We start from the raw sequence: 72,089 nt of genomic DNA on the forward strand, positions 1-72,089 counted from the left end.
ATCCTATGAGGAACTCCGTTTCAAAATAACTTTCAAGAGCTTCATAGCATCATGCGTCTATTAATACCAGCTAATGATGAAGCCATGGATTTCTTCAATACTTTGACAAACAACGTGACATATAGAAGCTAGCTAGCTAGGGTACGTAGATGAGGTCAAAAAAATCGGATCAACTTGTACACATGCATAATGGGGGCATTCTTGATAAATCCATTCCTAAAGGACTAATAGAATCTATTGTCTACATATATATACTAATTAATTGCAAATACATAACAAACTTTTGCAAATGTCAAAATTCGTCAACATTTTTCTATACATTGTATTCATACATACCCTCTCTGTTCCTAAATATTGTATACATTTCTTAACAATAGACAAGACAAAACAAAACTTAACTGTATTATTTTTTCAAATAGTCGAACTTGTCAAAACTTAACTGGAAATCATTATATATTTTGCTATAATGTTGGTCAAACATAGACATGATTTAACTTTTTTAGTCGGGTACAAAAATTTCTCAAATGTCAAAATTCCTTAAGTTTTCTCTATACATATAATCATCTAGTGAAAAAAAATGTCAAAATTCTTCTAAAAAATGTCAACTAATTTTGTGTTCTTTCATTTATATTGAAATTTTCTACTCTATTTATTATCTCAAAATAATATTATAGGTGTATTAAATTTGTGTGATAAAATAAAATATTTTTAAAATATTCCTAATGTATGATCATTCCGGCCTTTCTTTTTTCCATCAATTTTCAGATTTTATCATTCTATACAAAAAATACATATAATTCATCTAACTTAAAAAATGTGTGTGTTCATGCATGTGTGTGTGTGGCCTCGGGGAGGGGCGGCACCATGGCGCCACAGGGGCGAGGGAGAAGAGGGAGAGGGGGGAGCTCACAGTGAGGGGACGGTGAGGCGAGGCGAGTCGGGGGTGGCGACGGCGTCGGCGGCACGGCGAGGAGCTCGATCGGGGCCGTAGGAGCGGGCGCGGGCCGCGGCGTCCCAGGCAGCGTGTCGGGATGGTCTTGGGGAGGAGCGGACGCGGGAGGCGTCGGGGATCGGCGTGAGGAGGCGCGGTCGGCCAGGGTCGGGGGCGACGATGAGCTAAGGCGTCGGGGAGAGGCGAGACGGCATCGACGAGATGAGAGGTTGAAGGAAGCAGAAACGGGATCATTTGGGTGAGTATATGTAGGAATAGACCTTTAGTCTCGGTTGGAGACACCAACCGGGACTAAAGGTCTATTTTCGCAAGACGAAACGATGGGAAGCGCATGCCTTTAGTCCCGATTGGTGACACCAACCGAGACTAAAGGTCTACTTTTCTCGGTCCAAATTCCGCGCGGGAAGGGACCTTTAGTCCCGGTTGGTGCCACCAACCGGGACTAAAGACCTCTTATTCTTATAGAGAAAATTCAACCTTTAATATTTATATGGTATCATTATATTAAATTTAGTATTTTTAGGTAATATTAAAAGTTCTTAACAAAACATATTTTAATATTAGTGTGTTTTATTATTATATTAAATTTGATAATTTTTAGGTTATTAAAAAAATGAAATGTCATGTGGAACCGTGATACTTCGAAAGAGATAGTCCAGTTTATACACAAAGTGCATCATGTTTTTGCCGTAACCCTTCCAACTTTTAAGCACATGCCATGTGGGCGAAATGATGATACCATGCCAGGTTTCAGCCTTTTCCGAGTTGATTTGTAGCGCTTTTCAATTTCAGGGTCATTTAGCTCAAACAAATCATTTAATGCATGGAAAATAGCAAATGAGGTGAGAAAGGGTTGAAAATTTATGAGGTATCTTTGAATGATGCATATTGAGGACACGAAAAGTCTGGAGTTCAAATAAGATTAAAAAAATGATATGACTTTGTAAGAGATGAGTATTCATCCGGAACCGTGATAATTCGAAAGAGATAGTCCAGTTTGTACACGTAGTGCATCCTGTTTTTCCCGTAACCCTTTCAAATTTTTGACACATGCCATGTGGGTGAAACGATGATACCATGCCAGGTTTCAGCATTTTCCGAGTTGATTTGTAATGTTTTTCAATTTCACGGTCATTTAGCTAAAAAAACCATTTAATGCATGGAAAATAGCAAATGAGGTGAGAAAGACTTGAAAATTTATGAGTGTATTTGAATGATGCATATTGAGGGCACAAAAAGTCTGGACTTCAAATAAGATAAAAAATGAAATGGTTTTGTAAGACATGAGTATTCGTCGAGAACCGTGGTACTTCGAAATAGATAGTCTAGTTTATACACGAAGTGCATCCTGTTTTTGTCGTAACCCTTTCAACTTTTTAGCACATGCCATGTGGGTGAAATGATGATACCATGCCAAGTTTCAGCTTTTTCCGAGTTGATTTGTAGCGCTTTTCAATTTCAGGGTCATTTAGCTCAAAAAAATCATTTAATACATGGAAAATAGCAAATGAGGTGAGAAAGGGTTGAAACTTTGTGAGGTGTCGTTGAATGATGTATATTGAGGGCACAAAAAGTCTGGAGTTGAAATAAGATTAAAAAATTGAAATAGCTTTGTAAGACATGAGTATTCGTCTCGAACTGTGATACTTAGAAAGAGATAGTCCAGTTTGTACACGAAGTGCATCCTGTTTTTACTGTAACCCTTCCAACTCTTTAGCACATGCCATGTGGGTGAAATGATGATACCATGCCAAGTTTCAGCCTTTGCCGAGTTGATTTGTGACGTTATTCAATTTCAGGATCATTTAGCTCAAAAAAATTATTTAATGCATGGAAAATAGCAAATGAGGTGAGGATACAAAATACTAAATGAGGTGAGAATAAAAAAACCCTAATATTTATGCAGGGACATAAAGAAAAAATAATCACATCAGATTTACACAGGGACATAAATACAAAATACTCGTCGAAGCAGTACATAATAATAGCTAGAAATAGAATTGTTCGTAATATACGCTGCGAACACTACTTGTATGAATCAGAATATCCCCAAATTGGTGGTGGTGGTGGTGATTCATGTACGAAGTGACGCTGGCCATAGTTCATGATTCGAATCATGCGTTACAACTCGTATGCATCTTTTGTTGCATTCTCAATATTGATACCATCAAGTGGGGTCGTCTCCCACTTTTTGTGTTGATCCTAAATTAACTATGACATATATATATGTTCTCCCACGGTTTTATCAATATGTAACAAGGAAAATTGTTTCACTACAACTAAAGAGAAATTTATCTTTAGGATTCAAATGGAACATATTGCTATCCTATGAATTGATCAAGAAGCCCTAAATTAACTATGACATATATATACATATGTTCTCCCACGGTTTTGCCAATATGCAATAAGGAAAATTGTTTCACTACAGCTAAAGTGAAATTGATCTTTAGGATTCCAATGGAACATATTGCTATCCTATATGCAATTTTCGTAATCTTTGATCAAAGAAAAGCCTCAAAACTTACCTCGCCCATTGGAAGACCATGACAAGTTGGATGACGGCAACAACTTCTTGATTGGCCGTGTACTCGAGATCAAGCCCCATGAACTTGTCTTTCTCCTTCGCCTCTTCAAGCCGTTCCTCGAGATAGGAAAGAAAACGCAGCACCATGGCGTTGTCGTCTGTGTAGACGACATTGAGTTTAGTCGTGCCATGTGTGAGTACCTCTCCGTAGCGAGTGATTGGATCATTCATGGTGGAATAAGATAGGGGAAGAAGAGAGAGCGAGAGAGGAGACGAACAGAGAGCGAGAGAAGAGACGAACAGAGAAGAGAGAATATTCTGCCTCGTGGTACGATTCTGTTTTTCATCGCGTGAAACGACGCGGGATGCGAACGATTTGGACCTTTAATCCCTGGTTATGCCACCAACCGGGACTAACCAGCAGGCGAACGGTCGCCACGACCCCTTAAGTCCCGGTTTGAGACACTAACCAGGACTAAAGGGTCTCACATCAGGTGAACAGTTGCCACCAAATATTTAGTCCCGGTTCGTGGCTCAATCCGGGACTAAAGGCCTTTAACAAACCGGGACAAAAGCCTAGCTTCTCGAACCGGGACTAATGATGACATTAGTCCCGGACCAAAACCAAACCGGAACTAAAGGGCCGAACATAAGACCAGTTTTCTACTAGTGTTTTAGGACTATCTTTACAGCTAACGACATCCTCCGGAAAACATGATCACTAACAACACTTGAGTTAGTCATAGGGGCAAGACTAGGAATCTTAATTTTATCGTTTATTATTCCACATGTGCGTATGAGTTTTTCACTAAACCGCACATTACAGAATCATATCAGTTATACCATTGAATATAACTCATAATTATGAATATGAAAATATAATATTACAATATTATTACCTCTATGGCATATTTTCAACACCTCCATCGTAAAAAAACATCCACCTTCCTTGAGACGCACCACCGCGATGGAGACTCATTCCTTATTTTACTATGGCGGGGACATCAATCCTAAGAACTCCCTAGACCGTGTGGCACGTTTTTTTGAAAAGAAGGCTTAGCCCCGGCCTCTGCATCAATAGATGCATGCAGCCATATATTAAACCAAAACAAGTGTCGACAGAGTACAACTAAAAGTAACAAAGAGTAAAAAATAAAAATACAAGCGAGCTTCGCGCCAAAGCCGGAGATGACTAAAAGATCTAGATGTTCAAACACCTATCCTATTAAAATGTCGCCATCCAAACCGGCTGAAGATATCCTGTGCTACCATCTTCCAACGGGCACACCCAGCAACCATATGCTCCCTGGCTGCCACAGGAGTGAGTAACGACCATGTGCGGATCAGTGCGGTAATTTTGAAGATAACCTGCAGAAAGTTAATATCACGTATTCTGTTAAAAACCAAATCATTTCTGCAATTCCATAGAGCCCACAAAAGAGCACATGCTCCAACACGAATATGTTTGGCCAAATAAACATCCACTCCCTGTAACCATGTTCCAAATAACGAATTCAAATTAACAGGGAGAGGGATATTAAAAGTAATATGAATCGAGCGCCAAACAAGCTTAGCCATAGGACAATCAAGAAAGAGGTGCTTAATAGTCTCTACCCTCGGGCAAAAGCTACATCTGGGGCTACCCTTCCATTTTCGCTTGGCCAGATTATCTTTCGTTAGAATAACTCCCTTATGGACAAACCACAAGAAAACTTTAATTCTAAGAGGAACTTTAATCTTCCAAATATGTTGCGATTTTGGAATGGGTACAGAGTCAATGAGATCAAGATACATGGATTTAACCGTAAACAGCCCATTTGAGGTTAAACTCCAAGAAATTCGATCCGCCCTGTCAGAAAGGTTAACCTCCATTAACCTTCTGACCAGATGTAACCAGGTATTCCATCTGTCGCCGACTAAGGACCTACGGAACTGAATATTAAGGAGTATCTCACGAAATACTGCCGCCGCCGACACTTGTCGACGCCGGGCAATATGGTATAGCCGCGGGTATTGAAGCGCAAGAGGCGAATCTCCTAGCCAGGAATCTTCCCAGAATCTAGTTGCTTCACCATTACCAATGATCACCCTCGTTCTATTGAAGAAGGAGTTTTTCACCCGCATCAGTCCTTTCCAGAAAGGTGAATCCATTGGTCTAGCCGTAACCTGAGATAGGGATTTCGAATGGAGGTACTTGTTCTTCAAAATTTATACCCACATCCCATCAGACTCCATAGAAAGTCTAAACAACCATTTGCTGAGAAGACATCTATTTTTTGTCTCTAAGTTGTCGATACCTAACCCCCCTGGTTCTTTAGGCCGACAGATAATGTCCCATTTAGCCAACCTATATTTAGTCGAAACCTCATCACTTTGCCAGAAAAATCTAGAACGGTAGAAATCCAATCTTTTCCGCACCCCCACGGGTATCTCAAAAAAAGATAGGAGAAACATAGGCATGCTCACTAAAACTAAATTAACAAGCACCAACCTACCGCCGTAGGAAAGGGTCTTACCTTTCCAACTGCTAAGTTTCTTTTCAAATCGCTCCTCAATGCATTTCCACTCTTTATTGGAGAGTTTACGATGATGAATGGGAATACCTAAATACGTAAAAGGTAAATCCCCAGCTTCACACCCAAATAACTGATTGTAAATGTGTTGTTGATTTTTGGCTTCACCAAAACAGAACAACACACTTTTATTGAAATTAATCTTCAGCCCTGATAGCTGCTCAAAAAGGCACAGGATGAGTTCTAAATTTCGAGCCTTCACTAAATCATGCTCCATAAACAGAATAGTATCATCGGCATATTGTAAAATGGACACACCCCCATCTACCAGATGTGGTACTAGTCCACCGACAAGATCCTTTTCGTTTGCGCGCTTAATCAAGAGGGCCAGCATATCAGCAACAATGTTGAAAAGGATAGGGGACATCGGATCCCCTTGCCTTAGCCCCTTTAGTGTCTGGAAAAAGTGACCAATGTCGTCGTTTACCTTAATTCCGATACTCCCTCTCCTGATAAAGGAGTCCACGTGCTTTCGCCAAAGCTCATCGAACCCCTTCATACGCAAGGTTTGTTGTAAAAAGGACCATTTCACTTTATCATAAGCTTTTTCGAAATCCACTTTGAAAATCACCCCATTTAGTTTTTTCGAGTGAATTTCATGTAAGGTCTCATGAAGCACTACCACCCCTTCTAGAATATTACGTCCGAGCATGAAAGCGGTTTGCGAAGATTGCACTACTGAATGTGCCATCTTAGTTAGTCTATCTGTTCCCACCTTTGTGAAGATTTTGAAACTAACATTAAGCAAACAGATGGGACGAAACTGCTCTATGCGTGTCGCCCCCTCCTTCTTTGGTATCAACGGAATTGTACCGAAATTTAGATGGAAGAGCTGTAAGTTACTGGCAAAAAGATCATCAAACATTGCCATAAGATCCGATTTGATGATATGCCAACATTTTTTGTAGAACTTCGCCGGAAACCCATCAGGGCCAGGGGCTTTACCGCACTTCATTCCACCAATAGCATCAAGCACCTCTTTCTCCGTAAAAGGAGCAGACAGAGACTCATTATCGGCCTCACCGACTTGAGGTATGTCTGCCACCTGGTGTTCATCCATAGTTACAAAACTATCATGAGGAGCACCGAAAAGTTGTTTATAATAGTTTCAAATATACAATTTTAAGTTCTCATGACCTACAATTGTACCCTCGTCCTGCTCAAGCTGCAAGATTCTCTTTTTCCTATGTTTGCCATTTGCAATCAAGTGAAAAAATTTAGTGTTATTATCACCCAGAACGATTGCCCTAACTTTCGCTCTAGATGCCCACTTCATTTCCTCCTCTCTAAGGAGTACACGGAGTCTTTGTTCGGCCTCAAATCTTAGACTTCGCTCATTCGAATTGAGCATAGTAAACTCAGCTTCTCTATCAAGCTCCTCAATCGATATAGTAAGCCTGTCCCGCTCATCTTTATAAGACCCTGAGGCATTTTGAGCCCAACCACGGAGGTATTGTCTAAGATGTCTGATCTTATTTTGCCATCGTTCCACATTAGTATTTCCACCCACGTTCCTATTCCATTCCGTGGCAATCATCTCCATGAAGCCCTCCCTTAAGAACCAGCTGGACTCAAAGGAGAACCCATTTCTATTCCCCGTATGCGAGGCATCCCCCGTATCTAACAGGAGAGGAGTGTGATCTAAGATCGCCCGTGGAAGCACACGCACTGAAACAAGAGGGAATTTCTGTTCCCAATCAATGGTAGACAGAACTCTATCCAACTTCTCAAAAGTTTGGTTTGGTAAGGAATTCGCCCATGTGAAATTCGAACCCGAGAGTTCAATTTCCCTAAGATCAAGGCTCTCAATAATAGTGTTGAACATAAATGGCCATCTACCATCGAAATTGTCATTGTTCTTTTCATGAGCCCACCTAATAATATTGAAATCACCCCCAATCAGAAGTGGTAATTTCTCATCACAGATTCGAACTAAATCTGCAAGAAAATCAGCTTTAAGTTCCGGTTGAGCCGCCCCATATACCACTACAAGAGCCCAGCGAAAACCGTCACTTTTGGAAGCTATCCTAAACTTAACTGCAAAATCACCAAACACGACTTCCCTAACCTGAAGTGTGTCGCATCTTACTCCAAATAAGATCCCTCCGGATCTTCCTCTTGGAGGGAGACAGTGCCAATCAAAATCGACCCCTGCCGATAAAGAATTTAGAAACTGAGGTGTAAAATTATCGCGCCCTGTCTCCATAATGGCGATAAAGTCAAGCTTATGTTCAATCGTTGCGTCAGCAAGGAATCTGGTTTTAGCCAAGTCACGTAGACCTCTGCTATTCCAAAATATGCCTCTCATCGTTCATCGTAGAATTTTTTAGCAGTTTTAAATCGAGCACTTCTGCGAACTGCAGAGACCGGATAAATTTTCCTTTTCCAAGTCTGCTTCGGTTTCTCCCCGAATTCCTGGTCCATACAACCAGGATTATCGGACTCGGTTAGACGAGTCAACTCGGGGTCCAAACTAAAATCCAGATAAGAATCCCCTCCCATGTTAGGCTCATCACTCGGCAAAAGATTCTCACATAGAGAATTTAGCCCGCCAAGGTCATTGATCTCAGCATCTGTCATAGGTTTAACAGCAGCCAAATTTCGAACAATATCAAGAGCCCTATCTACCTCTAAATCAAGTAAATCATTAATAGATTTCGCAACTTCTGCATTAGAATTACCAAGAGATACCCCAATAGCAGTTGCCTTATCAATAATTTCAGTAGGGGAAAAATGAAGAATGGAATTTTCCAAATTAACCGACATACCTGTTGAAGATTCCACATCCCTCATTTTAGCAACTCGCATCGCACGTCCCAACTGCAAGTCATCCGCATCTGGCTGCTCCTGGATCCGCTGACTAGACCTCATATCCAGTGTCACAGGATCTGGTAGACCGCCAAAAGCGATGACATCCTCATTAGTGAACGGTAGCCTCTCTGAGTTATCTCCCTCTGCCACAAGCGTCTCAGACTCCGATGCGTGAGGAGGTACCACAACGCCTCCCTCCCCCTCAGCCCGTAGGCTCGCCATCAGTATCGGAGCTGAAGCCTCCTCAAGCCTAGCCCGACTGAGGTAGTGATCAAAAGAAATCGCTGGAAGTCCCTCAGCTGGAGATGACGGCTGCAACGAAGCACATACGGGGAGTTTCCCAGCGAAAGAAAATTTCACTTGCCTCCGGTCAATATCCTGAATTGGCAGCCCGAACCTATCAGCATACGACGACGTCGAAGCCGGCTGAACCGAACCAAAGCGCAGCTGCTCTAGCGGGGAGGATGCCACACCATCACATGCTAAGGAAGATGCCACCCCACCAGGGGCCGGTCCCCCCGAACCTGCCAGCAGTGCTGGTGCAGCCGACCCAGGTGCAGGCGCCTGTGGCAATGAGTCGCCTTTGGCTGAATCTGTAGGCCCCGACGTTCCATCTCTATCCGCACCATCTCTGTCAGTCATATCCACATCAGGGTCCAGCACCCCGTCAACTGATAGAGAAGTGCTCTCGACCTCAAGATTGAGGGTATACCTTCTACCCCCAAAAGTCCAAAGAACTTCATCCGGAATCAGCCCCTTATCTATGACACTAACGAGAACTCGAACAACTCCATTGTTACGCTTGAACGCCATATCAACCTTCTCAGTTTTTCCAATCGGTGACCCAAAACTCCATGCAACCAAGAAGTCATTAACCGCCTTAGACGGAGCTCCAGAAAAACGAACCCAAATCTGATCCAGAGGCACCCCCTGAGGCTCATCATCCTTCCATACATCGAACTCAAGGATACACGACGTGCTAGGCACTCTACACATGCCGAACTTTAGCAGCCGTGCTAACTCCTCCTTGGAAGGAAACACCACCTTGAACACAGTCTCAGAAATCGCAATAGGCTCCCAACGGAAAGTTGCCGACACAAGATCCCGAAGTTGTTGCACATTCTGATCCACAGTCATCCTCCCACTAGCGACAGTAACCATACCAATAAGAGCCGCATCTGGCACATGCACTGTCGACGTCAAAGCAGGAGACTCAAAAAACATAAGCTCCTCGGAGCATACTCCATAGATAGCCATAGGGGGCATCTGGCCAGTCAAAAGGGGGCACACAGAAGAACCATGAACAGGTTTGAGACAGAACTCACAAAGATCACAAAATGACCATTCTCTCCACAACGATAACAAGTCATTTTTTCCTTCTTTCGCGCCCACTTAGTTGGACGATCACCCCCACCTTTGTCCGACGAAGCCAGAGCACCATCAGCTATGCCCTTTATCGGAGGGGTAGTAGACGGCGCAACCAAATTCTGCTGCCGCTGTTCGCTATCAGTCCCAGAAGCAGTCTCAGGCGGCACCGGAGGACGAGGGTGCCTGCCACCTCCGCGACCTCCCCACTTCTGACGGAAACCACCCCTCTTAGGGCCAGCCGGCCCCGGCACAAAATTCCCGGGAGGACCCGAGAACCCTTGGCCATTAGCAGCAGTAGCCTGCCATGCATAGCCGCGGCTCCCTCCAGCCGAAGAGGATCCTCGGTGTTGTCCAGGACCGTACGCGTGAACGCCGTCATCGCCCCATCGCCCACGCGGCTGAAACCTGTTGACGTCATGCCCCGCCTGCGATCCCGCGGCCGCAGGAGGCACCGCCGGCTTGGCAGCAACAGTCGCAGGCTGCCTGGGACCGTGGCTCGAGCCCTTGCTGGTTCCCAGTTGTTTCCCTAGCGCCCCAGTAGCGCCAGCCTGGCCCGACGGTGGCTGCGCTTGCGACGCTCCCCTCCCTGACATAGCAGCAGCACAACGGAGAGAAGGGATCTGCGGCGCCCTTCCTGGACCCAAGCGAGGAAAGCCAGCCCTAGACACCCTCGCGATCGAACGAGAGACGGCAGGGTCGGGATCCTTCTGTCGCGATATACGTCCCTCGACAGGCAGCAAAGCCCCAGCCTGGGCCGCGATGGAAAGAGAGACGACAGCGGGACCAGGCTGTTGTGGATACGTAATAGCATCAGATACCTCGTGATTGTTATTGCAAAAAGCCTGGACTCTTAACTGGGCCTTATACCCAGTATGACTTAAGTCCAGCCCCTGCGTTTTTTGTTCTGACGTTACTTCGCCCAACGACGGTTTCAACGAATTTGAATATGCCGATGGGATCTGACTCGCCGGCGGCCTCGCCGTCGCCGTCAACACAGCAGCTCTCTTTCTTTGTTTCTTCTTTGTGACTATCTTCCGCGGTGTGGATAAAAAATCTGACAAAGTAAGTTTCGGCAAACTGACCTTAGGAAGAGGACCCTGCCACGGCCGCACAGACGACGCCGATATTCTTTGACGGGCAACCCTCCTGGCGGCCTCGATCCTGTCCGCATCCTGCAGTCAGGCAATGACTGGATCATTCGTCGGAACCAGTTCGTCTACGATCTCGGCGACCTCCTCCTCCGAGAATCCATCCTGAAACGCTTTACAAATACGATCAGAAGGTGTAGGTGAAGCTTTGAGAGAATGCTCACCGTCGGTGGCGAGGGCCTCCTCCTCATCGTCACTGTCAGCCAGAACCCAGAACCGCCCTCCAGGCCTGAAACTCCCGTCGCCGGCGTTTCCTGATGCGGCCAGCGACGAGGTCGCCTGACTCGTCGCCAGACAACTCTTTTCGCGCATACATTTCCTTTCCACAATAGGGTTTGAACGTCAGACCGTGTGGCACGTGACGGTGTGCTTATCCACATTATCCCAGATACAAGCCTTAGATGTATCTTTTTGTATTTTAAAAAAGGAGGCAAAGGATTTACCTCACCCATTAACAAGAGAATTTCCGGATAGACTTGCCCACAAAAGGCAACCAAGTCACAACCCCCTGAGGCAAGTGGACTACTAGCAAACCACAAGGTCACACAACCATAAAAACAAAATGGACACTCCCAACACGCCACTCCTACAGTGTGTCGTCATATGAGTCTCAACATCACAAATGAGCCCTTATGGGCTGGTAGTAAGCTGACAAAAAAAAACACCGCCAAAGGCAACAGACATGAGCATAACCATGATGATAGGCCAATAAACTGAGAGCCATCCATCAAGTAACCACAGACACGTTACATATAGCGTCACCTTCTTTGTTCTACTTTTGCATGGTTTCTCCTTCAAGATGATGTGAAGGGGCCAACACCACCTCTCTTGCTCTTATATCTACTATGTCCTTCTGGAGACAACCAATCATCTTGTCAGATCCAAGGTTAGCAGGTCCAAAGTAGCGAGGAAATCACAAAATCTCTCGTGAAGAGAGCCTTGGGCACATGTGCCAACGCTCCAGACACGACAACCTCATCACCAACAGGAACCGCAAGCCCGATGGACTGGGTCGAGTGAGAGAAAAGAGTGTCAATATCACCCCTCTCCTTGAACTCAAGCGCCTGACTGGGCTCCAGGGGTGGTGTGGGTGGTAAATCCCGAGCGAGTCCACCTTACATGTACTGTATCTCTCTAACCTAAAACCTCGCTCCAAGGAAACGAAAGAGATTTGTTATGTCAGGACCCCGTAATGTGACAAATTGGACACATACCCCATGCCCCTGAGTTACAGATCGAATAAAATAACAATTACGATGTGACCACTTACACCAACTTATTACTAGCTGTAGTATGTTACATTGCAACCTAATCGAAGGCAATCAACCAATTCAATTGCCCATCATTCACCAGACTATATGACATATGTATACCTCTACCAAATGTTGTCAGAACACATATGTTACATACAAAATACATGTAGTACTTATCACCTCTATCCTGGTGCAAGGCGCCTTAAGCCTTGCGGGTGCGGAACCCATGAGTAATCAACATCTGAGTTATAATTCAAAAATTCTAGAACAATAATTGTAAAGCTAGTTTCTGGCATACTGCTCTGGCACGGCGAGGAAGGGTTTGAATGTGAGGACAAGTCCAATGAGCTCTATCATGTTCAGCACAAAGAACACCATATGATCACCTGTATGAGAGAAAAGTAGAGAACAATTATACAGCAGTAAAAATCTCACAGGGTCTCTCAAGTCTCAACTAGTTAAAATGTTTAAAACAATATCTAAAGGAGACCGATGATCGAAGGATAGCTGCATTGGGCAATAAAATGTACACTTGTGAAATTTCCTCAAAAAAGGATAACAACGTTTACCTGGAAAGAAGAAAGTATGCTGGCGTTTCTGCGCCCACGAGAACCTGCATATGTGAAAAAACATGTGATTTCTGAACTTCAAGTACATTCCGTTTGTATGTAGTTGCCAAAGTAGCAGCGTGAGCTAGTATTAAAGTTTATTTTTCCTTGTAACACATCAAATTTTTTGCAGGGGCAATGAGGAACAAGGAATACTAACATAATGCCGGCGCCTGCAGGAGCAACTGCCTTGAAAAGGGACATTCCAGTCATGGCTAACCCATTTGCTGCTCCTCTTTGGTCCTGAGACTGTTAGTAATTGCATGGTCATTAGTGCGATAGACATCTTCGGTAAAATGTATTGAATCGGGATTAACTTATGGTTTCCATACCACAGCGTTGTTTTGAAGGATGAAGAGGCCTGTAATGATGGTAACCTGATATAGCAAACATGGGGAACATAATTAACATGAGAGAACTTTTAGTGGCGCGGGACAAATAATACCCATGATCTGGTTTTCTAATATTAAAACCAAAAATGTTACAAGGCAGAAACATGTACAACTCATAAGAGGCGGACAAGCACTGCTTTAGATTTTTCACGTTACATATAATTTCCATCTATGATCTATCTACAGAGTCAACTCTGAAACTTCAGGTAACGAGGATTCTGAAATGAGATAAAAATAATACTCACAGCAATATTATTCTTTAAGACTGATGCAATACTCAGAACGATTGACAATGCAGGTCCTGACAGGTATGTCATGTAGGGATAGGCAAATAGAATAGGTATGCACAGAGCCTGCAAGGTCAATCACAATAGTTAAGATATAAAGTCAGAGGATAGAAGAACTTCAGCAATTAAAAAAAAATAGCAGGTTTTTACTCACGGCTGCGATTTGACAACATTTGATCGGTCCAAGAATTTTATTGATGCGTGGGTATATGAACATTTGATACACAAGCACACTGCCACCTGAAATGGACATACAATACTGACCGTGTTGTTACCATAGAAGGCTCGTTCTACTGAAGGGGAAAATGAATACCAAGGAATATGCTTGAGAAAAAGAACTTAACATTGATGCTACTCACTGTGTACAATGTTAGTGAAATATGATTAATAATGCATCGAATTTTAATGAACCTTGAGCCCCTTGCCACTGCCACATCAGAAAATTTATGGCTTCGATGGCTTTTGGTGTTTTATGTGATGCCTCCGTGTCTCTCCTTTGTGATAATATAATTATCCTATTCACATTTTCAATGATCCGTTAATCATGGAAGCATCATTCATGCGCTCTCACTGCCAATAGTCAACTATTCGTTCGATCCCAATATGTTCCAACAGACATTCCATTGGCAGATTTCTTCACAAAGCCCCAAATTAGAGAACAATATCGGCTTCATGTTCTCAAATCAATGTTTCAGATAAACCTTCAGTTTGAGTAGGGTGTAAAGAGTTTCAGATCCACCATGAGGGCTATGATGCATATCTCTCTCACTGCATAGAGAAAATCGATTTGGCCATTTCCCATTCTGTCTAACAGTTAAAGCTCATGCTGGGCCCAAATCATTACTTTTAAGTTTTAACTGAGTTGATTACTCTCGGCTGATAGAACATTTGAACAGACGATGAGAAGATTCCATATTAACACAGATGGAAATTATTACCATTAGCAGACTGAAAGGAAAGGGTTGGCAGGGTTGACGGTAGAAGAGACAGCATGCGACTGAGGGCGCTCTCCCCCTGCGGCGGACTGGCGGCCATGAAGGACTGACGGCCTGAGTGGCTCTCTTACAGCGCCCGGCCAGCGTGCCGCATGGACCCTGTGCCCCCGCCAGCCCTGTCGGCGGCGCCCTCCCTCCGCTTTCCCCTGTCGGCGAGGCGCTGGGCGGACTGGGCTGAGGAGCTAGATGCCGACGAGCTCGAGCAGTCTTCGGAGGGGGAGGGCCGGCTGGAGATGCCTGTCTCCCTGGCACCTCCGCAGCTTGGCCTCTTCCTGGCCGCGGCGCGACCTGCCCGCCGGCGGCCGGCGAAGGTGGTCGGGCGGCGGGTTCCGGCGTCAGGACGCTGGCCTTCCCCGATGACACCCCCCCCCCCCGCCCGCCCCTTGCCGGTGTGCCGCCCGGGTTATCCCCCGTGGTGGCCGCCGGGGATGGCGCCTGCGTGGCCCGGCCTGGCATCGGTACCCTGCCCCCCTGCGCGGCGGCGACGCCGGTGCCGGCGACGGGTGGCGCCCGGGCGGTGCTCCCTCCCCCGTGCCCTACCGATTCGGGCAGACCGGCGGGTCGTTGGGCAGCTATCCCCCTCTCTGGCCCCCACGGAGCAGACCACGACCCATCTCGGCCAAAGAGGTTGCTTGGGCCTCCCGCCGCGCACTGCACGCTCTGGCGCGGGTTAAACAGAGGTGGGCTGAGGCCCACAAGGGCCCACCCCAGCCACCGCGTCGAGGCCCAGGACAGGGGAGGCCGGCCAGGCGCGGGATTAGGGTTCCCCCCCCGACCCGAGCGCCGCCTCCTCGTTCTGTCGCCCAACCTCATTCCCCTGTGCGCCCGGCTCCTCGGTCGGCTTCTCCTGCCCAAGTTGTGTGCGCCCCGCCCTCGCTCGCGCCTGCCTCCCTCCGACAGCCAGCAGGCGCCATTCTGGCGCGCGGCTGGACTACGCTGCGGCCGACTCCCCTGTGCACGGTCGGCCGCCCCCTGCTCCCGTCCGCCCCTCTCTAAGGCTCTCCTACCGGGAGGCTCTGATGACCCGTCATGCTGGGGATGGCCAGTCCGGCCGACCAGCTCTCCCAGCCCGCGGCCTCTCCCGTGATCTCGCCCCGGATGGGGGTGCCGGCGCTGGCTCGTCAAGTTCCGGCCGCGTGGGTACCAGTCGGCTAGGGAGGTCCCCGAAATACTACTCCGGAACCTCCCTCCGCCACCCCCACCCGGACCGGGACCCCCGCCTGCCGCTGCCGGGCTCGTCGGGGGACATTCGGAGTGTGAGGTCTGATGTGGACCGGGAAGCGGCCCTTCGGGCTGAGTTGGTGGCGCGCCCCCCTCCGGTTTCTCGGCCTCGGGACGCGCATGCTCCTCGCACTCCCCCTGCCCGTGCCCCTGCTCACCGGACCTCGGCGCCCACTTGGAGGCGGGATCGTCAGGACCATCGCTGGGAGGACCGGCGGGGCGGGCCGCATGTGCGGCGCAGCGATGATGATCGCCGCTCTGACTGGCGCACCTCTCGGGCGGAGGGTGCGGACTAGCGCCGGGATGACGGGCCTCCCAGGCGCGTGTCCCCCGAGGTCCCGCCTGGCGCCCCTCTGCCCGCCCCGGCCCCGACTAAGAAGAAGAAGTCGAAGAAGAAGAAGGCCGCTGCTGCTACTCTCGCGGGTGCTGGGTGCCTGACCCTGTCGGGGGCTCCTGAACAGGAGGCTCTGGACCCCCCCCCCCTCCCGCCACGCGGGTTAGTCGCCAGCGCTCCCGTGAGGACACGATGTGCATCAACTGCGGATGCGCAGGTCACTTCCGCTCGGAGTGTGAGGCCCCCCGCAGTGCCCCACGACCCTCGCATACCTTGGGTATGGTGCTGAGCGTGGGAGTTTCTACTTCGTGGATGCGGAGATTGAGGAGGAGCCGGCTCGGCCTCACCTGGCGACGGTCACCCTGGCTTCCGAGTAGGTCATCCCGGAGGGGCTGTTGATCTCGGCTGGCCTCATCCGGGCTGAGCTCGCGGCTTACATTGGCGACTTTCGTGATTCCGAGTTCGCCTGGGAGGTGACTGAGACGGCCCCCCTCGTCTTCTCGGCACCCTTTCCCTCGGCCAAGCTACTCCGGGTCTGCTCACATGACCTCATCCGCTGTCCCATCAACAAGTTCATGATTTCCGTGCAGGCGGCGGCGGCAGAACCTGACCCCGTCCCGCCCCTGGAGAAGGTGTGGGTCCTCGTATATGGCCTCCCAAGGGGAGGCAGCGTGGCTCCGCGGGGTGGCAAGCTTACCCACATCCTGAAAGCTATCTCCGAGCCGATGGGCAAGTTGATCACCGCCGACCTGGCATCATTTGAGGATGATGCTCCCGCCCGCATTGAGATCCTCTGCCCGGCTCCCGCTGAGATCGATGGCATGTCCTTGGTCTTCTACTTCGGGTCCAAGGGCAGGCGCCTCACCTTCGAGCTCGAGTCCCCGACCCTCGTGGACCCGCTGGATTCGGCCCTGGCTGGCCTAGCCCCTGGCGATGGGGGGCTTGGTGGCGAGGAGGGATCTTCGGAGGAGGGTTCGTCTTCCGAGGGCGATGAGGATGTTGGAGGGGCTCTGCCCGAACCGTCCGATGGTCAGCGCAACCCCGACACTGCGCCCGCTGGACCGTCGGGGCCCGCGGAGAGTACCCCCGTGGTGGCTTTGGTGCCGAAGGCGGCCGTAGGCACTGGGATGGCCCTCCCTGTCTCTGACCGCCTGGTGGTCGCCGCCGAGGAGGAGGTGAGTGTGGGTATGGAGGTGTGCCCTGCCTCCTCCCTGCGCTCGCCTGGGGTGGTCTGCTACTCGCGTTCTCCGGGGTCCCCTCCTTCCCCGACCTTGGGGTCCCCGGACCCAGGCCCTCCTATGGTCGTCCACCCTGGCTGGGTGTCTGAGACCCCCCCCCCCCCCCCCGCACCACGCTCGAGGCCACGTGAGGGCGCCTCCCTCGTGGTGGCGGCGCGACAGAGCACGCGGATCAGCTAGTCCCGGATCCTTCAGGATAGCCGCATCCCGACGATCCCTGAGCTGGCGGCTTGCTGTGCTGCAGCCCGTGATCTGTTTTCGGGTACGTCCTCCCCTCTTCCTCCCTCTCAGTCTGGTTCTAGGTTCTCTGTGCTCTCTAGCGATATGGTTCCCCGTTTGGCTGAAGTGGCTGCAAATAGTGGCATTGTGTTCCGAGGAGAAAAATGTCCCCCTCTTGAGCAGATCTTCGCCTTGTGTGCGAAAGAGAGGCTTGAGGGGGCGCTGGCGGAAGCCCGTGTACTTGCTGCGCGGGCACCCCCCCCCCCACGGTGCACCCCGTACCTGGTCATAGAGAGACCAGGGATGGTGTTGCACCCCCGGTTGTGGATGGGACCGTGACGCCCATAGTTGGGCTCCCCTCTATCCGGGAGCCCAGGGGGCGCCCTCCCACCCGGCTCAACCCCACCGAGACCCGCCGCGTGGTACGTGGGTCGGTCCCAGGTCTGCCTCCCCCGGCCCGCTGACATCCGGTGCCCCCTCTTCTCGGGGATGCCGGGGTCGGCCGCCTAAGGCCATCCCCGCCCCGCGGTTGACAAGCGGGCTAGTTCGGCCCCGCTTGCGGGGCCTAGGAATCCAGACGAGGTTATTAAATGAAGCTGCTATGTTGGAACATCAGGGGCTTCGGCCTCACTGGCCGGCGACGGCATCTCATTGATTATTTGCGTCAGGAAGAGATTGACATAGTGGGTCCACAAGAAACGATTAGACAAGACTTTAGCATGCTCGAGCTCCACAGGCTCTCCCGTCACCAGTTTGCCTCGCAGTGGCTCCCTGCGATGGGCCACTCTGGGGCTATTTTGCTCGGTGTTAGGGAGGATGTGTTCTCGGTTGAAGACATGGACCGGGGGGCGTTCTTCGTGAGCATAGCTGTCACTGATCGACGTGTTCACCTCAGTTGAGAGGTGATTATCGTCTATGGCCCGGCGGATCATAGTCGCTCGGCCGAGTTGAAAAACAAGGTGGAGAGATGCACCACTCCGGTGGTGGTGGCCGGCGACTTTAACCTCATTAGGTGGGCTTCTGATAAAAGTTCTCCAAATGTGGACCGGTCACGAATGCGTCTCTTCAATGACTGCATCGCGGACATGGCGCTACGTGAGATAGCTCGCGTAGGGGCTAGGTTCACGTGGTCAAATAAACAGGCGGACCCCATCCGAAGTGTTTTGGATCGGGTCTTTGTGTCGCCCCAATGGAAAGTGATGTTCCCTCTCTGTGGCCTAAAGGCGGTCACGCAGATTGGATCCGACCATACGCCTCTGATCTTCTCTTCGGGTGATGGGCCCCCACCTAGATCCCGCCGCTTCCGCTTTGAGACATTTTGGCTGGAGCAGCCTGGTTTCTGCGAGTTGGTCCGCGACCGCTGGCGCCGTGCTGCCGCCTCCCCGCCGCGTGTCTTCTGTGCGGTGGATATTTGGCATCACTGTGCTAAGCTGGCTCGATAGGCCATGAAGGGCTGGGGTGCGAATTTGGGCGCTGACCTCCGGGCCCGTAAAGGGGACCTGCTGTGTCAAATTAAGGCCCTTGATGACTTGGCAGACGGGCCGGGTCTATCACCAGATGACTGGACCCGGAGATATTCCCTCGATGTCGTGCTCATGGACACCTTCAAAAGCGAGGAATTGTTCTGGCGGCATAGAGGAGGCCAGAACTGGCTCTTGAAGGGGGATGCAAACACCTCCTACTTTCAGGCCATTGCTAATGGCCCTAGGCAAAAATGTGTCATCCCTTCCCTCTCGGATGGGATGTTCTTTTGGAAAGCCCGGAGGATCTCTCATCCCATATTTACTCCTTTTATAAGGAGCTTTTCTCGGCTGAGCCGCGTGGAGGTGCCTCTCTTCGTGAGGACTTCTGGCTGCTAGCCGATCAGGTGTCCGACGTGGAGAATGCAGAACTCACTCTCCCGTTCTCCCCGAAGGAGGTAGGTCAGGCGGTTGCCTCTATGAAGGCATGCTCGGCCCCGGGGCCGGACGGCCTCCCGGCGGTTTTTTCGAGAGGTTCTGGGAGACCGTGCGCCCGGTCATTATGCCCATGTTCCATGAATTCTATATGGGGACTCTGGACTTGGGCAGGATCAACTATGACGTCATTGCTCTCATCCCCAAACTAGTTGGGGCCTCGGATATTCGGCAATTCCGCCCCATCACGGTGATTAACGTGTTGGCGTGAATTTTTGCAAAAGTTTGCGCCATTCGGCTGTTGTAATGCCCCAAGTGTAGAACTTTCCCTTCTTGTAACCTTCCATGTGGGGCCACCTTGTCAGAGATCTTGATGATATCATTTTGTGCCATGAATTCATGTGTGTTCCCTAGTGCTTACTTCCCTTGCATGCATGAATTACATATCATTCCTTGCCATACTTATGATTGCATGCCATGATCATGTTGCATTTGAGTATAAAAGGAGTAGTGTTGTGGTGTTGTGAGTGCATGTGATCTTGCTAGGATTAAGTGGTGGTTTTGCACTACCTTGTGATGCATGTGATAATGGTGTGTGTGATGTAAGAGGGTGTGCTAGTCTTTTTAAGCTCTTACCTTTTAAACTCCTTTTCCCTCCTATTTTTATTCTTGTCAAAATTCCTTCTTCCCAAAGATGATTCTAAAATGTCTAGTGGGTAGATAAAATGTGCTTATGAGGGGGTGTAATTTTTCTGGTTTGTTCTTAGGTTTTTAGTGGTGCAAATAAATTCAAAACAGTAGCTTAATGGCTGTTTTGCATTTATTTCAAACATCTCCAAATATTGCATTCCTATTTTTCCCTATTGGGCAAAAATTCCTTAAGTCCAGCAGAATTTTCCTTTTGATTTTTGCCACAATAGCTTAGGTGGGTTATTTTCTTGAGTGTGTTTAAAACTAACAAGAATTCCCTCCCAGCTTTATTTCTTGCCCTGGACAGCATGGGCCTCCTTCTCCTCCCGGCCCAGCTGCACCCTCCAGAGAGAGAGAGCCCACGCGAAGCCCCCTCCCTCCTTCCTGACGGCGCTTCTCCTTTCCTCGCTGTCCTCTTTCCGTCAGTCGCGTGTGAGAGAGAGAGCTGACGGCGCCGTGATCAGCACGTCGAGGGCCCCCTATAAGTTGCGTTGGCGTCCGTGCCCGAAGCCTAGGGTTCCTCTTCTCCCCTCAGCCGCCGCCGCCACCTCTCCCAAACCCATCTCGTTCCCATCTCTCTCCCTTCTTCTCTGTCAGGTAAGATAGCAGAGAGAAGCAGGACAGAGAGCAGTAGACGTCGCCGGTGGCGTCGCGCCCCGCCTCCGTTCGCCGTCGTCGTCATGTCCGGGGGCTCGGGGCGGCTCCCCGCGTCCCATTCCCGGCGTTGGACCCCGAGGAGCGCCCCCCCCCCCCGTCGAGCTCGTCTTCGTCAACGGGGCGAACTGCGTCAGCCCCTCTTCTTCGCCTCCGGCGTTCCTCCTTCCTGACCGGCGCCCCTCTTCTCCCCAAGGTGAGGACCGCCGCCCAGTGCTTCCTCCTCCTCGGTCCGGTCCAGATCCACGGCGGAGTCGTCGTTCTTCTCTGCCGCCGTTCGTCAGGAGGTTGTGATTGTGTGTACGTGCAGGGTCGAGTTCTTTTGTGTGTTGCTGTTTGTTGGCAAGGTGTTGTAGCAGGGACCCCCTCCCCCCTCTCGTCGGTAGTGCCGTGACCAGAGGGAACCCCCGCGTCGCCGGTAGAGCCGCGCGGCAGCGCCGGCAAGCGAGCAACTGCCAGACTTCTCTGTCGTCGGCGCTCGCTGTAGGCAGGAGTCGGCTTTTGTAGCTTTACCTGTTATGGGAATCCCCCTCTGTCAGCTTCCTATTCGTAGCCCAGTGGTCGACCTCCTGCGTGCCTGATGAGAGGTCCAGGGTTCGAACCCCCTCTCGGCATAATTTTAGTTTCTTTTGCTATTCGGTGGCCAGCAAGGCAAGTTATTTTGTTTCCTGTTGCGTTCCTGTCGTCAGTAGCGCAGGTGGTGCAGTGGCTAGTTGGTGTCTGGTAAACCAGGAGGTACATGGAACGAATCCCAGGACCCCTGGCATGGGTTTTGCTATCTTTCCTTGCTGCCTTTTTATTTTATTTTTGTACTTCCCCTCCCTTTTGTTGGGCAGCAAGATGGTCTTATCATCTTTTTCCTTACTAGTGTAGTTGGGAACAGGGTCCTTTGTGTGTGTGTTGTGTACCTACAAGAGATTAGAGGTGGTATTGCTAGCTTTGTAAGCCTTTGTGGGTTACATCTAGTGGTGTGAAGAACACTTGGTGGGAGTGGTTCTTGTGATGTGTTTTCATTGTGTGTGTTGTGCCTTAAGGAGAAGATGCACTAGCTACTCTTGTGGAGCCCATCTTTGGGAGTTTTAGGTGGTATAAGTTGAACTTGTAGTTTTTATTTGTTTGCATAGATTTAGTGGGGTGTGGGAGCTTCCACCCCATCACATGTTTTGGTGTGATGTGAAGATCTAGGTGACTATCTACGCTAGCGTGTGAAGGTGTGGATGTTGTGGTGGTTGCATATAGAGGATGACATGATTACTAGGAAGATCCTAGTGATGCTTGTGAGAGTGTGCACCATCACATGCCCATATGTGAGGGTGTGCTTACCCTCTTGTTAGTTTAAAGTGTCGTTTGTGTGAGCTTGATGCTAGTGCTTGTGAGAAATTGTGTGTGTTGGAGTTGTTGATGAGCATGACACAAACACGGGGTTCAAACCCCCATGTCACTTTGTCATTGTGCACATGAAACCCTCCTATGTAGTTGTCATCTTAAAAGCATACCTTATGGATTTGCATTTTCATTTTGTTGAAAGTTTGGGCTTTGTTTCCATGATATAGATGGAGCCCAAAGGCATGGATCTTGGTGTGTTAGTTGTAGGGGTTTGTGCTCAATACCATAGTGGTGTCAAACACCTCTTGGGAACCTGTGTGTGCAAACTATGCCTAGACAAAGTGGGCATGTGGTTGGGAAATTCCAGATTTTTGAACTCTGAAAATTTCACTAAGTCTGGAATGCTGAAAACATTTTCTTCCCCTGTAGATAAGGTTGTTCTGGTCATTATGTTGAGAACTGGACTTAGTTCAGTGCTAGTGTTATGAACCTGGGATGTTTTTGAAGCTTCCTGTCAATTTTCAAGTCATTTGGAGTCCAGTAGCTTGTGTTTTGGTTGCTGTCGAAAGGCTTCAGAACAGAAACAGAAACTCAGGTGCAGGAATTTTCACCAAGTCCCTGAGAACTGATGGTTTTGGGAAAGTTTGTGGCCTTGTATCTTCTAGAGTTTAATTCCTTTTGATGTGATTCTTGATGGAGATTGTAGTGTTCTTGGTTGGCAACAGCCACATATATTATTTGTCATATTTGAAGACCTGTAGCTATGTTGCATGTGGCTCACAAACAGCTAAGATGCAAAAACTGGCAGATTGCGTAGTTTTGACATTTTGTTCAAAGTTTGTGTTCAATTGTTGTTGGGGTGTTCTACCTTGCTCCATTTCATTCATGTTGGGTTAATATGTGTCTTGGCAACCTGGGAACACCAGATTTGTGCCAATTGTGTGTGTGGCGATGAATCTTTCACGTAGGGCTTTATATCGTGTTTCGTTGATTCCCGTTGATCCGTAGCTCCGTTTGCAAAGTTCTTTACATGGTTTTGCACCGTTTTTACGAGCTGCATCTGTTCATATCATTCCCATGCATGTCCAAATAGTTTAGTGCAAAGTTCTGTCCAGGAACTTGTTGTAGTTTCTCCTGCTTGTGCTAGTGTTAGAAATAGTGGTGCATGCTCAACTTTCATCTCATGCATCATGTGATTGTTGCATTTTGTGGTGTTGCTGTTCATTGGCTGTTATTTTTGTGTTGGGTAGCACCGGGAGCGGAGACCGATTATGTGGAGTCAGGAGAGTACGTGCAGGACGATCCAGAACCATTCCAAGCTGAGGATATCACAGGCAAGATGACATGACCTTGATCCCATATCTAGACTTGTTATGTTAGTTTCGATTCCACGTTATTGCTCGCTGCCTACCACTGAAAATATATTGCCTCTTCATATGCCATGAGCCCAAACACCTTACTATTTCCTAGCAAATTTGCATGGCTAGGTAGGCTTGCTCAGCTACTAATGTTAGCATTGTTAGTTGCAGGTGTTTATAACTCATGAGTTGCCATGAGCTTGATATCATTATATTAATTTCTGTTATTTAATTAATGTATCTATATATTTGGTAAATGACGGGAGGCCTAGCCTTTTGCCGGGTGTCTTGTTCCGTTATTGCCGCCTTAGTTACCGGTTACCGGTGTTTGATTCCATAATGATCGCTCCTAACACGATCGGGGTTGTTATGGGGACCCCCTTGATAAATCGCGTAGTGTTAAGGCTTGTCCGGCAGGACCCGACATTGGTACTATTTGCTAATCACTTAATAATAAACTGCATAGGGAATAGCTACCCCGAGGTTTCTTAATCAACAACCCGGGCCAGTGCTCCTCATGAGTGTTGGTCCAAACCAGAGCAGCTTATTACGCTCCCCGGGGCAACTCGGAGTTTTGGCGTGGTAACCATCGCTCATCCGGCGTGTCCTGAGACTGAGATACGCGGCTCTTATCAGGGTCGTCGACGCGTCGGGAGGTCCTGCTAGCCTTGTCTTACCTTAGCGGTATATCTTGCGTATAGGAATTCCGGTGAAGCTTTGGTTTTCCCCAGAGTTGAGGCTTTCCTCTAAGGAATCCGACGAGATCACGAGATTCGTGATAGAGGATGACTTTGCGGCCTGTGTTCGTTTGTGATGGACTAGTTGGAGCACCCCTGCAGGGTTTAATCTTTCGGAAAGCCGTGCCCGCGGTTATGTGGCAACTTGGAATATTTTGTTAACATCCGGTATTAGAAAACTTAAACATAAACTAATAAAATATGCCAACTGTGTGCGTAACCGTGACTGTCCCTTCGAAGATCTCTCTTCGATCGGGAACACGGTGGGGTTATGAATGCCGTAGGAAGGTGTTCAGGATCACTTTCTGATCAAGTATTCACGATCGTTAGTATAGAACACTGTCACTTCTCCTTTGCGTAAGCTAGCCACTTATTCAACCTTAGGATGCAGCAGCTTGAAACACTTCACCCCTTCCTTACCCAATAACATGACTAGTTCTGGCACCAAGGTCTTAGATTGCTGAGTCCCCGTGACTCACGGATTCCTCCGAAACTCCCAGCAGGTACAGGTACCCCAGAGGCAGATGATCCCGACGGCACCCAGCTGGCGTGGCAGTACGACGAGGAGACAGATCGCCTTTACGTGAACTATCCAGAGGACTGAGCCGTGGTCGTGATCGTGGGCCTGCAGCGGGTAGCATAGCATTTTCCTTGTTTTGTAGTCCGTACCGGAACTACCTTGTTTGTATCTGCGTTGTACTCTGTATTTTAATAAGAAGACAGTTGAATCCCAGATTGTCTACTTTATTTATTATTATGTGCTATGTTTACTTGCTTGCAAAACACTTAGATGCGCTTCTTTCCTATTCGGGGGCCTTGACCCCCAGATCGGAAAGGACCGCATCTTGGTCGTTACAGCTGTCCCCTGTGGCCGCAAGGATTGCTCACCCCCTCCAGTCCGCATTCCTGAAGGGCAGACGGATTCATGATGGGATCCTTGCCCTCCACGAGATAGTCCACGAGGTGGCATCCAAGGGTCTCAAGGAGGTCTTCCTCAAATTGGACTTCCAGAAGGCGTATGATCGGCTTGATTGGTCCTTTTTGAGGATGGTGATGCAGCGGCGTGGATTTGACGAGAGGTGGTGCTCCTGGATCATGCAACTAGTTAGATCCGGTAGCACCGCGATCAATATCAATGGGGTAGTAGGCCCCTTTTTTCAGGCTTCCAGGGGGGTTAAGCAAGGTGACCCTATTTCCCCCTGCTTTTCAACCTTGTTGTCGACGCCCTCACTGGCATCCTGGATAAAGCGAAGCTAGCCGGTCATATTCAGGGGGTGGTTGGCCACCTCATCTCGGGTGGTGGTGTATCCCACCTCCAATACGCGGATGACACCATGATCATGGTCACAGGATCCGACTCGGACATTGCTAATCTTAAGTTCCTTTTGCTCTGCTTCGAGGAAATGTCGGGACTTAAGATTAACTTTGATAAGAGTGAGGTTGTGGTCCTGGGCTACTCCGAGGATGAGCAGCACAGGATCGCAGACAACCTCAACTGCAAGCTGGCGGTCTTCCCCATCTCTTATTTGGGATGCCCTTGGCTGAGTCCAGGATCTTGGTTAGTGGGTTTGATCCGCTTGTGGGACGAATAGCGTCCCGTGCGGAGCCCTGGTGCGGTAGATTCACGTCTAAAGGGAGCAAGTCTGTCCTCATCAGCTCTAACCTTGCGAGCCTCCCCATGTATATGATGGGGATGTATATCTTGCCCGAAGGTGTGCACAACACCTTTGACAAGGAGCTGGCTAGGTTCTTCTGGCAGGCAGGGGATGGTAGACCAAAGTACCACATGGTGAAGTGGGCTGATATTTGCTTGCCGAAGGACCGAGGGGGCTTGGGCATCCCTGCGTCCCGCCGAATGAACATTGCCTTGATGTTCGTTGGGTGTGACGGATCCTGCAGGGAGACGGGGGTTTGTGGCTTCAACTGATTAAGGCCAAGTACTTGCGGGGCAGACCCCTCTTGGCCTGCTCGCTCGCGCATGGATCGCATTTCTGGAAATCTATCCAGAACATCAAGAACGATATTAGGTTGGGTCTACGGATCTCGGTGGGCAGTGGTTCTGAGACCCAGTTTTGGTTAGACCCCTGGTTGGATGGAGAGCCTCTGCGAGTACGGTTTCCGAGGCTCTTTGCTATTTGTGACGATCCTACTGTCCTTGTCTCGGCGTCTGCTTCTGAGGACGGATGCCAGGTTGCGTTCCGTCGTCCCCTCGGTCCAACTGAGGTCCTGGACTGGGATGTACTGCAGGCAGTGGTCCCTCTCCCGACCTCATTGGACAGGGATAGTGTTTCTTGGAGTCTGTCTCCCTCAGGAGAATTCTCCGTTAGTTCGGCCTACCTGGCTCTGTGCAGGATGCCGGTCCTCCCGTGGTTATCCCCACTTTGGAAGGCACCGCTGCCCGTGAAGATTAAGATTTTCGTTTGGCAGCTTCTCCGAGACCGCTTACCTTCAGGGACTGAGGTACTGAAACGTCACGGTCCGGGTAACGGCACTTGTCCCTTGTGCCATGTCCTGGAGACTGGTCCTCACATTCTGTTCTCTTGCGTCGCGGCACAGCCCCTTTGGTGCTTTGTACGTGAGGCCTTGGGACCGGAATGGGAGGCCCGTGACCTTCCAGACTTTCTGCAGCTACGGGCCACCTAGGTCGGCCGTAAACGCCAACTGTTCTGGCTGGTCTTCGCCGCCATGATGTTGACTCTTTGAACTTCTCGCAACAAAATGGTGATTGAGAGGATCTTCCTGCGGCGTGCTTCTGACTCATTCTTCAAATTCATTGCCTTTTTGCAGCACTGGCATCCGCTCATTAGGACTCGAGACCGCGTCCGTCTTCAGTGCTACATGGACGCGCTGATTGCGACCGCCCGACGGCTCTCCGCTCCCTCGCCTGTTACTTAGCCTGCTCCTAGGAAGGCATTTTTTGTTTCTTTCTCTTTTCTTGGGCAGGATTCTGCTGGTGCCCCAACGTTTCTTTTGTGTTATCACTCTGTTGGATGTATTGTTTGTCTGCATGCTGGATGTTGTGCTTTATATATAAAGCGGGGCGAAAGCCTGTTTCGAGAAATAAAGGGTTGGCCATGTCTAACTGGGTTTCCAAATGTGTCATTGGTGAAAAGGAAAATAAAAGGAAGTGATTATTTTGTACTTTAATTATTGAATCTTTACCTAATATTACAGGACAAATCGTTTCTCCATTTTATTTCGTCATCAATTCCTTTACTACGTCATCCTTTTCTGTTTTATGTACGTGGTCGAGCCGAGTTGTGGAACCAACTCATCATGCTGGTGATCATGCATAAAAAAAGGAAGGGAATCGTTTTCATACCGCGCGCCCCCTCCCGCACGCGGGGGTCCATGCAACATTTTTCCACCAGCGCGCTTCGCTGGTCGGTGGATGCAACATTTTTCGTCTAAATTTGTTGCAACCAGCGTCATATTTGCTGCAAGCGTTTTTTTACTATTTTTTATCTCAGTAAAAAAAGCTGCATATACGTTTGGTTGCAACTCCAGTTCGTCGGATTTTTCGTTACAATCGATGTTTTTTAATTTTTGCTACAACCGGCATCATGTTTTGATGCAACTGTTCACTAAAAAAGTTGCATACACGTCACGTAAATATTTGTTAAAACCGGCGTTTGACTTTTGCTATCACACACCATCAGCTTCGTTTTTTTGCTACGATCACGTAGATATTTTTTTGCTACAAATTTTGTTTTTTGTTACAACCGTTAAAAAAATTGCTGCATCACATCGAAATTTTGCTGCATATGAAGAAAAATGTTGCATGCAGATCCAATGGTGCGGACGCACGGAGTTGGTGGATCGTGCGGCCCGCGCGCGGCCGACCGAAAGTTTCGGCCCGCGCGCCGGCGTAGATCACTCCAAAAAAGGAAATAACTTTTTTTATAGACGGAGCAGGTTTTATTAAAAAAAGAAAGGTCATACCGGACAGCTGCTCACTCTAAAGGCAAATAGTAATCTCCACATATCCAGAAATGGGTGCTCCATGCACACAAAAAAAAGTTGCACACCATGTGTAACGGTTGTTTGCCTCGAAAAAAAATGTGTAACTGTGGTCGCCGCATGCACCTCAAAATAGAAGGTTGTCCGATGCACTTTTTTTAACACGGTACAAACGTAAGCGTTCATATATACATTTATCCATATAAACGTATACACGTACATTCTATCCTTATGAACATGTCTGAAATACTGAGCCGACATATCATGTTTAGGTTTACGAAGCCATAATTGGTGCCTCGACGTCGAGAAAAACGTCTCCTCTCACAAAAAGTGCATCGTCGGAAATCCTAAAATAAATTCAGAAATAATGCAAACACCAGATGTTTAGTGGGTTGGGGATACCATTCTTCTTCTAACCATCCAACCACAGGTTGATTCGCGGTTGTCCCATGCACCTAAAAAAAGGCTGCCCCATGTATGTGGCTGATGTAGTTGCCCGATGCATTATTGTTTTGTTCTGAACTTCTGATGATTTTATTTTGCGGGGTAATGACTTCTGATTATATAAGAAAATCAACCATAGATGCATATTTTCATCATACTTGCATCTTTTATAAATAATTTTATTATGATAAATTTATTTTACTTGATGGGCACCCTTGCTTCTGTTCTGCAGCATCAAAAGGTAGAGATGTGAGGAAACACTACACATGGACAGTGCGACACGAAGGAGGAATGATTTCTTCATTGATCTATTGTCTTCCTCGTGTTTGTCGAACATGCCGACATGTAGCACCATTTTTTTTCAAGTTGAGTCATGTTGGATAACTGACATTTGTATTAATTTTTTCATTAGTTTGTGATATTTACTAGAAAAAAATGATTACCCTTTAATCATTAGTTTTCCATAATAAAATTTTCACCATGATGCACAAGAAATGTACCAGGTTGGAATGCGCTTCTGGTATGATCCATACGTGCAAACTTTAAATGGGTTCGTATGGAGTTACATAGAATCAACTCACCTTGTGGAAGTTCCCCCAATGATTAAAGATTATTGAACTCACTGACCATATTACATACTCCCTCCGTCCCAAATTACTTGTTTTAGATTTATCTAGATACGGATGTATCTAACACTGAAACATTTCTAGATACATCCATATCTAGACAAATCTAAGACAAGTAATTTAGGACGGAGGGAGTATTACATATGTCTATTTATTTTTCCATTGCAACATACTGATATATTTGCTAGTATATTGATATACACCCCAGTGGAATTCTTTTGTTAAAACGTATGTTGTGATAGAGATATTGTAGGTGCCCTTTGCATGACTTGCGCCACTTACTTAGGATGGTAGCATTAGATTGATTTTATATTTTAATCTAGTCTTATCTTTCTATCCCGAGCTCTGTGTAACCTCTTGTAATCCCTCGTTGGTTGGCAATTCCACCGACTCTGTATCCCCTCGATCTCTCACAATTGCCACATCAATATATACATGTGGGCTCTCGTGTATGAGGGTTGAGACGCTTCCATAACTTCTACATGATATACAGAGCAAGCTCTTTCATCGCATCTAGCTCGTTGCCTTTCATCTCCTAGCTTGCTGTCTTCCGCCTCCATTGCATCCACCCAATCTTCTTCAATCCTTCATCCATCCCCTCATCACTATGTGTACCTCCACCGCATTACTCCCATCTGGCCTCAATTACAACACCTTTGAGCCGCTTGCCCGGACGAACTACGTTCTCTGGAAAGCTCAAGCCCGATCTCAAATACCGGGCACTGGTTTGTATGGCTATATTGATCGCACTATCGAGGAGCCTTCGAAAACTATCACCGCCAAAGATAAAGATGGCAAATATCAGGTCATCTCCAACCCTACCTATACCCCCTGGCTTGTCCAAGATCAACAAATCGTTTCTCATCTTCTCTGTAATCTATACAAGGAAGTCCTCATCTAGGTTGCATCGCTCGAAACCTCACATGCGATATGGACGTCCTTGGCCAACATGTTCTCTGCCTTCTCCTTGTCCCGTGCCAACAACCTTCGAGCAACGCTCACCAACGCCCAGAAGGGCTCAGACGGGCACGTCATACTTCAGGCATATGTGCTCCCTCTCCGATGAGCTCGAAGTGGCGGGAAAACTTAGGGAGGGGGAGCTCATATCCTTCACCATTGCTAACCTCGACATGTACTATCAACCAATCATATCCGTGTTGGACGTCCGCATCGAGCCCATCACCGTCGACACCCTCTTCTCCCTCGTAGCCAATTTCAACCAGAGTATCGAGATGTTCCACGGTAATGGTGCGGGTGGTTTCGAGTCATCCGCAAACATTGCCTCCAGGGGCCGTCTAGGTAGCGGCAAAGGTGGCTACCGCAAAGGTAGGGGCGCTCGCGGTGGCAGCTACGGCACCAATAGAGGCTATGGCAATGGTGGAGGCGGCTATAGCAGAACAAGAAGCGTCGGTGGCTGCCACCTTGCTGGTTCTGGCGGGGGCAATGACAACTTTCACCAAAAAAGCGGAGGTGGGGGTTACCAAGGTGGTACTGGTGGTGGTGGTGACCGCCACTATCATCACAACAACCCTGACGGCAAGAGCAACAATCGGCGCCCCCCTCCAGCATCAATAGTGGGCGCAACTTCCAAGGGTATGAAAAAACATCTTGGTAAAGATTGTGCAAAATATCATGGGAAAGTGCAAAATTTGTAAAAAAACATCTTGATAAAGATTGTGATTAGTGCTATGCCAATCCTCAAAAAAAGAAAATGGCAGCTGCAACTGACGTGTCCTATGGAGTCAATACTGATTGGTATATGGACACAGGCTCCACCAACCACATCATTGGAGAAGCTCACGTCACATGAAAAATATCATGGTCATGGTTAAGTCTACACTGCGGCACACCGTGCAGGTATGGAGATAAGTCATGTTGGTCAATCTTTTATCAAAACCCCACTAAAAAATCTTAAACTCAATGAAATCTTATATGTTTCCAATGCTTCCAAAACTTTGCTATCTACTCCAACGTACTGCTCTTGATAAAAATGTGTTTCTTGAATTTCACCCATTCATCTCTTTTACGCTTACTAGGCCCGACATCTCTTTTGCGGTAAACAAAGTATGCCAGTTTCTTTATGCACCTACTTCAGCTCATTGGTCTACTGCTAAGCGCATATTGATATATGTAAAGAACACTCTGAGTGTTGGGCTAAGTCATCCTCTACTCATGTTAGTGCCTTTTCTGATTCTGACTGAACAAGTTACTTGGATGATAGAAGGACAACAGGTAGATTTGCAGTGTTCTTTGAACCCAATTTAATCTCATGGTGTGCAAAGAAACATGCAATAATGTCACTTTCAAGCACAGAGGCAGAATATAAGGCACTTGACAATGCAACAACAGAAATTATATGGGTTAAGTCTATGCTCAAGGAACTTGGAATACGCTACACACCAAACCCTTGTCTTCAGTGTGACAATCTTGGTGTCACATATCTTTCTGTTAACCTTGTTTTCTATGCAAGGACCACATACATTGAAATTGATTATGATTCTGTTAGAGAAAGGGTTGTCAACAAGGAGTTGGAGATTTGATTTATTCCCTCAAAGGATCAACTTGCAGATGGATTTACAAATGCCTTGCCTACAAGAAAATTTGAAGAGTACAAGCGTAATCTAAACTTACGAAGTTTAGATTAAGGAAGAGTGTCAAATGTATGTTGCTACAGAGATATTGTAGGCGCCCTTTGTTGGAATTATGCCCTAGAGGCAATAATAAATATAGTTATTATTATAGTTCCTGTATCAAGATAATCGTTTATTATCCATGCTATAATTGTATTGAATAAAGACTCATTTACATGTGTGGATACATAGACAAAACACTGTCCCTAGCAAGCCTCTAGTTGGCTAGCCAGTTGATCAAAGATAGTCAATATCTTCTGATTATGAACAAGGTATTGTTGCTTGATAACTGGATCACGTCATTAGGAGAATCACGTGATGGACTAGACCCAAACTAATAGACGTAGCATGTTGATCGTGTCATTTTGTTGCTACTGTTTTCTGCGTGTCAAGTATTTGTTCCTATGACCATGAGATCATATAACTCACTAACACCGGAGGAATACTTTGTGTGTATCAAACGTCGCAACGTAACTAGGTGACTATAAAAATGCTCTACAGGTATCTCCGAAGGTGTTCATTGAGTTAGTATGGATCAAGACTGGGATTTGTCACTCCGTGTGACGGAGAGGTATCTCGGGGCCCACTCGGTAATGCAACATCACACACAAGCCTTGCAAGCAATGTAACTTAGTGTAAGTTGCGGGATCTTGTATTACGGAATGAGTAAAGAGACTTGCCGGTAAACGAGATTGAAATAGGTATACGGATACTGGCGATCGAATCTCGGGCAAGTAACATACCGAAGGACAAAGGGAATGACATACGGGATTATATGAATCCTTGGCACTGAGGTTCAAACGATAAGTTCTTCGTAGAATATGTAGGATCCAATATGGGCATCCAGGTCCCGCTATTGGATATTGACCGAGGAGTCTCTCGGGTCATGTCTACATAGTTCTCGAACCCGCAGGGTCTGCACACTTAAGGTTCGACGTTGTTTTATGCGTATTTGAGTTATATGTTTGGTTACCGAATGTTGTTCGGAGTCCCGGATGAGATCACGGACGTCACGAGGGTTTCCGGAATGGTCCGGAAACGAAGATTGATATATAGGATGACCTCATTTGATTACCGGAAGGTTTTCGGAGTTACCAGGAATATACCGGAAATGACGAATGGGTTCCGGAAGTTCACCGGGGGGGCAACCCACCCCGGGGAAGCCCATAGGCCTTGAGGGTGGCGCACCAGCCCTTAGTGGGCTGCTGGGACAGCCCAAAAGGGCCCTATGCGCATTAGAAATAAAAATCAAAGAGAGAAAAAAAAGGAGGTGGGAAGGGAAGGAAGGACTCCCACCCACCAAACCAGGTCCAACTCGGTTTGGGGGGGAGACCTTCCCCCCTTGGCTCGGCCGACCCCCTTGGGCTCCTTGAGCTCCAAGGCAAGGTCCCCTCTCTCCAACCTATATATACGGAGGTTTTAGGGCTGATTTGAGACGACTTTTCCATGGCCGCCTGACCACATACCTCCACGGTTTTTCCTCTAGATCGCGTTTCCGCGGAGCTCGGGCGGAGCCCTGCTGAGACAAGGTCATCACCAACCTTTGGAGCGCCGTCACGCTGCCGGAGAACTCTTCTACCTCTCCGTCTCTCTTGCTGGATCAAGAAGGCCGAGATCATCGTCAAGCTGTACGTGTGCTGAACGCGGAGGTGCCGTCCGTTCGGTACTAGATCATGGAACTGATCGCGGGATTGTTCGCGGGGCGGATCGAGGGACGTGAGGACGTTCCACTACATCAACCGCGTTCACTAACGCTTCTGTTGTACGGTCTACAAGGGTACGTAGATCACTCATCCCCTCTCGTAGATGGACATCACCATGATAGGTCTTCGTGTGCGTAGGAAAATTTTTGTTTCCCATGCGACGTTCCCCGACAGTGGCATCATGAGCTAGGTTCATGCGTAGATGTCTTCTCGAGTATAACACAAAAGTTTTTGTGGGCGGTGATGTGCGTTTTGCTGCCCTCCTTAGTCTTTTCTTGATTCCGCGGTATTGTTGGATTGAAGCGGCTTGGACCGACATTACTCGTACGCTTACGAGAGACTGGTTTCATCGTTACGAGTAACCCCGTTGCTCAAAGATGACTGGCAAGTGTCGGTTTCTCCAACTTTAGTTGAATCGGATTTGACCGAGGAGGTCCTTGGATGAGGTTAAATAGCAACTCATATATCTCCGTTGTGGTGTTTGCGTAAGTAAGATGCGATCCTACTAGATACACATGGTCACCACGTAAAACATGCAACAACATAATTAGAGGACGTTTAACTTGTTTTTGCAGGGTATGCTTGTGATGTGATATGGCCAACGATGTGATGTGATATATTGGATGTATGAGATGATCATGTTGTAATAGATAATATCGACTTGCACGTCGATGGTACGGCAACCGGCAGGAGCCATATGGTTGTCTTTATACTAATATTTGTGCTTGCAGATGCGTTTACTATTTTGCTAGGATGTAGCTTTAGTAGTAATAGCATGAGTAGCACGACAACCCCGATGGCGACACGTTGATGGAGATCATGGTGTGGCGCCGGTGACAAGAAGATCGTGCCGGTGCTTTGGTGATGGAGATCAAGAAGCACGTGATGATGGCCATATCATGTCACTTATGAATTGCATGTGATGTTAATCCTTTTATGCACCTTATTTTGCTTAGAACGACGGTAGCATTATGAGGTGATCTCTCACTAAAATTTCAAGACGAAATTGTGTTCTCCCCGACTGTGCACCGTTGCTACAGTTCGTCGTTTCGAGACATCACGTGATGATCGGGTGTGATAGACTCAACGTTCACATACAACGGGTGCAAAACAGTTGCGCACGCGGAACACTCGGGTTAAGCTTGACGAGCCTAGCATGTGCAGACATGGCCTCGGAACACATGAGACCGAAAGGTCGATCATGAATCATATAGATGATATGATTAGCATAGGGATGCTTACCACTGAAATTATACTCAACTCACGTGATGATCGGACTTGAGCTAGTGTAAGTGGATCATGAACCACTCAAATGACTAGAGAGATGTACTTTTTGAGTGGGAGTTTAGCGAATAATTTGATTAAGTTAAACTCTAATTATCTTGAACATAGTCTAAGTCCACTTTGAATATATTTGTGTTGTAGATCATGGCTCACGCGACAGTCACCCTGAATTTTAATACGTTCCTAGAGAAAGCTAAGTTGAAAGATGATGGAAGCAACTTTGTACACTGGGCTCGTAAACTTAAGCTAATCTTACAAGCTCGGAAGAAGGATTATGTCCTTAATGCTGCGCTAGGAGATGAACCACCCGCTACGGCTGATCAGGATGTTAAGAACGCTTGGTTAGCACGTAAGGAGGACTACTCAGTAGTTCAATGTGCAGTCTTGTATGGCTTAGAACCCGGACTTCAACGTCGCTTTGAGCGTCATGGAGCATTTGAGATGTTCCAGGAGTTGAAGTTTATCTTTCAGAAGAACGCCCGGATCGAGAGGTATGAGACCTCCGATAAATTATATGCTTGCAAGATGGAGGAGAACTCGTCTGTCAGTGAACATGTGCTCAAAATGTCTGGGTACTCAAACCGTCTAGCTGAGCTGGGGATTGAACTCCTGCAAGAGGCTATCACTGACAGAATCCTTCAATCACTGCCGCCAAGCTATAAAGGCTTTGTGTTGAACTACAACATGCAAGGGATGAACAAGTCTTCCGGCGAGTTGTTTGCGATGCTGAAAGTCGCAGAGTCTGAACTCCGTAAAGAACATCAAGTGTTGATGGTAAATAAGACCACTAGTTTCAAGAGAAACGACAAAGGCAAGAAGGGTAATTCAAGGAAGAGCGGCAAGCCTGTTGCCAATCCGACGAAGAAACCCAAAGCTGGACCTAAGCCTGAAACAGAGTGTTACTATTGCAAGGGTATGGGTCACTGGAAGCGCAATTGGCCCAAGTATCTGGCAGATAAGAAGGCGACCAAAGAAAAATCAGGTATATTTGATATACATGTTATTGATGTGTACTTAACCGGCTCTCGTAGTAGTGCCTGGGTATTCGATACCGGTTCTGTTGCTCATATTTTCAACTCGAAACAGGAACTGCGAAATAGACGAAGGCTGGCGAAAGATGAAGTGACGATGCGCGTAGGAAATGGTTCCAAGGTTGATGCAATCGCCGTCGGCATAGTTTCACTTCAGTTACCATCAGGATTAGTTATGAACTTAAATCATTGTTATTTAGTGTCTGCGTTGAGCATGAACATTATATCTGGATCTTGTTTATTGCGAGACGGTTACTCTTTTAAGTCAGAGAATAATGGTTGTTCTATTTCTATAAGTAACATATTTTATGGTCATGCACCCAATGTGAGAGGATTGTTCATATTGAATCTTGATAGCGATACACACATACATAACATTGAGACCAAAAGAGTTAGAGTTAACAATGATAGCGCCATATTTTTGTGGCACTGCCGCTTAGGTCATATTGGTGTAAAGCGCATGAAGAAACTCCATGCTGATGGACTTTTGGAGTCACTTGACTTTGATTCACTTGACACGTGCGAACCATGCCTCATGGGCAAGATGACTAAGACTCCGTTCTCCGGAACAATGGAGCGTGCAAGTGACTTGTTGGAAATCATACATACCGATGTGTGTGGTCCGATGAGCGTGGAGGCACACGGCGGATATCGTTATTTTCTCACCTTCACTGACGATTTGAGTAGATATGGTTATGTCTACTTGATGAAGCACAAGTCTGAAACATTTGAAAAGTTCAAGCAATTTCAGAGTGAAGTTTAAAATCATCGTAACAAGAAGATCAAGTTCCTACGGTCTGATCGTGGGGGTGAATATCTGAGTTTCGAGTTTGGTGCTCACTTAAGACAATGTGGAATTGTTTCACAGTTAACACCGCCTGGAACACCACAGCGTAATGGTGTGTCCGAACGTCGTAATCGTACTTTATTAGAGATGGTGCGGTCTATGATGTCTCTTACCGATTTGCCGTTATCGTTTTGGGGTTATGCATTAGAAACAGCTGCATTCACTTTAAATAGGGCACCATCAAAATCCGTTGAGACGACACCATACGAACTGTGGTATGGCAAAAGACCAAAGTTGTCGTTTCTTAAAGTTTGGGGATGTGATGCTTATGTCAAAAAGCTTCAGCCTGAAAAGCTGGAACCCAAAGCGGAAAAGTGCATCTTCATAGGTTACCCAAAGGAGACAGTTGGATACACCTTCTATCTCAAATCCGAGGGCAAAGTGTTTGTTGCTAAAAACGGAGCTTTTCTCGAGAAGGAGTTTCTCTCGGGAGAATTGAGTGGGAGGAAGATAGAACTTGACGAGGTTGTCGAACCTCTCATCCCTCTGGATGGTGGCGCAGGGCAAGGGGAAACCTCTGTCGTTGCGATGCCGGCTGAGGAGGAAGTTAATGATGGTGATCATGAAACTCCGGTTCAAGTTTCTGTCGAACCACGTAGGTCGACGAGACCACGTGCTGCTCCAGAGTGGTACGGTAATCCCGTCTTATCAATCATGTTGTTGGACAACAATGAACCTGCAAATTATGAAGAAGCAATGGTGGGCCCGGATTCCAACAAATGGCTAGAAGTCATGAAGTCCGAGATAGGATCCATGTATGAGAACAAAGTGTGGACTTTGGAGGTACTGCCTGAGGGCCGCAAGGCTATTCAGAACAAATGGATCTTTAAGAGGAAGACGGACGCTGACGGCAATGTAACCGTTTATAAAGCTCGACTTGTGGCACAGGGTTTTTCACAAGTTCAAGGAGTTGACTACGATGAGACATTCTCACCCGTAGCGATGCTTAAGTCCGTCAAAATCATATTAGCAATAGCTGCATTTTTCGATTATGAAATCTGGCAGATGGATGTTAAAACGGTGTTCCTTAACGGTTTCCTTAAGGAAGAATTGTATATGATGCAACCCGAAGGTTTTGTCGATCCTAAGAATGCTAACAAGGTGTGCAAGCTCCAGCGATCCATTTATGGACTCGTGCAAGCATCTCGGAGTTGGAACAAACGCTTTGATGAGGTGATCAAAGCATTTGGGTTTATACAAGTGGTTGGAGAATCTTGTATTTACAAGAAAGTGAGTGGGAGCTCGGTGGCGTTTCTAATATTATATGTGGATGACATATTGCTGATTGGAAACGTGGAGTTTTTGGAGAGCATAAAGGATTACTTGAATAAAAGTTTCTCTATAAAGGACCTAGGATAAGCTGCTTACATTCTAGGCATTAAGATCTATAGGGATAGATCAAAACGCCTGATAGGACTTTCACAAAGCACATACCTTGATAAAGTTTTGAAGAGGTTCAAAATGGAACAGTCCAAGAAGGGGTTCTTGCCAGTTTTACAAGGTACGAGATTGAGTAAGACTCAGTGCCCAGCAACTGATGAGGATAGAGAGCATATGCGCTCCGTCCCCTATGCTTCAGCCATAGGCTCTATCATGTATGCAATGTTGTGCACTAGACCGGACGTTAGCCTGGCCATAAGTATGGCAGGTAGGTTCCAGAGTAATCCAGGAGTGGATCACTGGATGGCGGTCAAGAATATCCTGAAGTACCTGAAAAGGACTAAGGAGATGTTTCTCGTATATGGAGGTGACGAAGAGCTCGCCGTAAAAGGTTACGTCGATGCAAGCTTTGACACAGATCCGGACGACTCTAAGTCGCAAACCGGATACGTATTTATTCTTAATGGGGGTGCGGTAAGCTGGTGCAGTTCCAAGCAAAGCGTCGTAGCAGATTCTACATGTGAAGCGGAGTACATGGCTCCCTCGGAGGCAGCTAAGGAGGGTGTCTGGATGAAGCAGTTCATGACGGATCTTGGAGTGGTGCCAAGCGCACTGAATCCAATAACCTTGTTCTGTGACAACACGAGTGCCATTGCCTTAGCAAAGGAACCACGGTTTCACAAGAAGTCCAGACACATCAAACGACGCTTCAACCTCATCCGCGACTACGTCGAAGGGGAGGACGTAAATATATGCAAAGTGCACACGGATCTGAATGTAGCAGACCCACTGACTAAACCTCTTCCACGGCCAAAGCATGATCAACACCAGAACTGTATGGGTGTTAGATTTATTACAATGTAATTCGCATGATGATGTGAGGGCTAGATTATTGACTCTAGTGCAAGTGGGAGACTGTTGGAATTATGCCCTAGAGGCAATAATAAATATAGTTATTATTATAGTTCCTCTATCAAGATAATCGTTTATTATCCATGCTATAATTGTATTGAATGAAGACTCATTTACATGTGTGGATACATAGACAAAACACTGTCCCTAGCAAGCCTCTAGTTGGCTAGCCAGTTGATCAAAGATAGTCAATATCTTCTGATTATGAACAAGGTGTTGTTGCTTGATAAGTGGATCACGTCATTAGGAGAATCACGTGATGGACTAGACCCAAACTAATAGACGTAGCATGTTGATCGTGTCATTTTGTTGCTACTGTTTTCTGCGTGTCAAGTATTTGTTCCTATGACCATGAGATCATATAACTCACTAACACCGGAGGAATACTTTGTGTATCAAACGTCGCAACGTAACTGGGTGACTATAAAGATGCTCTACAGGTATCTCCGAAGGTGTTCATTGAGTTAGTATGGATCAAGACTGGGATTTGTCACTCCGTGTGACGGAGAGGTATCTCGGGGCCCACTCGGTAATGCAACATCACACACAAGCCTTGCAAGCAATGTAACTTAGTGTAAGTTGCGGAATCTTGTATTACAGAACGAGTAAAGAGACTTGCCGGTAAACGAGATTGAAATAGGTATACGGATACTGGCGATCGAATCTCGGGCAAGTAACATACCGAAGGACAAAGGGAATGACATACAGGATTATATGAATCCTTGACACTGAGGTTCAAACGATAAGTTTTTCGTAGAATATGTAGGATCCAATATGGGCATCCAGGTCCCGCTATTGGATATTGACCGAGGAGTCTCTCGGGTCATGTCTACATAGTTCTCGAACCCGCAGGGTCTGCACACTTAAGGTTCGACGTTGTTTTATGCGTATTTGAGTTATATGGTTGGTTACCGAATGTTGTTCGGAGTCCCGGATGAGATCACGGACGTCACGAGGGTTTCCGGAATGGTCCGGAAACGAAGATTGATATATAGGATGACCTCATTTGATTACCGGAAGGTTTTCGGAGTTATCGGGAATGTACTGGGAATGACGAATGGGTTCCGGAAGTTCACCGGGGGGGGGGGGGGCAACCCACCCCGGGGAAGCCCATAGGCCTTGAGGGTGGCGCACCAGCCCTTAGTGGGCTGGTGGGACAGCCCAAAAGGGCCCTATGCGCATTAGAAAGAAAAATCAAAGAGAAAGAAAAAAAAGGAGGTGGGAAGGGAAGGAAGGACTCCCACCCACCAAACCAGGTCCAACTCGGTTTGGGGGGGGGAGACCTTCCCCCCTTGGCTCGGCCGACCCCCTTGGGCTCCTTGAGCCCCAAGTCAAGGTCCCCTCTCTCCCACCTATATATACGGAGGTTTTAGGGCTGATTTGAGATGACTTTTCCACGGTAGCCCGACCACATACCTCCACGGTTTTTCCTCTAGATCGCGTTTCCGCGGAGCTCGGGCGGAGCCCTGCTGAGACAAGGTCGTCACCAACCTCCGGAGCGCCGTCACGCTGCCGGAGAACTCTTTTACCTCTCCGTCTCTCTTGCTGGATCAAGAAGGCCGAGATCATCGTCGAGCTGTACGTGTGCTGAACGCGGAGGTGCCGTCCGTTCGGTACTAGATCGTGGGACTGATCGCGGGATTGTTCGCGGGGCGGATCGAGGGACGTGAGGACGTTCCACTACATCAACCGCGTTCGCTAACGCTTCTGCTGTACGGTCTACAAGGGTACGTAGATCACTCATCCCCTCTCGTAGATGGACATCACCATGATAGGTCTTCGTGTGCGTAGGAAATTTTTTGTTTCCCATGCGACGTTCCCTGACACCCTTTGAATGACTTGACCGCTTATTTAGGATGGTAGCGTTAGATTGTTTTTCTGTTTTAAGCTAGTCTTATCTCTCTATCCCGATCTCTGTGACCTCCTGTAATCCCTCATCGGTTGGCAATCTCCACCGACTCTGTATCCCCTCGATCTCTCACGATCGCTATATAAATATATACATGCGGGCTCTCGCGTATGAGGGTTGAGACGCTTCCATGACTTCTACACTTCCCTATTGTTCCCATAAGAAAATTACACCGGAGATACTTGTCAAAGCACAAACAAAATTCTACATACCCGTTATTGCGAGTGTTTGGCCTACATCTTCGGACCATAAGCCCAGTCCACCATACTTCTTGTCACTTTCAGCCCATAGAGAGAACACCTGAAGTGAAGCCGAAGTTCATTTACAACAGGTCGTGTAATATCTGTTAGAAAACTAGAACATCTGTGCTAGCCACCAAATATATGATAGTACTAGAAATCCAGGTCGTATATTAGCACAGAAGGCTGAACAAGTAAACACTTTATTAGAGCTAATGTATGATGAGCAACTCTACAGTCAGAAGTTTGCTCTTATGATTGTCCCAACTATCATTATCTGCTCTAAAATTGAACTGCTAATGCTACAATCTTTCTGAAGTAACTAATTATCATTACCTACTCTATAAATTGAACTGCTAATGCTACAATCTTTCCGAAGTAACAAGTTACTTTCTGGCAAGCAGGTTTTTAACGTTAGGGCATCCCTAACTGTAAAAAAAAATACCTGTATTAATTTTCGGTTGCAAATGCATATTCTATTATATTTAAGATCATGCGCATATTACACTACAAATTGTCTTAAACATCAAATATCATTTCTGATGGAATACAAAATTATTCAAGGGCTCAGCCCAGTGTAAAACAAGCTAAAGATAACAACTGATATACTCATATATATAGGTACTTCCCATACATAGATATACTATACAGAGAGCACATTGTCAGACCTTCAGATCTCTAATAGGCATATTCCTAACATACATTTATTATGCTCCTACCAATTATTTTCATTTTTTTACCATTCACCACAAGTACTTCAATTCCATATTCGCAAAAAAAAAGTACTTAAATTCCATGAACTAAAAATAGTACCTCTGTATAAGCCATGTCATGATAGGAGAAGACACAATAAACAATTATGGAAGACATCAATGGCCAATTCCTGAATAAGTTCTTCTTGGTATCTGCACTGCAATTTTGTTCGACCTTTTCTTGCGGATCAATCAGATGGTCCTCCAAAGCTTCAACACTTTGATTGCCATTTTCACTGGTTTTATGCTTGTGTAATGTTTCCTGAAACAGTTTCCAGATATATTACAACAAACAGGGAAAATATCAGCATTAAATATAAACAACATCGTCTTTTCTACAGTTTCATGTCAGATTCAATGTACATTTTACTCCAGCCACTAGTTCCTGCAAGAAAAGAACAGAAAATAGTCGCTGACTTGGTTTTAGAACAACATTCAGAAAATGTCGAAGGTCAATTATATGATATATGACCTTTGAACAAGATATCTGAAAAGATTTGGTTCTAAGATTTCCCAGATAAGTATGTGAAGAAGGTACAGTTGAAATTTGGAGGTGGGCCTTAGGCCCATTAGAGAATTTCAGAAAATCTACAAGGGCCCATGTAGGTGGTGGCATGGCAAGGTGGTGGGAGTTTAGTCCCACCCCGCTAGTGGAGGAGAGTTTGGACCCCTTTATAAGGGTCTCTCTTCCACATGCTATTGGAGAGTGAGAAGAGAAGGTGCCCTCGCGCACTCCTCCTCCGCCGCCCGCCTCGCCACGCCACGCCACGCCACGCCTCGTCACGACGCGCCGCGCCGCGCCGCGCCTTGCGGGAATGAGCCGAGCCGAGCTCATACCTACGCGCTTATTTTTGCCGGTCAGGAACGGAGAACACGTAACGGACAAGGAAACGATCCGAGACGTCGGATCGTGATCGTTACCGACTCGGACTCTCCACCCAGCCGCCTTTATAAGCACGCGATCGCCTACCCTAGCCGTCACGAAATCAGATCACATCTGCCTCACGCGTTCGTTCCTTGAACTGCTGCTGCCGCCGGAGACTCTGTCCCGTTTACCGCGTACACGGTCGACGGGAGAGCAGGCCTCCGAAACCTCGCCTCTCCGGTTCCTGTACGGGAGAGGGGCGATTAGGTTTTTGGGGAGCGATGACGCGACTGCTCGCCTCCGTCCGTCTGCTTCGTCTACGTCCGCGTCGCCCTCGTCATCGCCATGTCTTCACCAAGCGAAGCTGATCGTCTCCGCGAGGAAGCCGAGAAGAAGACGGCAGAGGATACTGCCTCCGCCGCCGCTGCTGCTGCTACGGCCAACTGGCCGATTGGAGGGTATGACTCGTTTATCCTCTTGTTCGTATTTATTCTAGCAGTACTACTTGTTTGCATAGATGTATCCACTATATGCGTAGTATGTGCTAGGTTAGCTCAAGATCAGTATGTCATTAGTCTAGTCAATGCCATGCTAGTTATTATTTTGTGGATTAATCTACTCGGAAAATTGCCTATTTACTCAACAATCCAAAAACCTAATGTCTGTAGGAATTTTTCGAGTAATGGTTTTGCTGCTGCACTGAAACCGGATAAGTTTACCGGTACTTTTTTCAAGCGTTGGCAAACGAGAACCACCTTATGGCTCACGGCTATGAACGTGTTCTGGGTAGCCGGTGTCACTCCTACGGAAACTATCACTCCTGAACAGGAGAAGATGTTTAAGGAGGCCACCGTCCTATTCCTTGGAGCAGTCATTAGCGTGATCGGAGATAAGCTGGTTGATGCATATTTACATATGCATGTTGCCAAGGACTTGTGGGAGGCGCTCGAATCTAAATTCGGGGCCACCGATGCTGGGAGTGAGATGTATGTTATGGAGCAGTTCCACGATTACAAGATGGTTGACAACCGTTCTGTATTGGAACAAGCTCATGAGATAATATGCATAGCTAAGGAACTTGAGGTTCTTAAGTGCAATTTGCCGGGCAAATTTGTCGCGGGCTGTATAATTGCTAAGCTCCCTAATTCCTGGAGGAACTTTGCTACTACTCTGAAACATCAGAGGCGTGAGTTCTCAGTAGAGGACATCATCGGCCATCTGAGTGTTGAGCAGAACTCGAGAGCAAAGGACTCCAATGGAAAAGCGGTGGAAAGCTCTTCTGCTGCTAATATGGTACATCAGAGGAACTTCAATTCTCACAAGCCCAAGGGAAAGAACTCTGTCCAACAGAATACCGACTTCAAGAAGAAGGGGAAGAAGCCCTTCAAGAAGAATAAGAAGGGAGATGGCTGCTATACTTGTGGTTCAGAGGAACATTGGGCGAACAAATGCCCAAACAAGTACAAGAAGCCGGCGCAGGACTCCAAGTCTGCAAACATGATTGTGGGCAACAATGAAAGTGGTGCATCTGGGTATGGTAATTTACTTACTGTATTTACAGTTTGTCAGTCCACCGATTGGTGGGTGGACACGGGTGCAAATATTCATGTGTGTGCTGACTTGTCATTGTTCTCTTCTTATCAGGCCACCGGTCGCGGGTCCGTATTGATGGGGAATGGCGCGAGTGCTTCTGTTCTTGGTGTTGGCACGGTCGATCTGAAGTTTACTTCGGGAAGGATCGTGCAGCTGAAGAACGTGCAGCATGTCCCCGCCATCAAGAAGAATCTCGTTAGTGGCTCCCTTCTGTGTAGAGAAGGGTTTAAGTTGGTGTTCGAGTCTAATAAAGTAGTAGTTACGAAATATGGACTTTTCGTTGGAAAAGGTTATGAATGCGGAGGTCTGTTCCGCCTTTCTCTAGCAGATTTTTGTAATAAAGTCGTGAACAATATTCATTCAAGTGTTAATGAATCTGAAGTTTGGCATTCACGTCTTTGTCACATAAGTTTCGGTGTTATGTCGCGGCTAGCAAAACTGAATTTAATCCCAACTTTCACTTTAGCCAAAGGTTCTAAGTGCCACTCGTGTGTGCAAGCAAAGCAACCTCGCAAGCCTCACAAGGCTGCAGAGGAGAGACACTTGGCACCATTAGAACTCATACATTCTGATCTTTGTGAGATGAATGGTGTGTTGACTAAAGGTGGAAAGAAATACTTCATGACATTGATAGATGATTCCACTAGATTTTGCTATGTGTATCTGTTAAATACTAAAGATGAGGCTCTACACTACTTTAAAATCTATAAGGCAGAAGTTGAGAATCAACTTGAAAAGAAAATTAAACGAGTCCAGTCTGATCGTGGTGGAGAGTACTTCTCAAACGAATTTGATTCATTTTGTGCGGAACACGGCATTATTCATGAGAGGACGCCTCCCTATTCACCCCAGTCAAACGGGGTTGCCGAGCGGAAAAACCGTACTCTAACTGATTTGGTTAACGCCATGTTAGATACATCGGGTTTATCCAAGGCATGGTGGGGGGAGGCTATATTGACCGCGTGTCATGTCCTGAATAAAGTTCCTACAAAAGATAATGAGGTCACTCCCTACGAGGAGTGGTCGAAGAGAAGGACGACACTCTCGTACTTACGTACTTGGGGCTGCTTGGCGAAAGTCAATGTACCGATCCCCAAGAAGCGCAAGCTTGGACCAAAGACTGTGGATTGCGTTAATTTGGGATACGCTAAGAATAGCGTAGGCTATAGATTTCTAGTAGTGAAATCTGAGGTACCTGACGTGAAGGTCGGTACAATAATGGAGTCGAGGGATGCTACATTCTTTGAGGATATATTTCCCATGAGAGATATGCAAAGCACTTCTAGACAGGAATCTGAGATAACTCCTGAGCCTGCCATTCCTATGGACTATTATGAACAAACACATGATGAAAATCCTGAGGAGGATGACGAGGAAGCCCGTGGTAGGGGCAAGAGACAAAGGACTGCAAAGACCTTTGGTGATGATTTCTTCGTATACCTCGTGGATGATAATCCCACTTCTATTTCAGAAGCGTATGCTTCTCCAGATGCTGATTACTGGAAAGCTGCTGTCCGTAGCGAGATGGACTCCATCATGGCTAACGGGACATGGGAAATCACTGATCGTCCCTATGGTTGCAAACCATTGGGATGCAAGTGGGTGTTCAAAAAGAAGCTTAGGCCCGACGGTACTATTGAAAAGTACAAGGCTAGGCTTGTGGCCAAGGGCTATGCCCAGAAAGAAGAGGAAGATTTCTTCGATACTTATTCACCTGTGGCTAGACTGACCACCATTAGAGTACTACTCTCATTGGCGGCCTCTCATGGTCTTCTCGTTCATCAAATGGACGTTAAGACGGCTTTCCTGAATGGAGAGCTAAATGAGGAAATCTATATGCAACAGCCAGATGGCTTTGTGATAGAAGGTCAGGAAGGAAAGGTGTGTAAGTTGTTGAAATCTTTATATGGTCTGAGACAAGCACCTAAGCAATGGCATGAGAAGTTTAATACAACTCTGACATCTGTTGGCTTCGTGGTTAATGAAGCTGACAAATGTGTATACTATCGCCATGGTGGGGGCGAAGGAGTTATATTGTGCTTGTATGTTGATGACATACTGATATTTGGAACCAACCTCAAAGTAATTGAGGAGGTTAAGTCTTTTCTGTCTCAAAACTTTGAGATGAAGGACCTTGGGGTGGCTGATGTTATCTTGAACATCAAGCTGTTGAGAGATGATGAGGGTGGGATTACACTTCTGCAATCCCACTATGTTGACAAGATTTTGAGTCGCTTTGGATATTCAGACTGCAAGATTTGTCAAACACCATATGATCCTAGTGTGCTTATTCGAAAGTTTAAAGGCACAGCTATAGATCAATTGAGATTCTCTCAAATTATCGGTTCACTTATGTACCTAGCTAGCGCAACGAGGCCCGACATCGCGTTTGCTGTGAGCAAACTTAGTCGGTTTGTTGCAAACCCGGGCGATGTTCATTGGCGTGCTGTTGAAAGAATTATGCGCTACTTGAAAGGTACTGTCAACCACGGGCTTCACTATACGGGATTCCCATCAGTACTTGAAGGGTATAGTGATGCAAATTGGATCTCTGATGCTGATGAGATGAAGGCCACTACTGGGTATATGTTTACTCTTGGCGGTGGTGCTGTTTCCTGGAAGTCTTGCAAGCAAACGATCTTAACAAGATCGACAATGGAAGCAGAATTAACAGCATTAGACACATCTGGTGTCGAAGCAGAATTTCTTCGAGATCTTTTGATGGACTTACCTGTGGTTGAGAAGCCGGTTCCGGCTATCCTTATGAACTGCGATAATCAGACGGTTATTGTTAAAGTGAAGAGTTCTAAGGACAATATGAAGTCCAACAAACATATAAGAATGAGATTGAAGTATGTCAGACGTTTGAGAAACTCCGGAGTGATAGCGTTGGATTATATCCAAACGGCTAAGAATCTGGCAGATCCCTTTACTAAAGGGCTATCACGTGTTGTGATAGATAGTGCATCGAGGGAGATGGGTATGAGACCCACATGAGTTGCCATGGTAGTAACCTAACCTATATGATCGGAGATCCCGTGAAGTAGGACCTGGGAAAACAAGCCAGTGGTGAACTGAGGAGAGTAACTTTACTAACCCACTCCGTTGGAGATGCAATACTCTCGGATACTGTATGGTAGGATGATTACTGTCTTAATGTGTTCTAAAACTTATATGTAAGCAAGATGCTGTCCTACAGAGCGATCTTTGGAGGAACACACCTATATGAGCTTGACTGCTGGTCACAGTCTATGAGATTTGGGTGATCTCTAGTAAACTCATGAATAGGCCAGGAGTGTGACTAATATGCTCCACCCGAGGGGTCACCTTCGGCAGCCTAGTACTAGTAAGACTTGTAGTGAAGTTCCTTTACGCCGAACTGACAATTCAAGGCATAGTCCATTGTTCAGTTGTGAAGGGGTGTAGCTACTTGTTCTAGGTGAAGCTCAACCTTAACAGGTCTTCACTGAAATGCTGGTATATTAAAACAGTGATTGGAACGAGGGAACACGATGTGCCCTTGAGATCTGGTGGGGGATTGTTGAAATTTGGAGGTGGGCCTTAGGCCCATTAGAGAATTTCAGAAAATCTACAAGGGTCCATGTAGGTGGTGGCATGGCAAGGTGGTGGGAGTTTAGTCCCACCCCGCTAGTGGAGGAGAGTTTGGACCCCTTTATAAGGGTCTCTCTTCCACATGCTATTGGAGAGTGAGAAGAGAAGGTGCCCTCGCGCACTCCTCCTCCGCCGCCCGCCTCGCCACGCCACGCCTCGTCACGACGCGCCGCGGGTTGCGGGAATGAGCCGAGCCGAGCTCATACCTACGCGCTTATTTTTGCCGGTCAGGAACGGAGAATACGTAACGGACAAGGAAACGATCCGAGACGTCGGATCGTGATCGTTACCGACTCGGACTCTCCACCCAGCCGCCTTTATAAGCACGCGATCGCCTACCCTAGCCGTCACGAAATCAGATCACATCTGCCTCACGCGTTCGTTCCTTGAACTGCCGCTGCCGCCGGCGACTCCGTCCCGTTTACCGCGTACACGGTCGACGGGAGAGCAGGCCTCCGAAACCTCGCCTCTCCGGTTCCTGTACGGGAGAGGGGCGATTAGGTTTTTGGGGAGCGATCACGCGACTGCTCGCCTCCGTCCGTCTGCTTCGTCTACGTCCGCGTCGCCCTCGTCATCGCCATGTCTTCACCAAGCGAAGCTGATCGTCTCCGCGAGGAAGCCGAGAAGAAGACGGCAGAGGATACTGCCTCCGCCGCCGCCGCTGCTGCTACGACCAACTGGCCGATTGGAGGGTATGACTCGTTTATCCTCTTGTTCGTATTTATTCTAGCAGTACTACTTGTTTGCATAGATGTATCCACTATATGCGTAGTATGTGCTAGGTTAGCTCAAGATCAGTATGTCATTAGTCTAGTCAATGCCATGCTAGTTATTATTTTATGGATTAATCTACTCGGAAAATTGCCTATTTACTCAACAGGTACAACAAGACATATTTATAAATATAGAACATTTGTGTTCAGGCTGAAAATATAAGGCTTCTTACAGGCCTCATGAAGTGGCGGAAACATAACGTAACCAAGGAAGCTAACACCATTGAAATATCACATACCGGCATCCATATGCAGCTTATAAGAACAATGGCAGCAAAGGCTGATGTGCATAAGCATGGTAAGAAATACGGGAACCTGACAAGTTTCATCGAACGTAAGTATCTGCAGAACAATTATCTACGATAATATAATTTTAGCAAAACAAAATGGTACCTTCCAAAGAATGAGTCAGGCAAAAAGATATCTGGATATTTTTCTGCAGGCTGCCAAGAAAACAACCAGGTTAGAGGTTAGTATACTAACAGGATGACACTTACGTATAGCATGAAATTATTTTTTTCCCTTTCATACCAGTGCAAGGTAGCCTCCAAGAGCAGGCCCAATGATGAGACCTATTGCCCATGATGTGCTAACCTAAATTACAACAAAGTGAAGTCAAAACCAAAAGCACTGAAAGAAAATACTCCCTCGGTAAACTAATAGAAGACGTTTTAGATCGCTATATAAAACAACGGAGGTAGTATGTTACAAGTGCATGGCTACACATGACTATCTTACAAGTGATAATGCTAGAGCTTCATGTTCAGGTCGGCAAACTTCAATGGAATAAGCCTGCAAATTTTAGGCACAAATTCATAAGATATACACAATCTGACATAAAAAAGGGTTTGAAATTCGCCATACCCTTATTGGTCCGAGTAAGCCATTTAAAGCACCTAGGAGAAACCTTGTAGCTATCGCCATCCAATAGGTGACACTAAGCCCAAACAAAGTATTAAATACTACCCTGTGATATTAACAAGAATCAAGTTAGGGACTCTACTAATGAAATAGGAGTAGAAATAGAGGAGTAAACAAGAGGCTAAATGTCACAAACACGGAGAAAACGCTAAACAGAATAACTGGCTTCCTCCCAATACGGTCTGCTGCTATTCCCCAAATGGTTGAAGTCAAAAATCTTCCGAACATAAAAGAAGCACCTGAAATTTTCCAAATGAATACAGAAAAGATCACATCTGGTAGTCATACAGTTTTAATCATTGAATCATGAGGCTCAAGTAATTAATCATCTAATAAGAATTTGATAGGAGAACTCGCCTACAAACCCAGCATAGAACCCAATATCTTCTGTTCTTTTTGCAACATGCAAGTCTCTTATCTGTAAAGAAGTTGGACATAGTATGAAGACTATTAAGATTTAGCAATAGATACATCAGAGATGGGTGTATGCATGGATAAGAAAAGGTAAGTGAAAACAAACTGAAATAAAAAAAATCAGGAGTGCTTTTCCTAAATAGTGGCCATCTAAGTCTAACCAAAAAAAAGTAGGATAATAATACATACCATGAAGTACAAGAAGGGGAACAGCGAAGATATTGGTAAAGCTGGAGAAGCCAGAGGAAATATTAGAACTTGAAATTATGTCCAGAAAGAACAGTACAATCTAATAGACGATAACATTGACTGGGTTAGTTCAGAAGTGCTGAATTAGAAGTTTGGAACTAGTTTATGGATATTTCAAAGTACTCAATAGAATTCGTTAAGCAATGATTTGTTAATGATTTCCTTGTTCATGGCGCTGGATCAATCAATGGACCCCTTTGTTGATGTACGTGTTGAATGAATCTGTGTGTATACTTGTCTGTACGTATTAGAAACGCAATGGATTATCCCTTCGTGAATGAATTACTTTCGGATCTTGATCTATCTGTACAGAAGTCATTTTTTCGGCTGTGAGCACAGGAACTCTGGGCTTTCGGGACGGGCCCCGGGCTTCGGGCTTTTACGTTGGGCCAGGCTCGGGTTTGCTAGATGAGTTATTTTCAGGCTTCGGGCGGGGCTTGGGCTTGTTTCCTGTGCATCAGGCTTTTTTAAGCCCGGCCCAAAACCCGGCCCAGCCCGACATATGCCCAGGATTAATCGGAACTAGCTGATGGATATTTCATAGTACTCAATAAAATTTGTTAAGCAGAATCAAAGTATTAGCTTCGTTTGGGATGTATGTGCTCCTTCGATTTGATCCACTTTTCAATCCAATTTTTCTCATACAGATATAGTAACATTCTCAGCAAGAACAAGAGATTGAAAGTGATGTTTTTTTTAGTATTACTGTAAAAGACAATAGCATGAATAAAGTCATGAGAACGACCTCATACAGTTTAATTATTACAAGAAGGGTTGGGCACGCTTTGCTGCATTGCTGATGTTTTTGGATTTTATAAGTTTGTACTCAATCTATCTTAAATTATAAGGTGTATTAGTTTTTTGAGAAGTCAAACATTTTTAAATTTGACCACATTTTGATGAAATATATCAGTATTCATAATTTCTAATCGGATTCTTAGATTCATCATGAAATGAATTTTTCATATTTTAGTATTTAGTATTGTGGATGTCGATATTTTTTCCTCTCAACTTGGTCAAAGGTAAAAAAAGATAAAAAAGTTAACTATTCAATAAACTAATACACTTTAGATTTTAGAACGGAGTGAGTATTAGGTTTGGTTAGTGAGGAAGATGATGGAGTGTCTTTTCTTTTTTATATTCATATAATGCGGTGTGTTGGTGGGCTTTCGCGGTGTGATTTTGTGCTGCTAATCAACTCATACTTATGTGGGAAAAATTCTACGTTGGTGTTTGTTGTACTACATTTATGCTACAGTATCACATGTCGACGCTATTTTTTTTCTAGGTGATTAGAGGGTGCATAAGATTAATAACTTTTTATAGGCCGGTTGCTCCCAATTGATCTGAAAAATTGTTGACCGAGTCAAAATCATGAACGAAATCTAGTATTTAATTTCTAAATGAAATAAGAGAGTACAGTTAACTAAAATAATTAAGTGAGAGATTGTTGAGTCGGTCAAAATCGGTGATCCAATTCCAAATTGGTGACGTCAATTAAATGAGAGGTCTTCAATTCTAGGGAGCTTAGTGATATAGTATATATATAGTATATATTTTGACATGCGGGGAACCGGTGGCGCATCACGACTAGTGAGCAGGCATCTACTTCGAGACCGGATATGTGGTCTAAACCCTAATCGTAATAAGCTTAATGTATCCTGCGAACTATGGCCCCCTCGCTTATATAGATACCAGAGGTGCTAGGTTACACAAAGTTGGTTACAATAGGAAAGGAATATGGCGATCACTACATCGCCTTGGATTGTACGCCAAGTCTTCGGAATCGTCCATCTTGATTCCAATACTTCTAATGACGGTCGAACAGGGCCGGGTGTCCGGTCGACGAGAATAGACAAACGACACGTGGACACCCTAGTCCCAGACTCCCAAACGGGGTATGTATGCGATGTCTAGCATCGCGTGGACGCCCCTCGGGGTGCGCGGATCGGAGGCCCATGGCTATGAGGAAGTGCGTTCCGGCAGTGTATGATGCGGATATGGTCTTCGGTCGTCGGTGGTCTCCGCGAGGTGCGGTTGGCTGCGGGCCTGCGGCTGGTCTTGGTGCTTCTTCGTTGATGGGCAGCTTCAATGGTGGTGATGTTAATTTGGCGGGTTTGCCGACATCAACGCGAGATGATGTGCGGCCAAGGTGGTGCGGAGCTTGGTGAAAACCATGTCTTGGCCTCATGCCATGACCATTGATGGTGGCGGCTGTGGCCGTCGTTGACCTTCATGGAGGCATTGATGCTTTGTTCTCCCAACCCTCCTGCATGGATCTGGCCATTCAGGCCTCTCCGGGAGAAACCTTGATCTGTGATCGAACGTTGGTGGCGCCTCGGTGTCGTATTCCTTCTTGGGGGCTTCGTCTTGGGAGCTTGGTGTCGGCGAGCGGGGCCGATGGATGGCAGTTAGCGGCGGGTGTGGCGTCCAAACTTGCGTGGCAACGACGATGGTGGGAGCGATGTCGGCAATGCGGCAATGGTTGCGGTAGTCGGCTCTCCTTCGGCGTGTCCACGGCTTTGCCTCGGTTTGTTTGCTGCTATGGAGTCGAAGCTGCGGTGACGGGGCCACGTGGTACATGATGACTGGTTGCAAGTAATCCGTTCGGCGATCTCCCATGGCGCCAGTTGTGCCTCTTTTTGTCCTACAATGTTCTCCGTCATTGTCGGAGTTGCGTCGTCTGGCCGCGGGTGGTCGAGATTTTGGCATATATCTTCATGCAGCTTCATGTGTCCATTGCTGTGTGGGTTCGGTCGACGATCGTCTACAACGGAGTCGGAGTCGTTTGCTCAGAGTGTAGGGATGACGATGACGCCTCTAGGGGGGAGTGATGAAGATGATGCCTACGTGTTGTCTCGCCGTGATCCTCTTTGAAGTGGTGTGCGTGGGCTTTTTTTATGTGTGTCGCTCAATAGTTGTAACGGTTTTCGTCCAGTTTTTCATAATTAACTGGACAATCTGGTTTTCGATCGGTTTTTCCTAATTAACTGAGCAACTCTTTTCTTCTTAATGAATGCAGGATAAGTGGCATTTTGAAAAAAATATGATTTGATTATATTCAGCACAGCCTCGAGAAGCTTCACTATGCATGGATAACATCTAAAACGTGTCGATAATGTCAGGATGAGTCAGGCTAGACCAAACTTGATATAAAAGAAATCTGTAAGAAGTGATAATATCACCAAAGAACTAATTATGAATATGGATGTGTGAAAGCTAGCTATCCATATGCAAGAACACATGTGGGTTGTGAGACTTTATGGGTTTCAACTTGTTCGGGATTAAAAGATTTGTTTTTATTGTGATCATCGTTATAGTAGTAATGCTCATCTACTAAAATAAAATAAATTTGGAATGATTTTCTCAAGTGCTCCCGTGACTTGGAAAGTTGGAAGCACCATAGCGCTAGAATATGTTCTGGATAGACTTAAGAAAGATATCCTACGGTGGCACCTTTACCCGCGATTCTGTGCTTCCATTTGCATAATTGGGTAACCAAACGATTACAACAAAATGAGGAAATTCATAACGTTTTATCGACATTGGTATACAATCGCCTTAAAAAAAACATTGGTATACAATCATGACTGTGTGCCACCAGTAAGAGATAACAAAAGATAAATAAGAACTGTGCCTCAAACTGGTCTCATACAACCGGATGGACTGTTACTGACTGGTCTGAACGTCTCAAACGGGTCTCAAACGTCCGGATTAACCGACATCTCTAATATACAATTTAAATATGGGATAGATTTAAGGCGACCGGATGTCGGCCTGGCTCGCAATGACCCCACATATATCCGTCCCTATCCGTTCGTCGGATCAAACCCTATCCACTTCACACTCCACTCCTCTCCATTCCCTCCGCCACCAAAGCTCACCTCCAACGATTTCCGGCCGTCTCTACCATGGCGGATAATGGATCTGACTCCGATCAGTCCGGATCCATCGACTGAAGTGTCATTCCGTGAGGGTTAGAGGAGGCAATGGTGATCCGCATTCTAGTCCACCGCTCCCGGAAGGACGGCACCCGGTCGACGCAAGGATCTGTTTCGTGTGACTCCATAATGTTGACTCAATGGGCACTCGGATCCTTTGAGGCTGGATCATCGCGGTCCTGGCAACCGAATAATCCCTCCTTTACGCTTTTGACAGCCAAGCGCGTGAAAGCTTACTAAATTTTCGGGTCCATTCAACATGAAAAAAGAAAAAGAAAACGAGGTACACTGAAACTGAACTCAATTCGATCGCCCTGATTTTTGTGCTCAAGGAAGGATGTGGAATTTTGGCACGTACTACGAGTAGTATATATGATCTCGACAGCTTGTAGTAATACAACTGAACACTGTGTATGTGTTTGTGGTCACAATTAGCTCCAGCCGCAATAAATTGACATGGATAGACATGGACTGTGGAGACATATTAAGCCGCCCAGGCCTGATCGACTCTCCATGGTACTATACTATTTATATACTTTAATCAGTGAGCTATATTTAGGTGGTGTTTTTTTTTAAGGGACTAGATTTTTTTAATTTCAGGGACTAAAGAAAAAAATTCATTCAATAGAGTCTTTTTCTAGTCTCTTAAGAAAAAAGTCCCTCCTGTTTCTTTACCTAGGAACTAAAAAGAACTTTTTAGTGTAATCCCTAGGTAAAGAAACATCACCTTAGCTGTAATTATCGCGTGCATCCACCATCTAGCTAGCTAGCTCAACTGGTCACACGATATTCCCTTTTGGATTTATTTTTCCCAGGGCAACTTTGTTCGTTCTTTTCCGCGACGGTTCTTCTGAAATCTGAAATCGCCAAGCTACTGTTGTATACTACTACTTAGTATTTAAAAAATGTAAGTTTAAACCTTCAACCTCTGCATCAATCCATGCATACAACCATTTTTATTATATTATGTATTAATGAATCGATGGTGGATATATTTAAGAATCAAATCAATCAAATAATCAGAAGAGCTAGTTTGCACGAATGAATAAAGATGAAGACGGGGATGGTGGTGGTGCTGATCGATGGAGTCGTAGCAGAAGTACTCACCGGTGCAGAGGGTGACGACCCATACGTACAGGAAGCTGCTGTAGGGGATGCCTGGGTTCTCCGCCTTCCTCCGGTCAATCGCGCACCCGGGGCACCCCTCCACGTACAACACACCGCCGCCCTTCTTCTCAAGCAACGGCACCGACGACTCTGCTGCCGCCTCATGCTGCCGCAGCCCGTCGTGGTCTTGCTCCTCCATATTCAGGATGGTCTTGGATGGAGCTGGGCGCCGGGTACAAATCCTCTGCTACTGGCCGGCGGGGGAGTAGTTCTCTGGTTGCAGTGGTGCGAACCCAACACTAGTTTCTTATATAAACTGCACGTGCTAGGGGTGGGAAACAGGTGGATTTTAGATCACTGGATTGTGTTAATATAAGTCTACAGACTAAGAGCAACTCTAACGCAGTGACCCAAACGAACACTAATTTTGTTCGGATTTTATTTATTTAGGTCGCTCGTCCGCCTAGCGGACATGAGTCACACACGCGCAGCCGGTGGATAAACCCAACGCACAAGATGCAAAAAAAGCGGACAAGTGAGGCTGCCGGCGTGGAAGACGTAGCTTTCCTCTTGCCCGCCGCGCTCTTCCCCGGTCGTGGCTAGCATGACGCTTTCCTCCCACCACGGCGTCGCCGCCACGATGGCCGAGAATCCCGCCTCCGTCGCGCCCTCCCGCTCCTCCGACTAAGATGAGGAGGGCACCGACACCAATGCCTCCAACGATTCCCACCCGGACGCTGACCAAGAGACCCCGCTTCCCGACTGCCCGACCCCACCTCCTCCAGCGCCCGCTGCCACTGCCTTCCACGAACCAGCCGGCCCAGTTCCGTCGTCTCCGCCACAGGCCCGCAAGGGACGAGTGTCGCGGCTGCGGCGGAGGACTCGAGGGGGTTGTTCCAGCAGCTGTGGACGGACGAGGAGGAGCTTCTTATCCTGCGCTGGTTCCTCGAGTTCACAAGGGCGCCATCTATGACGTCGCATGTCACATCTGGCGCCCGGCCTTCAAGCGCGACGGCGAGCACCGCGGCGGCCTGCGCCGGTGGACTCACCGGTGAACACCACGGCGGACTGCACCGGTGGCCTCGTGAGTGAGCTCCACGGTGGCCTGCGTCGGTGGCTTCATCTCTGTGGTTTTGGAGGAAATGCAACGTGGAGGTTGTGGAGGAAGTGCGGGTCGCTGATAGATGGGACCAGGGCGGACACGAGAGGGGAGGAGCGGACGACGGGAGCGTTCAGTTTTGTTCGCCACGGACCCATTTGTGGCCCATTTTTGCGTCCAGTTTGGGTCGGGACGGACGACAAGCAAACATTAGGTGGACACGCGCGTCCGTTTGGGTCGCCCGGTTGGGCCAAGTTTTCTGTCCGGATGACCCAAATGGACAATATGGGTCGCCCAGTTGGAGTTGCTCTAAATACTTATCTACTAGTATCACCTTGAATTATAAGATGTTTTGTATATTTTTTCAATATAAACTAGGAGCATCCTGAAATGGAGGGGGTACTATTTATAAAAGCATGAGTTTGGTGAATTCAAATAATCCGATCCACTAGAGATCCTTATTGGGTGCTTGTTAACGGGGGGATAACCCCGGGGTAGGCCAAAAGCAAGGGCTCATCCAGTCCCCCTTTTCAAAAACATACACATGACGACATGTTCCCCACGAGAGTCAGTTGCGCCTGGCCGGCTGCACGATCGAGACGGCTCGGGCGAGGCCACCCCTTCTCCACTCGACTGCGCCCCGCTAGTCGGCAGGTCAGCCCAGTCACATCGCCCTGACAAACTGCGTCAGGGGCATCATCACCAAAGGTATGGCTACAGTGGAGGGGACGTACCACTGACCATCGCCAACTACGACCAGCCGAGATTGCATAGTGACGAGCACGCCCCCATGCACTCCATTACCTGCTCCGGCGTGGGCAACAGTGCAACCAGCCGTACGATGACCGAGGCTGGCTACGCAAGACGACGCGCATAACATGATGCACACCGCTGCATAACAATCACACACCAATGGTGACGCCCGGCCGGCGGGACCCAAAGCCTGCTAGCCGGGTCCCACCTGGTACCCTCTATTCCTATTGTAAGCCAGGGGCTGGCATATAAAACCACCTGGCACCCCCCGATACAGGGGGTCGGCCGATCACACACCTACACACATACGAGAGGGGAAATGAGAGCTCTCAGCTCCTTCTTCTTCCTCCAGCATACAGCTCTAGGAGCACATGGAAACCCCGGCCAGATCATCAACTAACTCAAGCAGGACTAGGGGTGTTACCTCCCACGGAGGGCCCCGAAACTGGGTACTTCGTGTGTCTCGCACCGCTCGTTCCCAATCCCGTTTTCGGAGCCTGTCTGCGTCCTTTCGGTCCCAATCACGTTTGATTAGCCACCCCATGGCATCTGTCGTGAGAAAACGACGACAGTTGGCGCCCACCGTGCGGTCGTCCATGACGCTAGCCAGAGTCACGCTCCGGGCGGGACCCTTCACCAACTCCGCCGGACGCACCGCGCCCGAACTGATTAGCATGCCCATGGAGCTTTCCCTCGCAGAAGCTTCCGCGACACTAAGCCCCGGCTCCGCCTACTACGCAAGCTTCACTATCGCTCCTCTCGACGAGATGTGCCCTAGCCACGCCTCACCCGACATCGACGCTCTCTGCAAGATCTTTAGTGAGTTGCGGCTCGACGATGCGCCTACGATCGACGAGTACCCGAGTGAAGTGTTGGACTGCGCCGACCCACTATCATTCGCATGAACGACCGCCTCGAGCGGTGCCTGTGACTTTCGCATCCTCGCGGAGGTGATGGTCACGGGCTCCACCATGATATCTGCTCGTGCCAGAGCCAAGGCGCGCACGACCGTTGCCATAGCTTGCCCTGGCCCCTTCGATCCTCTCCACTCCATACTACAGGGGCTGAGCACCCCTATCGCGCCAACGGCTAACCCAGCCATAGCCGCCACCGAGCTGGAGGCAGCCCACCAGCAGCTGCTCATGGAGGCCAACACTCTTGCGTCCACCAAATGTCGGATGGAGGCTACGCAGCGAGGGTACAACTCCGCCTACAGCCTCACCCCGGCTAGCGACGAGCCCAGCCAGCGCGGTGCGGTTCGTAGCCACAAACATGTAGTCGCCGACATCCTCGGTTGCAAGCTCCCCACCTACGACAATCCCGCAGCCAACATGAGGGCCTCCCAGGTGGCCTACGAGGAGTTGACCACCATGTAGGGCGAGGAACGTGCGCAGCAAGAAAAGAACATCCAAGACCTCATCGATGTTGCCAACTCACATCAAGCTTGCTTCGAGCCGAATTATCCGTGTGCCGAGTCGCCTTCGCTAGGAGTCGAGGACCCGCGAACAACCTTCGGCCGCCAGCTGGCCCAGCACTCTTCGTCCCCTCGCGGCTCCGGTCGACGCTCTGACGGGAGCCGCGGCGGGCGCTCCCAGCACAACTGTCACGCCCAAGATGCGATCCTATCCTTATTTAGGCGCGAGGGCCTCGACACGGATAGAAACACATCTCATCGTTTCACAAGAATGGATATCGATACAAGTACATGTATTGAAAAGATGAGTATAACGAATTGGCTTACACTCGCCACAAGCTACATCAGAGTCACATCAGTACAATACATACAATCATCATGAAGAAGAGCAGGGTCCGTCTACGGACGAAAACAAACGATAAAAGAACGACGTCTATCCTTGGTATCCCAGGCTGCCAGCCTGGAACCCATCCTAGATCAATGAAGAAGAAGAAGAAACTCCAAATGAACAATCAACGCGCTTGCGTCAAATAACCCTTTTACATGTACCTGCAATTGGTGTTGAAGTAATATGTGAGCCACAGGGACTCAGCAATCTCATTTCCAAAGGTATCAAAACTAGCAAAGCTTAATGGGTGAGGTATGGTTAAGTGGTGAGTCTGCAGCAAGCGACTAAGCTTTTATTTGGTGGCTAACTTACGAGTACAAGAATAAAGAGGGGGATGATCTACGCATAGCGGACGTGAACTACTGATGATCAAATGAATGATCCTGAACACCTACTTACGTTAGACATAACCCCACCATGTCCTCGATCGGAGAAGGAGCTCACGAAAGAGACAGTCATGGTTACGCACTCAGATGGCATATTTTAATTAAGCTTACTTCAAGTTATCTAGAACCGGATGTCAAACAAAGTTTCCATGTTGCCGCATAACCGCGGGCATGGCTTTCCGAAAGATTTAACCCTGCAGGGGTGCTCCAACTAGTCCAACACAAACTACCACATGATGCGACGGAATGACCTCGATCAGGGAAACCCGTGATCTCCTCGGGTTCCTATTGGAAAACCTCAACCTCGAGATAACCCAAAGCATCCTCGGAATCCCTCGCACGAGACGCTCAAGAAAGTTAAAACAAGTCCAGCAAGGTCGCCCGACGTGTCGACGATCCCGATAGGATCCGCGTATCTTGTTCTCAGGACACGACGGATAAGCTACGCTTACGGTGGCCTGATAGAAATCACCCAACTTGCCGTGGGTTGGCCCCACACAATGCTCTATTTTGGACCAACACCATCAGCACTGGCCCTCCCTGTATTATGTTGAATTACTCCTCGGGTTCATGACGCCCTATGTTTTTCAGTATTAACATAATTATTATGTTGGGAAAATATAGTCCAATGTTGGGCCTTGCAAGACGAGCTTTATCCCAAAACGAGAATCTAGGGGGTCCCCATAACAACCCCAAGCATGTTAGGAGCGCTCATTTATGGAACATAACACCGGCATCCAAAACTAAGGCGACAAAGGTGGAACAAAACACCAGGCTAGAAAGGTCGAGCCTTCCACCTTTTACCAAGTATATAGGTGCATTAAATTAATTAACAATAATATGGTGATATAACAGGGAACCCATGTTTGCACATGGAAGCAACTACACCTTCAACTAGCAACGCTATCCAAATGGTTAAGCAAGCGGTAACATAGCCAATCAGTGGTTTGCTAGGTTGTAGAAAGGTTGAAGGTTTTCATGGCAATGTTGGGAGGCTGATATTTAACAGGTGGTAGGCAGTGAGACATGACGATAGAAACGAAACAACTAGCATGGTAATGATAGTAATGGTATCTAGGGTAATGATCATCTTACCTGAGATCTCGCTTGGAAGAAGAACGACTCTGTGAAGCAGATGAACCGACGTAGTCGAATGGGTCCTCACATTCCGACACGCTTGCGGAACTCTATCGAGACGAAGCAAACTGGAAACAAGAATCAACACACAAAAATCACCACGACATAGGCATGAGATGATGCACTACCTAATATGATGCATGACCATTCAAATATGGAACGCATAGGATGGCAATTCACATCATGCAAACACTACACATTAAGTGAAGCTCAATATGCAACGAGTTGCATATTGACGAAACTCCACATATGATTATTTAGCTCTCTCCCATTTATTAACACGACAATATTAAATATTATTAAACATGACATGAGGTGAAGCACAAATTAAACTACTTATTTACGCATTTTAAATGAGGCCGGAAACGACATATATCATCTCCGAAATGACCACATGTGTTACATTCTAAATCGGTCCAGATTTGTCCTAATCACATTTTATGTTTGTTAAACAGCAAAAAAAGTGGTTCTCGTGAAACTATGCATGGTTCTAGTCCATTTACATATAAGGCTCATCTCCAACGGAGCTACGGTTAAATAACTACGACCTAAAGCATTTTTAACACGTCGGCACGCAAACCGATGCAAACACCATAGCTAACAACCTTAAACATGCATGAGAGTTGGGAAATATTAATCTACGCGAAATTATAATCATTTTACATATCTACGGTTTTTGCATACGACGCACGGTTTAAAAGCTACACACGTTTTTAAAACAATGCTTTTTTTTTTCTGAAATCTGAAACTCGGGGCTAATTAGATAAATCCGCACGCAGGAAAAAAACACGCTTGGACCGAATCTGGCTGAACTAGGCCTAAAGAGAGGCATGGTGCAGGATAGCTAAACTGCACCCGGGCAAAAATTAGAGGGACTCGGGGGGGGGGGGGGGGGGTCGGCTCAACTTGGCCTCTTGGGCCGGCTCGGTGATGGGCTCGAACTAGGCCGGGGGCTGAGGAGGCGATGGAGGAGGCCGGCCTGGAGAGGAGGCGGCTGCGCCTAGCTGGGCTGCTCATGGGGCTGGGCCCAGAGGAGACCGGGAGGCGAGCTGGGCCGGTCGGGAAGGTGGCCCACGGGAGCCTTTGTCTCCCTCCCGTCACTGCTGGAGAGAGGCCACGAGGCCACGACGCTGCCTCTAGCGAAGCAACAGAGGCCGGTGGGAAGGTAAGCTGTCGGCGGGGGCTGCTCCGGCCGCAAGGGCTCCCAGACCAGATCTGGCCGGATCCGGCCGGCTAGGGCTGCTTGGCAGCAGACGGCGGCGTGCATCGGGGCAACCATGGTGACTCGGTCCTGCAGAGAAGAGGGGAGAGAGGAGAGATTAGAGAGAGAGAGGAGGAGGAAGAGAAGGAAGGAGAGGGAGGAGAGGTCCTGGCTTCGTCCGGGCTTGGCGGCCCGGCTCGTCGGAGGGGCGCGGCACGCGATCGGCGATGGGGATCCGACGAGGCAGCTCGGGATGCAGCGCTGATACATTCCAAACGTATCTATAATTTCTACTTGTTCCATGATCTTTTGGGTGACATTGTTATATTTTTTGCTACACTTTTATATCTTTTTACACATATTTGGACTAACCTACTAACTCAGTGCACCCAGTGCCAGTTTCTCTCTGTTGATGTCTTTTTGCAGGGGCTTTTACCCAATTTTCCGAAGCCCCAAAAATCCAGAGAAAAATATATAAAAATCAGTGTAACGGAAGCTTCCAGATCACCTAAGATGGGCCATAGGGGGCGAGGGGCTGCCCAGGTGACCTCCCGGCGCGGCCTGGCCCCTGGTCGTGCCCACAGGCCACCTGGGTGGGCCCCACCTCTTCTGACGCCCTCCTTTGGCCTATATTTACTCCTCCGAGAGGAAACCCTTCCATCACATCCAGAATCGCGAATTTCTCCATCGTTGCGCCGCTGCAGTGCTTCCGAGATCGGGAGTGTCAGAAGACCTCTTCCTGGCACCCTGTCGGAGGGAGGATTGACCTCCGGGACCTTCTCCACCACCATGGACGCTTCCCGGACGTGCCGTGAGTAGTCTTCCTTGGACCATGAGTCCATGACCAGTAGCTATGTGATACGTCCATTTTGCATCATGCTTTCATGTTGATAATTATCGCTTTATGGACTGTTATTATACTTTGTGGTACCATACTTATGCCTATTCTCTCTTATTTTGCAAGGTTTATTTGAAGAGGGAGAATACCGGCAGTTGGAATTCTGGACTTGAAAAGGAGCAAGTCTGAGTCCTATATTCTGCGCAACTCCAAATGCCTTGAAAACCAACGTGGAATTTTTTGGGAATATATAAAAAATACTGGGCGAAAGAAGTGCGAGAGGGGAGCTACCAGGGGCCCACAAGCCTGGTAGCCGCCGCCTCCCCCTGGTGGCGGCTACAGGGCTTGTGGGCACCCTGGTGGCCCACTGGCCCCCCTCTTTTGCTATATGAAGGGTTTCGTCCAGGAAAAAAAATCAAGGTGGAGCTTTTTCGTGGATTCTCCGCCGCCACGAGGCGGAACTTGAGCAGAACCAATCTAGAGCTCCGGCAGGACGATCCTGCCGGGGAAACTTCCCTCCCGGAGGGGGAAATCATCACCATCGTCATCACCAACACTCCTCTCGTCGGAGGGGAGTCATTTCCATCAACACCTTCATCAGCACCATCTCCTCTCCAAACCCTAGTTCATCTCTTGTAACCAATCTCCGTCTCGCGACTCCGATTGGTACTTGTAAGGTTGCTAGTAGTGTTGATTACTCTTTGTAGTTGATGCTAGCTGGCTTACTTGGTGGAAGAGTTTATGTTCAGATCCTTGATGCTACTCATTACACCTCTGATCATGATTATGATTATGCTTTGTGAGTAGTTACTTTTGTTCCTGAGGACATGGGATAAGTCATGCTGATAATAGTCATGTGAATTTGGTATTCGTTCGGTATTTTGATATGTTGTATGTTGTCTTTTCCTCTAGTGGTGTTATGTGAATGTCGACTACATAACACTTCACCATATTTGGGCCTAGAGGAAGGAATTGGGGAGTAGTAAGTAGATGATGGGTTGCTAGAGTGAGAGAAGCTTAAACCCTAGTCTATGCGTTGCTTCGTAAGGGGCTGATTTGGATCCACTAGTTTAATGCTATGGTTAGACGTTGTCTTAATTCTTCTTTCGTAGTCGCGAGTGCTTGCGAGAGGGGTTAATCATAAGTGGGATGCTTGTCTAAGTAAGGTCAGTACCCAAGTGCAGGTCCACCCACATATCAAACTATCAAAGTAACGAACGCGAATCATATGAACATGATGAAACTAGCATGACAGAAATTCCCGTGTGTCCTTTGGAGCATTTTTCCTCTTATAAGACTTTGTTCAGGCTTGTCCCTTGCTACAAAAGGGATTGGGCACTTTGCTGCACTATTGCTACTACTTGTTACTTGTTACTTTTCGCTTGCTACGTTTCACCTCACTACACCATCACTTGTTACCGCTACTTTCAGTGCTTGCAGTTATTACCTTGCTGAAAACTGTTTAGCAGAGCCTTCTGCTCCTCGATGGGTTCGACACTCTTACTTATCGAAAGGAATACGATTGATCCTCTATAATTGTGGGTCATCAAGACTCTTTTCTGGCCCCGTTGCCGGGGAGTGAAGCGCCTTTGGTAAGTGGAATTTGGTAAGGAAACATTTATATACTGTGCTGAAATTTATTGTCACTTGTCACTATGGAAACTGTTCCTTTGAGGAATTTGTTCGGGGTATCTTCACCATGAACGGAAGCACGAGGAGTTGCTCCTCAACCTGAGGTACCTACTGAAAATATCTTTTATGAAATTCCTTCGGGTATGCTTGAGAAACTGCTGGCTAATCCTTTTACAGGAGATGGATCATCACATCCAGACTTGCATCTAATCTATGTAGATGAAGTTTGTGGTTTATTTAAGCTTGCAAGTTTTCCTGAGGAAGAGGTAAAGAAGAAAGTCTTTCCTTTATCTTTGAAGGATAAGGCGTTGACATGGTATAGGCTATGTGATGATACTGGATCATGGGACTACAATCGGTTGAAATTGGAATTTCATCAAATGTTTTATCCTATGCATTTAATACATCGTGATCGGAATTATATTTATAACTTTTGGCCTCGTGACAGGGAAATCATAGCTCAAGCTTGGGGGAGGCTTAAATCAATGCTATATTCATGCCCCAATCATGAGCTCTCGAGAGAAATTATCACTCAAAACTTTTATGCTCGGCTTTCTCATGATGATCGCACCATGCTTGACACTTCTTGTACTGGTTCTTTTATGAAGAAGGATATTGACCACAAGTGGAATTTATTGGAAAGAATCAAACATAACTCTGAAGATTGGGAGCTTGAAGAAGGTAAGGAGTCAGGTATGAATTTCCAGTTTGATTGCGTTAAATCTTTTGTTGAAACAAACACTTCTAGAGGTTTTAGCGCTAAGTATGGACTTGACTCTGAGATAGTAGCTTCTCTATGTGAATCTTTTGCTGCTCATGATGATCTTCCCAAAGAGAAGTGGTTTAAGTATCATCCTCCTGTAGAAGTCAACATAGTTAAACCCAATCTAGTTGAAGAGAATGTCATTGCCTTTAGTGATCCTATTGTTCCTTGTGCCTACGCTGAGAAACCACCTTACCCTGCTAGGAAAAAGGATTATTCTAAAGCTCCAACTATGATACGTAGGGGTTACATTAGAGCACTTGCACCCCCCGAGGAAATTAGAGTTGAACCTAGTGTTGCTATTATCAAAGACCTCTTAGCCGAAGACATAGACGGGCATGTTATCAAATTCTGTGAGGACTCCGCTAGAATTGCTAAACCTCACGCGAAAGACAAATATGGACCTGTAGTTGGCTTGCCCGTTGTTTCTGTCAAGATAGGAGATCATTGTTATCATGGTTTATGTGATATGGGTGCTAGTATTAGTGCAATACCCCGGTCCCGATACGATGAAATCAAATATGAGATTGCACCTACTAAGTTAGAACCCATTGATGTCACTATTACACTAGCTAATAGAGACACTATCTGCCTTGTGGGAATTGCGCGAGATGTAGAAGTCTTGTGTGGTAAGACGAAGTACCATACTGATTTCCTCGTCCTTGCTACTGCACAAGATAGCTTTTGTCCCATCATAATTGGTAGACCCTTTCTCAACACTGTCAATGCTCATATTGATTGCATTAAATAGACTCTCACTGTTAGTTTCGAGGGTGTGTCTCATGAATTTAACTTCTCCAAGTTTGGAAGACAACCCCATGAAAAAGAGTCGTCTGGTAGGGATGAAATCATTGCTCTTGCCTCTATTGCCGTACCTCCTACGGATCCTTTAGAGCAATATCTGCTTGAGCATGAAAATGATATGCATATGGATGAAAGAGATGAGATAGATAAAATTGTTTTAGAATAATATCCTATTCTCAAGAATAATCTGCCTGTTGAACTGCTTGGGGATCCTCCCCCACCAAAGGGTGATCCTGTGTTCGAGCTAAAACAGTTACCAGATACGCTTAAGTATGCCTACCTTGATGAGAAGGAGATATATCCTGTTATTATTAGTGCTCACCTCTCGAATCACGAAGAGAAGAAGTTATTAAAAACTTTGAGGAAGCACCGTGCGGCTATTGGATATACTCTTGATGATCTTAAGGGTATTAGTCCCACACTATGTCAGCACAAGATTAAAACTGATCCTGATTCTAAACCAGTTGCTGATCATCAAAGGAGATTAAATCCTAGGATGAAAGAGGTCGTGAGAAAAGAAATATTAAAGCTTCTGGAAGCAGGAATCATTTATCCTGTTGGTCATAGTGATTGGGTAAGTCCAGTACATTGCGTACCTAAGAAGGGAGGTATCACCGTCGTTCCTAATGATAAGAATGAACTAATCCCATAGAGGATTATTACTGGCTATAGGATGGTGATAGACTTCCGGAAACTGAACAAGGCAACCAGGAAAGACCATTATCCTTTGCCGTTTATCGACCAAATGCTAGAAAGGCTATCTAAACACACACACTTCTGCTTTCTAGACGGTTATTCAGGTTTCTCGCAAATACCTGTTGCACAATCTGATCAGGAGAAAACCACTTTCACCTGCCCCTTCGGTACCTTTGCTTATAGACGTATGCCTTTTGGCTTATGCAATGCACCTGCCACCTTTCAAATATGTATGATGGCTATATTCTCTCACTTTTGTGAAAAGATTGTTCAGGTTTTCATGGATGATTTCTCCGTTTACGGTTCTTCCTTTGACGATTGCCTCAGCAACCTTGATCGAGTCTTAGAGAGATGCAAAGATACCAACCTCGTCTTGAACTGGGAGAAGTGCCACTTCATGGTTAATGAAGGCATTGTCTTAGGACACAAAATCTCTGAGAAAGGCATTGAAGTTGATAAGGCTAAGGTTGATGCAATTGAGAAAATGCCTTGCCCCACAGATATCAGAGGTATACGAAGTTTCCTAGGTCATGCTGGTTTGTATAGAAGGTTCATTAAAAACTTCTCTAAGATTTCTAGGCCTCTTACCAACCTCTTGCAGAAGGATGTTCCTTTTGTTTTTGATGAAGATTGTGAGGAAGGTTTCAAAATACTTAAGAAGGCCTTGATAACCGCACCTATTGTTCAACCACCTGATTGGAACTTGCCCTTTGAAATCATGTGCGATGCTAGTGATTATGCTGTTGGTGCTGTTGTAGGACAAAGAGTTGACAAGAAGTTGAATGTTATTCACTACGCTAGTAAAACTCTATACAGTGCCCAAAGAAACTATGCCACTACGGAAAATGAGTTTTTAGCAGTCGTGTTTGCATGTGAAAAGTTCAGATCTTATATAGTTGACTCCAAAGTCACTATTCACTCTGATCATGCTGCTATTAAGTACCTTATGGAGAAGAAGGATGCTAAGCCTAGGCTAATCAGATGGGTTCTCCTGGTACAGGAATTTGATTTGCATGTTGTTGACCAAAAGGGTGCTGATAACCCTGTAGCAGATAACTTGTCCAGGCTAGAGAATGTCCTTGATGACCCACGACCCATTGATGACAGCTTTCCTGATGAGCAACTAAATGTCATCCGCACTTCACATAGTGCACCGTGGCATGCTGATTACGCAAACTATATCGTAGCCAAATACAGACCACCCAGTTTCACCTACCAGCAAAAGAAGAAATTCTTCTTTGATTTGAGACACTACTTTTGGGATGATCCTCACCTTTATAAGGAAGGAGTAGATGGTGTTATTAGACGTTGTGTGCGTGAACATGAACAGGGACTGATCCTGCAGAAGTGTCATTCCGAAGCCTACGGAGGACACCATGCTGGAGATAGAACTACTCATAAGGTATTGCAATCAGGTTTCTATTGGCCCACTCCCTTCAAGGATGCCCGTAAGCTTGTCTTGTCTTGTGACGAATGCCAAAGAATAGGGAACATCAGTAAACGTCAGGAAATGCCTATGAACTATTCACTTGTCATTGAACCATTTGATGTTTGGGGCTTTGATTATATGGGACCCTTCCCGAGTTCCAATGGGTATACTCACATCTTAGTCGCTGTTGATTATGTCACTAAGTGGGTAGAAGCTATCCCCACTAGAAACCATGATCACCACACCTCTATTAAGATGCTTAAAGAAGTCATTTTCCCAAGATTTGGAGTCCCTAGATATTTGATGACTGATGGCGATCCACACTTCATTCATGGTGTTTTCCGCAAGATGCTTGCTAAGTATGATGTCAATCACAGAGTTGCATCTCCTTATCATCCTCAGTCTAGCGGTCAAGTGGAGTTGAGTAATAGGGAGATCAAATTGATCTTACAAAAGACTGTCAATAGATCTCGAAAGAATTGGTCTAGCAAACTTGACGATGCGCTATGGGCTTATAGGACTGCTTATAAGAATCCCATGGGCATGTCACCGTATAAAATGGTTTACGGTAAGGCCTGTCATTTACCTCTTGAGCTAGAACACAAAGCTTATTGGGCAATCAAAGAACTCAACTTCGATTTGAAACTTGCCGGTGAGAAGCGGTTGTTTGATATCAGCTCATTAGATGAATGGAGGGCCCATGCATATGAGAATGCCAAGTTGTTCAAGGAAAAGGTTAAGAGATGGCACGATAAAAGAATACAAAAACGAGAGTTCAATGTAGGTGATTATGTCCTGCTATACAATTCTCGCTTAAGATTCTTCAGAGGCAAGCTTCTCTCTAAATGGGAAGGTTCCTACGTTGTCGAGGAAGTATATAGTTCCGGTGCCATCAAAATAAATAACACGGAAGGTAATTTTCCTAGAGCGGTAAATGGGCAAAGAATCAAGCATTATATCTATGGTACTCCCATAAATGTTGAGACCAATATCATCAATAGCATAACTCCAGAGGAGTACATAAGGGATGTTTATTAGCCTGTTTCAGACCCTAAAAACGAAGAGGTATGTGTTTCGGTAAGTAATTGGACTCCGAAACTTTTCCAGTAGGAAATTTTCTCCGTTTTGGAATTTTTGGAAAAATAGAAAAATAAAAAGGAGTCCGGAGAGTGCACGAGGCGGCCACAAGCTTGGTAGCCGCCACCTGCCCCCTTGGCAGCGGCTACAAGGCTTGTGGGCACCTCGTGTGCCTCCCGGACTCCGTTTTCTTGCGGAGCACTCCTTCTGGTCCAGAAAAAATCATTATATATACGCCCGAGGGTTTTGATCTCCGTATCGCGCAGTTTTCCTCTGTTTTCGTTTCGAGCCTATTTTCTGCCGCAGATCTAGGTCAAGATGTCTTCTCAGGATTCAGAGGGGGAGAGCTATGTGGCTGATTACCTTGCTAACCCCAAGGTCTACGGGGACTTAGAACCATATGGCCGGACCACTGACGACGAAGAGGACTACGATCCCAAGGGGAAGGAACAAACGAGTTCCGACGAAGAGGAGGTTCCTCTACCTCAACCTGGACACACCCATGTGGAGTTCAAGAAGTCAAGCCTCCCTGACCAAAGGAAAAAGCCTAAGACCTTGTTTATCCCTTCTCGTTTCTTGCAGGAGAGTAAGCAGGAACTTTGCCATAGAGTGTTGAAGCTTGAGGAGGAAAATGTCGATCTGAGGGAGCAGAACTTTATGCTCAAGTGGAAATTAGACAAGCTCAAGACTGCTTCAACAACTCCACCACCATCACCACCAGAGGAAGACAACTAAGCATTGGTATGGGCAACTCCCTTGGCTTGTGCCAAGCTTGGGGGAGTTGCCCTGGTATCCTATCACCTTTATATCTTTTGCTTTTACCTTTGTTTTAGTTCTTTCCTTTTCAGTTTTTATTTCTTCTCTTAGTGGAATAAGTATTTAGTGTTTAGTTTGAGCCTTTTGCCTTGTGTCTCTCCCGATGTATTCGAGCTTGCGAGCTATATAATAAAGGGTATCTTAGCCAAGGGCTTTGTTTTGTGCCGTGATCAAAAGTATTAAAAGAACGATAGCATGAAAGATCATGAGATGATCTTATGGAAAGTGATAGCTTCACATATAACAAGTATGATGATTGAAACTTGTTGACAATAGACCAACATAGACCCCAGTCATTGTTGCAATTAATAAGAAGTAATAAGGAAAGAGAGGTTCACATATAAATATATCATCTTAGACACTTTTTACAATTGTGAGCACTCACCAAACTATTACATGCTTAGAAGTAGATGTTGGACAAGGAAGACAACATAATGAATTGTGTTTGCTTGGTTCCAAACAATGTTATATGTTTAGAGATCCCTTAGCATGTGACGATTACTTCCACCTCATATTAGCCAAAACTCCCGCACCAAGTAGAGATACTACTTGTGCATGCATAAAACTTCAACCAGTTTTGTCATGAGAGTCCACCATACCTACCTATGGATTGAATAAGATCCCTCAAGTAAGTTGTCATCGGTGCAAGCAATAAAAATTTCTCTCTAATATGTATGATCTATTAGTGTGTGGAAAATAAGCTTTGTACGAACCTGTGATGAGGAAGACATAAAAGCGACAGACTGCATAATAAAGTTCTTTATCACAGGAGGCAATATAAAGTGACGTTCCTCCGCACTAAGAGGACACGCATCCAAACCTCAAAAGCGCATGACAACCTCTGCTTCCCTCTGCGAAGGGCCTATCTTGTACCTTTACTTTTTTCCCTTGAAAGAGTCATGGTGATCTTCACCAATTCCTTATTTTGCCTTTGTCTTGGCTACCGTCACATGCTAGGGAAAGATCTATATTCATATATCAACTTGGAGATGAGTACTTATGCTTTATTATTGTTGACTTTACCCTTGAGGTAAATGGTTGGGAGGCAAAACTATAAGCCCCTATCTTTCTCTATGTCCAGCTGAAACTTTGATACCATGAGTACCACGTGAGTTGTAACAGTTGTGGAAAACAAAGGAGATGATTGAGTATGTGGGTTTGCTTTACAAGCTCTTAGTTGACTCTTTCCGATGTTATGATAAATTACAATTGCTTCAATGACTATGGACTTTTGTTGGCTACTTCTCGGTAATGTTTTTGTTTCATACTTTGCTTTGTGAAGGAATTGTTACTTTCCCATAAGAATCTTCATGATGTATTGCTGTTCTATGTGTGATCATGATGCCCTCATGTCCGTATTATGTTTTTTCGACACCTTCATCCCTAAACATGTGGACATGTTTATGGATCTTGGTTTTCGCTTGAGGACAAGCGAGGTCTAAGCTTGGGGGAGTTGATACGTCCATTTTGCATCATGCTTTCATGTTGATAATTATCGCTTTATGGACTATTATTATACTTTGTGGTACCATACTTATGCCTATTCTCTCTTATTTTGCAAGGTTTATTTGAAGAGGGAGAATACCGGCAGCTGGAATTCTGGACTCGAAAAGGAGCAAGTCTGAGTCCTATATTCTGCGCAACTCCAAATGCCCTGAAAATCAACGTGGAATTTTTTGGGAATATATAAAAAATATTGGGCGAAAGATGTGCCAGAGGGGAGCTACTAGGGGCCCACAAGCCTGGTAGCCGCCGCCTCCCCCCTGGTGGCGGCTAAAGGGCTTGTGGGCACCCTGGTGGCCCACTGGCCCCCCTCTTTTGCTATATGAAGGGTTTCGTCCAGGAAAAAATCAAGGTGGAGCTTTTTCGTGGATTCTCCGC

The 72,089-nt window shown here is 46.7% G+C and overlaps 3 protein-coding genes across 3 annotated transcripts; 1 reads left to right on the plus strand and 2 right to left on the minus strand.

Moving 5' to 3' along the window:
* Positions 1–4,316: 4,316 nt before the first annotated feature.
* LOC123448203 lies at positions 4,317–12,544 on the minus strand. The gene is made up of 3 exons (XM_045125020.1): positions 11,541–12,544; positions 11,311–11,400; positions 4,317–4,844 (listed from the first exon to the last, which is right to left on the minus strand). Exons 1-3 carry the CDS (start codon positions 11,826–11,828, stop codon positions 4,686–4,688), a joined length of 537 nt encoding a protein of 178 aa, XP_044980955.1. The 5' UTR covers positions 11,829–12,544; the 3' UTR covers positions 4,317–4,685.
* A 91-nt stretch (positions 12,545–12,635) lies between these two features.
* Positions 12,636–56,079, minus strand: LOC123448201 (protein ZINC INDUCED FACILITATOR-LIKE 1-like). Its single transcript, XM_045125017.1, has 17 exons — positions 55,776–56,079; positions 50,668–50,708; positions 50,422–50,482; positions 50,201–50,303; positions 50,008–50,110; positions 49,882–49,935; positions 49,675–49,737; positions 49,537–49,586; positions 49,383–49,458; positions 42,362–42,562; positions 41,522–41,609; positions 14,071–14,156; positions 13,875–13,982; positions 13,570–13,614; positions 13,398–13,486; positions 13,199–13,242; positions 12,636–13,015 (listed from the first exon to the last, which is right to left on the minus strand). The coding sequence occupies exons 1-17, from the start codon at positions 55,972–55,974 to the stop codon at positions 12,912–12,914; spliced, it is 1,515 nt and encodes a 504-aa protein (XP_044980952.1). The 5' UTR covers positions 55,975–56,079; the 3' UTR covers positions 12,636–12,911.
* Positions 15,487–23,778, plus strand: LOC123448202 (translation initiation factor IF-2-like). The gene is made up of 2 exons (XM_045125018.1): positions 15,487–17,966; positions 23,739–23,778. The coding sequence occupies exon 1, from the start codon at positions 17,042–17,044 to the stop codon at positions 17,882–17,884; it is 843 nt and encodes a 280-aa protein (XP_044980953.1). The 5' UTR covers positions 15,487–17,041; the 3' UTR covers positions 17,885–17,966; positions 23,739–23,778.
* Positions 56,080–72,089: the final 16,010 nt, after the last annotated feature.

The sequence above is a fragment of the Hordeum vulgare genome, chromosome 4H, assembly GCF_904849725.1.
Source record: "Hordeum vulgare subsp. vulgare chromosome 4H, MorexV3_pseudomolecules_assembly, whole genome shotgun sequence".
NCBI classification, from domain to species: Eukaryota; Viridiplantae; Streptophyta; class Magnoliopsida; order Poales; family Poaceae; genus Hordeum; species Hordeum vulgare.

Coding starts and splice junctions, on each gene's coding strand:
- LOC123448203 (XM_045125020.1), bottom strand. CDS start 11,828: ATGGGTGAGGTAAATCCTTTGCCTCCTTTTTTAAAATACAAAAAGATA. Junction 11,401..11,540: donor GGAGGCCCTCGCCACCGACG/GTGAGCATTCTC, acceptor GCCTGACTGCAG/GATGCGGACAGGATCGAGGC. Junction 4,845..11,310: donor GGCAGGGTCCTCTTCCTAAG/GTCAGTTTGCCG, acceptor AACTTTCTGCAG/GTTATCTTCAAAATTACCGC.
- LOC123448202 (XM_045125018.1), top strand. CDS start 17,042: ATGATTTCCGTGCAGGCGGCGGCGGCAGAACCTGACCCCGTCCCGCCC.
- LOC123448201 (XM_045125017.1), bottom strand. CDS start 55,974: ATGGAGGAGCAAGACCACGACGGGCTGCGGCAGCATGAGGCGGCAGCA. Junction 50,483..50,667: donor TCCCCTTCTTGTACTTCATG/GTATGTATTATT, acceptor ACTTCTTTACAG/ATAAGAGACTTGCATGTTGC. Junction 50,111..50,200: donor CTGTTTAGCGTTTTCTCCGT/GTTTGTGACATT, acceptor TTAATATCACAG/GGTAGTATTTAATACTTTGT.